We start from the raw sequence: 72,089 nt of genomic DNA on the forward strand, positions 1-72,089 counted from the left end.
GTGCTCATGATTGACATAGCTATGGTGACAAGGATACAGGCTATACATTGAGCCTGGTAGCATGGATTCTTACCATATGGAATATAGTCTCTTCTGCTATTGTATGCCCAAACTTTTAGCAGGAAAGATGAACTTTAAATCCTCAATATGGCTCTATCTCTCGAAGAGTCCAGCCTGCCACTTGGTACTTGGTTATGCTGGGGTCAATGGTTGGCAGGTCAGCAATTTTTCTTATTGGAACAAGTAAATGGATATAAATTTGCCTCCCCCAACTTTCATATCTGTGCCCAAAACAATTTTTAAAGGGGTAGACAGTATTTGATTAATAAACATGAGATACTTCATTACATTGGCTCAGCCAAGAGATTTATTTTATTGAAAAGAAAGTACAACCATAGATGCACATACAAGATATTCAGCGATCCTACCACATCCTTCATCACCTAGAAGCAATGGTCTGATAGAAAGTTGGGAAAATCTATAAGAAGCTAACCTAAAACACCACATAAGGACAATACCTTGCACATTGGGGTGCTATCCTTCAGGTTATGGTACGTGCTTGGACCATAAATGATTTATGAAAATCATAAATAGTAATTTATTTATAGTTTATAGTCATTTATTTATAGTAATTTATTTACTATAGTAATTTATTCTCAATAAACAGAATTCACAGGTTCAGGACTCTACGAGTAAAAGGAGAACTGGCCCCTCTCCCGTGACTCCTGTGACCACTTGCCAACACGGTGCTTCCTGTCACAACCAGGGATCACAGCGAGGATGTCCCCCCAACCTGCAGCTATGACTTCCATCTGTTCACTTTGAACTCTTCATGCAGGAGACCATCAGAAAAAAGGGCGATCATACTGGTTAAGTTGACTGACACACTTTTCATAGGGCTGAAGTTTGCCGCTATTTAATGGATGTGGGGAGGTTCACTCAGGATTCAGAGTCATAGTTTGGTGCTTCTGTGCCTTGTGATAACAGGGAGCAGGCAGTTGCAGCAAACGTGCCCCAAGGGCGAGGTCTAATAGGGAAGAAGGTCTGGATCACTCTAACACGCCAGTACCTTAGACCATCTGCAGTGCTGGTGGGTGAGAGTGGGAAAAATATAAGTTGCGTAATGAGAGAGATTATGAATCTCAGATTTGGCCGCAGGAGCACCCGCAATGGTGTGGTACCATAGATTTTTCCCACTAACCACTATGAGGTTTTTGAGGATTTTTTAGGTTAGTTTTTTTTTAATTTTTAATGTTTATTTATTTTTGAGAGAGAGAGAGAGAGAGAGAGAGAGAGAGAGACAGCGTGCGAGCAGGAGAAGAGCAGAGAGAGAGGAAGGCACAGAATCAGAAGCAGGCTCCGGGCTCTGAATGTCGGCACAGAGCCCAAGCTGGGGCCGGAACTCACGAGCCATGAGATCATGACATGAGCCGAAGTGGGACGCTTAACCGACTGAGCCACCTAGGCGCCCCTAGATTATTCTTTAGAGATTATTTCTGCCTACCACCATGAAGAGTCCGTGACAGAAAGGACTTCATATAGGGACGATCAGAGCTGAACATGCGAGAGGTAGATGTTTGGGGGGGCTCTGTGCCCCATTTCTTCTGATTTCATACAGCCCTAGTGGATGGCTCCACGCATGCTTACCATGTAACACCTCAAGCAAGAGTTTTAACATCTGCTGTTTTTCTGCCTTAGGGCTTTTTCTGGTGCCCACGTTCAGGGAAGACTAAAAACGCAAGAACTTACTGCATGGGATCCCTCAACCACTGGAGCGTGAGATTGAGAGATAAATGTTGCAGACCCCCATTCTTGGAGAGATCATTCTGAGAGGATTCTATGCGGCCCACAGTGCAACTGAAGCCAAGTTCTGATTCTGATAACCAGGTCAACAATGCACACTCCACGGGCATTTGGCTGGCTCAGTCAGTAGAGCATGCAACTCTTGATCTCAGGGTCGTGAGTTTGAGCCCCATGTTGGGTGTAGACATTACTCCAAAATTGTTAAAGAAAAATAATGCACACTTCATTTACTTTTTGCTTTCGTTATCTCACGCCTAAATTCTTGAATCACTTCCCAACGGTACAATCTGCACCTAAATCCTTGTCTCAGGCTCTGTTTGGAGGGGAATCCAAACTAAGAGAGGAGGGAGGCTGAGATAGTGATCCAATTATTGTTTGGCGAGCACGAAGCATGATCACCTTCTAGCTTCACAGCCCAGAGTATGTCCCACTGTCTGCAATTCATGAGATCCCCATTTAGTGTCTCCTTCCCTAGGTCACATTCAGGTACATTCTCTATGTAGTTAACATCTTCCAACTATAAGTTTTAAATAGTATAATTTATATAAATCACCTAACCCCGTGCCTGGTACAAGGTAAGCGTTCAGTTCGTGCTCTAGCAATGGTGGTAACAATTATTACCATTATCATTATTATTTTACTAATTTATCTACTGTTAATTCTGTTCAGCTTAAAAATGATCATTCCCTGCTATTGTTTTTACTTAGTTTATTTCTCTCTTATTTCAAAGATATTTTGAGAAAAACTTATAATTGCCATCAGCTAATTAAGCTAATGCTTAAAATACCTACTTTCCAAGGCTATTTTGAAACGCGTATGGATAATGACTAAAACAGGGTCTCACACGTGGTACCTTCCCAATAATGCTTATTTTTCCTTCCATTGTTATTGTCTATTACCATTACAACTACCAATAATATGATCACTACTATCGTTGCTGCTTCCATGGAATCAAAAAACCAGTGCAAGAACGGAGATTCCACTTTTCCTTGCTTCAAATATCACGACCCGATTAAATTTGAGAGTTTCATTTTCATTAACTTCAACTGCTCAATAATTCATTTTCACCAAATATGGCAAACCTGACCAAACAGATAAATAGAAGATGGCAGGTGCAATTTGTGTGCTCTCTTATGAAAATCACCAGTAAAAAGTGCTTTCTACGATTTATTGGATTTACAATTGGGACTCATCCATAAGATAATATAGCATGCAAAGAACACCATTGATTGAGTGCCAACTCAGATCCATGTGCTATGCTGGGCATTAGCTCATTACAGCCCAGAGCCATCCCCTCTGACTTCCCATCATTGATCCTAATTCACAGGTGAGGCACTAAGGCACAGAGAGTTTCAATCACCTGCACAAGGTCATGTATTTTGTACATGACAGAAAGACTACCTCCTTCAAACCAAATTAATAGGTGCTATTTACTATATATTTTATTCCTAATAAAGGGGCCATCCACACATTTCACAGAAAGAAAGGTATCTGTACTCTGAACTCTGATCAAGAATAGGAACTTTGAAGGTGACCTTCAGACCCAGAGGCGTATCAGAATTTCACTGCCTGCGTACGTCCTAGTTAGTAACTGCTCTCACTGTGTCTTTTAGAATAGCCCATTTTGGTCCCCAAACCATCAGAAAACTTGAAATAACTGAACCGTGTAACAAGAGCTTGTAAAAAAAAAAATTTTTTTTTAAAGAAAGAAAGAGAGAAATGCTTTCCCACACAAGGGCCCTCCTACCTGACGCTTGTTGGGAGCACAATCAGAGGCTCAGGTCACCTCCTCTTGCCGCTTCAGCCTTTATCTTTCATGGTGACTCATCCTGTAATGTGAGTCAAACCAACTCACCGAGGGTTGATTTTTACTGTGTGTTTTTGACTCGGTCTGCTAGATCCTGTGTCCTCAGACACACACGTTAATGACAAGTCAATTGTAAGCCCCGTTTGTGGAAGAAGCCTGACATCACACAAGAAGTGTGGATTTGGGGGTTGGCAGATTGGCATCCGGGTTCCTGCTCTGCCACTTTCTATTTGTGTCACCTGGAGTCCATTCCCTAACCTGTCTGAGCCTCAACGGTGGCTTCGCTTAAAGGAGCTGAAATGCATCTTGCAAGGTTATCACGAGAACTTAATGAGAAGAAACAAAATCCCAGTGGCGTTCCGAATTCCCAGTGTGATATAAAGTGACTATTCATTCCCTTCATTTATTTCCCGTCTTCGCTAAGTTTGGCCGTAATTTGACTGGACTTCTTTTGGGAAAGGTAATAGACATAGAGGCAGAAAACCTGCACTCCCATTCAGTCCCTGGCCTTTCCTAGCCAAATTCTGTTAGTGTGATTAGACGGTATGATACGCTTGAGAACACCAAGAACAGTTAGTTCGCTCTCCTGGAATCCTGAGCGACCTCTTCACCTGCTCCTATCCCCGTTGGCTGGGGAATAGGAAACCATCGGGCCATCCAACATGGTAGCAAACCACTCAGATTCTGGCTTCCAAACCCAGCTCAGACATTAATGTCTTCGTGACCTTGGGCAAGAAGTGTGGCCTCGCTAAATTTTGGATGCTCGTTTATAAAATGGGATTCATGACAGTACCTGTGTCAGAGCGCCATGCTGAGCATGAAATGGCATAGAATTAAAAGAGCGGTGTCTGACAAAAGGCATTATACGTGCTAGCTATCACTGGTTTTAATTTCTTTATGGGGATTTCCGGTCCTAGATGGCTAGCTCCCTGTTCATTCACGTGTCGGTACATTTCCTAGCTTACTTAGGCATTTATTCAAAAAGTATTTCTGGAGTGGTTGCCACGTGCCCGGCACTTGGGACACTTTAAAGAAGCATGTGACCTGCGTTCCGTCTTAAGGAGTTCACGGCGTATTAAAGCTCTGGGCAGACCAGCCGTCAGTTGCGAGACACGGGGAGATCCTGAAGGTGGGTGGAGGTGTGTAAGGGGTGCAATGAGAACCCCTGACTTCGGAGGGAAAATAAGAAGAAACCTGAGCCTCCATTTTCCACTGACATCCATTAACACGTTGAGTGATATTTTAGGAGCTGCAGAAGATGAGCTCACATGTCAGACCTTCTCACGATGAAAATGGTTCCGATTTGTATTTCATGGTAGCTTCCCATAAGCCAGTGTGCCCATGCAACTAACAGCGTTAAGTAAGGATGCTTCGACTTTCTTGGTTTCCACTGGTCCAGCAAAATCCTTATTCGAGGCAGGCTCTTTTATCTGCGTGGGAACACTTCTGTGGCTACCCCTCCTAAGAGGTAGTGTCACATCTGCAACCAGGATGAAGCAATTTGCCGTCACCAGATCCCAGTTTGGAAAGAATCAGAAAGAAGAACCAAATCATTTTCCGGTAGGGAAATTTAGAAAACACGGAGAGTGAGGCGCTTTTAAAGCGTAAAATAATCAGAAGTGAGTTCTATAATGTTCCTAACCATGCATAAGGGCACCTTTTCTTCCCTTTTGCTAACTCTGAAACAAAAAGAGCACTGGGCAGAGAGTCAGATTTGAGCCTTAGCTTCATCTCTAATTAGTGATGTGCTCTTGAGCAAGTCAGAACAATTCTGAGTCTCCGTATCCTCAATTATTTAAAAAGGGGATAATTATGGGATAATTAATGCTTAGAGGAAAAAAAAACCTCTGCAGAGTCACTGACCAATAAAGGACATTTAGTAAATAATATCCATTAATGATAATGATGATGATGATAAGTAATAATTAAAACAAAATCTGTGCTGCTCATTTTAAATGAAGCCTGTCAAGAAATCTTGCAGGCTGCACCAGCATGCGATTATAAATTGGGTTAAGAGACGGGGAACCTAGAATAGATCTATGAGATAATGGCCCAAGAGGAAACCATAGAGTGAGCATTTAATACTTTCATTAGGAGGAGAAGTAGCTTCAGCAAGTAAATATCCCCATGGACCTCAGGAAGACTTTGTGGAATTGAGAAGAATTAGAGAAGACTATGGGACTCGAAAAGCTACCTTGTGTCCCCCTAGAACTTGTGAGAAGGTTCCATCTGTTACTGCCTTAGGCAGATGAGTCTTGGGATACGTCAGTCGGCCAAAGACTGCTCATGGAGAGCTTCTACTAAATTAATGGGGGGACCTGGGACAGTAGCTTTCATCTGGCATAATATAAAACTCTCACCGGTGTGCCAGTCCATATGCATCCATATTTAAAAATCTGCATCCGTCTAAAAATTCAGTGGGGTGCAAATTGAGCATAATGCTATTGGGATGATGCTTTCTGGGTAAAATGTGAAGCTCTACTGGTTAAACGGTACAAAGATGCGTAAGCTGTCACATGCTTTGGGTAAGAGGTAGAAATCAAAACATGACTGGCTGATACTGGAAAGTTCAAGAATATAATATCGTGAGTATAGTAAGAGCTGAGTAAGGGCAGGGCAAGATTTCCTCCATCAGGAGCCTAGTGCCAGAGAGTGATCAAGGGAACTGAATAAAAGTCGGGTGCCAATTATTAGAGTGGTTCCGTAACTGTTGATGACGCTTGGGTCCTTTAATATCTTCAAATTCAGCCACAAAATGTCTCGCATTGAGAGCACTCTCCTTCCTCACAAGGGTTTAGAACCAGGTCTTTGGGAAGCACGGAAAAAGACCTCCAGCATGGCTCACTCCTGGCCATATTTGATCTGTCAGCTATCTATTGCTGTGTCACAAACTCCTCTAATATGTAGTGGCTTACACAGCACGCACTCACCTTACAGTTTAGGTGGGACAGGAAGCCAGCCATGAGTTAGCCAGGCCCCATACTGCTGGCTGTCTCACGAGGATGCGACCTATATATTGGGCAGAATGGTGTCGCCCTCAGGCTTTACTTGGAGAAGGAGCTTCCAACCTCACTCTGGTGGCTGTTGGCAGCCTCCAGTTCCTCGTGAGCTCTTGGCTACGTTTCGCCCTCAGTGTCTTGCCATGTGGCCCTCTCCATACAGCCTTTCCCAACACGTCAACTTGCTCCATCAAAGCGAGCAAGTGAGAGGGTAAGAGAGAGTCTCAGCAAAAGGAAGAGACTACTGGCAAGATGAAACTCCATCTTTTATGACCTCATCATGGGAGTGCCATTTATCTCTTTTGTCAGGTTCTCTTCAAAGCAACAAGTCACTGTCCGATACTTTGCCGGAGGGGAATACGCAAAGGTGTGAATGCCTGGGGGTGGGGCTATTTGGGAGCCATTTTAGGAGGATGCCTACCACAGCCGTTGCAGGAAACGTCAAATTGTAAGCATTCTAGCATCTTCTATCTTCACCAATTTCCACCTTTTTACTCTTTATCCCATCATTCTGATTCCAAAATTCTTCTCGGCCAATATCTTTTCCCCATGCCTTCTTTATTCTATACAGTAATTTTTTTTTCTTTTTTGTACTGAGAGACTCTGGTATAGTGAAAAACCAATGTCGATTGAAATTCCCAAAGTTAGGCCTAATACTAACCCACCTACTTGCATTCTATGTGAACAACAACAACAAAAAAAAGCAAAAACCAAACAACTCTTTTTCTCTTTTTAACATTTATTTATTTTTGAGAGACAGAGAGAGACAGAGTGTGAGCAGGGAAGGAGCAGAGAGGGGGAGACACAGGATCCAAAGCAGGCTTCAGGCTCCGAGCTGTCAGCACAGAGCCTGGCTCGGGGCTCAAATTCCTGAACCGCGAGGTCATGACCTGAGTCGGTCAGATGCTGAGCCACCCAGGCATCTCTATTTTTTAATCCTCTGTTTCTTAACCTGTTAATCAGAGCTCAACAATGTAACATAGTGGCTAGTCCAATGGTATTTGAAGTCGGGCATTCTGGATTGGATACCAGCTGCCTGATTTCTTAGTATTATTTCATGTGCAAAACTACTTTATATTTTTTGTCCCTTTTAATTTGGTAACACCGAAAAGTAGAATCTGAGCCTTAGAGAAGTTGTGATCTTAGCAAACCTCTGGGCACCCGGCAAGTGCTAATAACTCGCTGCTATTAATTTTATTTTCTAAGTGTTTCAACTTTACACGAGATGTATAAAATGAAATACATGAGGTCACCCAATTCAGTGATCGGCTAAATAAAGAAGTGCTTTGTTAGACCCGCATAAGCAATTCAGATTAGAGGTTAAGTGTGGGCGCCAGAGAAAAACCGTCGGGGCTCAAACACTGGTTTGCTGTTTCCCAGCTGTGCAATCCGAGTGGAATAAGTATGAACGCGAGCCGTGGAGCCCACGGCCTGACGTCAAGTTCTGGGTTTGAACGCTGGCTCTGTCATCTACTAGCTGGGTGACTATGGGAAAATTACATAACCTCTTGAGTGCCTCAATTTTCTCATCTGTAAAATGGAGATATGAGCAGCTACCTTCTAGGTTCATCTTGAGCATGAAAAAAAGAGTACTTTTCATTGCTTGATAGAGTGATTTACATAAAAGAAGAATCATTGGATGTAGCCCTTACCATCCTTCTCTATCTCAGGATGACCAGCTGTTGCATGAACAATTTGCAAACTTTCTTTGTAGACCTGAGGTCAACTCCTCCTAGCTATGTGATGTTGGATAAGCCACTTATCCCGTGATCCTTAAGTGTCACTTATGCCAGTGATCCTTCATTGTCACTGGCAATGCCTGTGCCAGCTTCCTCATCTACCAAGTTGAGTCCATTTCTTGATCAACAGTTGGGGCCGTAGCCAGTTCTGGGGACAAATAACAACTTTCTTCAATTGTCTCCTTCCTTCCCTTCCTTTTTTTACGTGTGTTTGGAATCCAACGCTGAAGTATGTGGACAATAATGATGTAATCTTCCCAGCATGGGTCAAATCAACACTTGACTGTACTAGAGACTTTTAAAGCACGGAATGTTTCTTATGTGGCATGAGTGATGCTAATCTTTTTACAGATGTATCACAGTAACTCTCATGGCGTACTCAGTTTTCAGATAAGAAGTCAGAGGATTCAAGAATGTTATTAAGATGCCCAAGCTCTCATGCAGGGAAGCCAAGTCTCCATGCCTTCAGTTAGCCAGCGACGCTCATTCGGCGCCCTCTTTTGTTTTAGGCAGTTTGTAGCCAATATCCACAGAAGCCCCTCTCGATACACCATACTTAAAAATGTTTGATAAAATATAAGAAATATTCAAAATGCACGGATGAATGATATCAGAGTAAGAGAATTGATTTCCGGTGGGACGAAGTGATAAGAAAGGGTGAATTCAGAAGACAGACTGAGCTCTCCATCTGCGTTGCAGGGTAGGGGAGACGCTGACTCCACAAACACCTAGTGACCTAGTGCCTACATGCGCAGGGGATAATTCCTGGCATTTGAGAAGAATGGGAGGTTAGATATTTTATAAGCACACATGAAACATTTATGAAAACTGACCATGCTCTACAAAACCGTGAAGCAAACTCTCTGCAATTCAAAGGGTTAAGTACCCTGCAGACTTTGTATTTTGAGCACACCGTAATTGAGTTAAAAGAGACCACAACATACGAGCAGCCGTATGAATCTCCCTGAATTCCAGACGTGGTTTGAGTATTATGTTATCTCACTGAGACCCATAACAACTCTCTTTTGTGGATGATGAGACCAAAGTCAAGACTGAGAAAGTGAGAATCTTCCCAGGGTTGGGTGGTTGAGGAACAGCAGCGCTAGGATTAGAACACGAACATCTCTCTCCAAACCCCCACCCCTGAACCACTGTAGTCATTGACTCTCAAGAACAACAGCTTGAAAACTTCCACATTTAACTTCGAAATAACCCACACATGAGATGAAATGATATACAAAAATTAGAGAACATGAGAAATCAAATATAAAAAATGTTCTTGTGGGACGCTTCTGAAATAGTATCCAGGGGGAAATAGATAATCCTACGCAGTTACAGTAAAAATGAAGACATAGGAAATTAATGAACTAAGCTTCCAAAGTGAGCGGTTATAATATAGCTAAAGAGACGAACGAAGGAAGCGAAAATATGCCTCTAAATTAACAGCTAAGAAATCCATCAGTACAAATGTTGGTTCTCTGGAAAAACTGAAAATTAAGACAATGCAACGGTTAGATGAACCAAAGAAAAAGAGACAGGACAATTTAAAATATCAGAAGTGAAAAATTAGGATTGAAAAAAGACCTTGGAACTAGAGATGCGGTGAGGATTAAAACCATAAACAGAGTTTGGGACTATTGTGGAATGTTAGGGAGATATTTATACATAAGTAAAGTTGAAAGTTTAGGGAAATTAGACAAATTCTTAATACATGTATACACATACACACACACATATATATATATGTAAATTTACTAAACTATCGAAAGAAGTAGAAAACCTCAGCAAACCCATTGCTTGTCCACATGAAAACAATGATATAATTGTTTTAAGAAAAAATCAAGTTAGTATTTCTCAAAGAAAATATCAGCCCCTGATAGTTTTACATAATCCTAAGCAGATGTTAACAAACATGCGCACAGAATTGTATAAAAATATGTCCTGACCAAATTAGATATATTCTACCATTTCAAAATCAGCTCAACATTATTTTATTACTGGGATTCATTATGCTAACATATTAAAAGAGAAGAGAATATGGTTATGTCAACAAATTCAGATGAAAAAAAATTCATGACATAAGCCTATTACCAGAGTACAATTAAAAATGACCAATTTATAAATCTGTAACATTATTAAACATTATTATTACAATGGCCAACACTTAAACTATGCCGCTCATGTGCACTATTGTAAGAAACTTATATACACGTATTTATTTGAATCTCACACACAGTTCAAAAATATAAATCTGATATACAAATAGATAAGAAAAAACATCCAAATGGGGGGAAAAAGGTACAATAGCTATAAACAGAAACTTCCCAGATGAGGAAACGGGAGAGACCAAAAACCATGTCTTCAAAGATTCTGAACTTCGTAATAATTCACCAGATAAATATAAATTAAAGCACAAGGGTATGTCATTTCACATTTACCAGATGGGCAAAATTTGAAAAGTCTCCCATTATGAACTGTCGATGAAAGTGTGGACCAGCAGGAGGCGTTTCTCACACAAGGCTGGTGGGAATAGACACGTGTACAGTCACTTTGGTGCGCCATTGGGCATTGACCTGCCAATTCGAACCTGCCATTGTACCGCAATCCCCAAGCCAGCAGCTGAACTAGTCTGTACGCTGAAACATAGACAAGGACATTCATAGCAATGCTCCCACCAGCACCAATGCTGACACTGTGACTGCTGTTAACGCTAGCAGCCAAGCAGCGGGTTCTGAAACCCTAGATACTGTCACAGTCTTCTGGAGGCCTGGTTAAAGCGTGGCTCGCTGGGCCCCATTCTCAGAGTTTCGGATTTAGTAGGTCTGAGGTGGGACCAGAGAATTTGCATTTCTAACAAGTCCCTAGGGGTTCTGATGCTTCTGGTCCAGAGATCGCTACTGATATTGCCTACTCAGGACCCGTCACTGTTTTACGTGCTTTCTACTTATGAACTTCCTAAATCCTCACAAGGATGCTATGAACTAGACTCTTTTCATCTCTTTGTTACAGGTGGAGAAACTGAGGCACAAAAGGCAAAGCTAGCCATTCAACATCATCAGTCAGTTGGTGGTGAAGCTTGGGGAACTCGGGCCAACCGGTCCTGGGTCTGCGTGATTAACCAAAAGCATGTGGGGCTCTCTGGATGGACAGGTGCAGAAAAGCATTTCAAATGGGGAGAATGTCAAGCGAAGGCTTGGTATTTGGGACCATCTTGACATGTTTGGGAACTAGAAACAAGTCCAAGTGCCTAACGTTGAACACACGGAGCAGGGATAAAACCTGGAAGGGGTCAGAGGGAAGTGTGGGGGGTGAGGGTTATTGCACCCTGGGCTTGGTCTCCCGGGGTGGGGGGCGGGGGGTGCTCTATACTTTGTCTCAGAGACTGACAGGAGCCAGGAGGGACAGACAGAGAGAGACAGGATTCAGTGTGTGCCTCTAAGTACAAGGCTTGGAGAATGGCTTGGAGGGAGAGAGACTGGAAGGGGGAGGGGAGTTTGGAAGCTACGTACCCTGGCCCTGATGAGATGTGATGGCGGCTTGGACCACGTGGCTGGGAACAGGGCAGGGAAAGCGGGTGCGAGAGATAGTCAGGTACAGAGTCAGCAGGATCTGGTGGCCGACCACAGCGTTCAGGCTAATTCCCAGCTTCCTGACTTAGTCACCTTGGTAATGGTGGTGTGGTTCTCTGGGGCGCTAGAGAGAGAAACATGCACCAGTCAGAGCTGAATCTCATGTCTCTGCTGGAAGCTGCAGCGACTGCTCTTAAAAACAAGAACTGCTTGCGACAGCTTCCAGCTCCAGGAGTCCAGCTGACCTGGTTGGCATCGGAGCTCCAGCACTTACTCCCCGTGTGGGTCTTTGATGTGTGTCCTCTCGGAAGCTCAGAACAATCCCAAATCATGATTTTAAAAGAGGTGCATATTGGGGTTGGCACACGGGTTCGCTTCACAGATACCGAGTCCGCCTTGAGTGGGATGCCGACGGGAACATAAAATACCCCTGATCTCATGAGTTTATGTTCTAGAGGGGAAATGATAATATAAGAAAATTAGACAGTACCATATAGCCACCTGCTTAGCCATGAGTCCTGGGAGGAAGAAAAAAAGAAAACAAAAGAAAAGAAAAGAAAAGAGAAAAGGGAAAAGGAAAGGAAAGAAAGGAAAGGAAAGAGAAAAGAAAAGAAAAGAAAAGAAAAGAGGAAAGGAAAGGAAAGGAAGAAAAGAGAAGATAAGGGAAGGGAAGGGAAAGAAAGAAAAGAGAAGAGAGGAGAAGAGGAGAAGAGAAGAGAAGAGGGAAGGGAAGGGAAGGGAAGGGAAGGGAAGAAAAGGAAGGGAAAGGAAAGGAAAGGAAAGGAAAGGAAAGGAAAGGAAAGGAAAGAAAAGAAAAGAAAAAAGGAAAGGAAAGGAAGAAAAGAGAAGATAGGGGAAGGGAAGGGAAAGAAAGAAAAGAAGAGAAGAGAGAAGAGAAGAGAAGAGAAGAGAAGAGAAGAGAAGAGGGAAGGGAAGGGAAGGGAAGGGAAGGGAAGGGAAGGGAAGGGAAAGGAAAGGAAAGGAAAGGAAAGGAAAGGAAAGGAAAGAAAAGAAAAGAAAAGAAAAGAAAAGAAAAGAAAAGAAACGAGGGAGTTAGCACCAAAGAAAGGATGGGCTGTGGATTGAAATGATCGACCCTCGAAGGCCCCCACCCTGTAGGTTACAATCCTCCAAGGCAGAGGTGAGTCTTATTAATGCATCCCCCAGAGCCACACCGATACTCAGTGAAGGCTTATTGAACGGAACGAAAGTGTGTGTTCAGCAGTTTTCACCGATGAAAAATACCGAATCTGGGAAGAGCTCCGTGCTGGTGGCAGGGACGCAGGGTCTCATCACAGAGCTGGGATGAGTCTGTGCCACTCCCAGGCTCCCGAACAAAACCGCAACGACCTATTTAGCTTCCGAAGCTAAAATAAAGAAGTCACTCTGCAAAATGCACCCGACTGCGCTCGAAAACAGGAAGGTTTCTCTTAACATATTAACCGAATCACCTGCGAAACCGCCAAACATCACTGCAGCATGTGAAGCAACGCGATGCCTTGGAACTGAATAATTTATTCATACATTTGCTGACAATGTGCATTTCTGACACCCCATTGTTTTCGATCCTGCATCATTTCCTGGTGCAATGTGGTCACTCCTCTGCCATGTCAGATCAGAAGTCTGCTTCATTTTGAGCTCTCGAAAATTACAAGAGAGATATCCTGAGGATGCCGTCTTTATATACCAGGAGCAACTAAATTTTGAAGAGAGGTGAACACTTACTTTTTTAAAATCTTCACTGAGGGGGCTCCTGGGTAGCTCAGTCGGTTAAGCATCCGACTTCAGCTCAGGGCATGATCTTACAGTTCGTGAGCTCGAGCCCCGTGTCGGGCTCTGTGCTGACAGCTCAGAGCCTGGAGCCCGCTTTGGATTCTGTGTCTCCCTCTCTCTCTCTGCCCCTCTCCTGCTTGTGTTCTGTCTGTCTCTCTCTCAAAAATAAATACACATTAGATTTTTTTAAAAAAAGACATAGAGAAGTAAATAAACTTAAAGCAATAAATAAATAAAAGTTAAAAATAAGTAAAGACTTCACTAAAATGAGCAAGAGGAGTTGGTTAGCACACCGATGGCGGACTTTGCTAATGGATACATACATAGGGGATGTTCTGTATGTCGAAACCATGGTGGGTGGTTGAGGCAGAGACAGTCACAACTCTCTCCCTGCCGGGAACAGCATCCCCTCTGAGCCACCTCATTCTTGCAGTAAACCCCACAGGTAGGTACTGTGGTTATCTGCACAGAGTAGGAAACAGGGGTGTAGACGGGGTTAAAGGCGCCAGTGGAAGGGCCTAGACGGTGCGAATAGTGCTTCCCATGGTTCCTATGTTTACTCGGTTAGGAGCGTCTTCACCCTCAGGCTCCAGGCTCCAAGTCGTCAGCACAGAGCCCGAAGCGGGGCTCGAACTCACAGAGCTGTGAGATCATGACCTGAGCCGAAGTCTCACTTTGGCATTTCCCCAGACCTCAAAGTGGTGTCCTGACCATTTTCAGTGACTGGAGAGGCGGAGGAAGCGTAGACTGAGGAGCGATCTGGTCTTCACTGCATGGCTATTACTTATCCTCGCTTTCTTTAAAATGGAATCTGTTCTTCCCACTAGTCCTGGAAGGAAATGACCTTACGGTGTTGGCCCCTCCAGTTTAAGAATGAGGAAATAGAAACTCAGCATGTTCGGTGACTATTCAGGGACTAGGTCAAGTCACAGAACCATCACGGGGCTGAGCTGTGACCATGAATTCTGTGTTTAAGGGCAAGCACGCGCCCCCTTTCGTGCCGGAGAAAATATGCCCGGGGGGGGAGATCCCCCCACGCCCCCACCACCCCCTAGCCACCCCCCCACCCCCGCTGTCGCTCACCATATTCAGGAGCAGGCCAGACCACTGAGAACTGTGTTCCCGGATAGCATGATCATGGCCCCTCTGCAGAATCGCACTTCGTTACATAACCTTTTGTCCTTTCCCAAAGAGGTCCTTAAAAAAACAGAGGTGGCGTTTTATGTATTACTGAATTGTTGTGGATATTGCTCACGCAGAGGGTCCCCATCGGCACAGCCCACGAGAGGACTTCTGTCAGGCCTCACTGCCAGAAAAAATAAAAGGAATCCGGGGCGCCTGGGTGGCTCGGTCGGTTGAGCGTCTGACTTCAGCTCAGGTCACGATCTCACAGCTCTGTGAGTTCGAGCCCCGCATCGGGCTCTGTGCTGATGACTTAGAGCCTGCAGCCTGCTTCAGATTCTGTGTCTCCCTCTCTCTGTGCCCCTAACCCACTTGCGTTCTGTCTCTCTCTCAAAAATAAACAAACATTAAAAAGATAAGATAAGATAAGATAAGATAAGATAGATAAGATAAGATAAATCCACGCCTCTCCTAGTCTTTTAGCTAATTGTCTTTTTCTTTGCCCACTGAGATCCAGAAACAAGTTTGCAGTGCACCTGTAACCAGTGTACCAAACTTGAAAAGTAACAACTTTTTTAAAGTTTGTTTGTTTGTTTGTTTGTCTTTGAGAGAGAGAGAGAGAGAGAGAGAGAGAGAGCACAGGCAGGGGAGGAACAGAGAGAGAGGGAGAGAGAGAGAGAATCTCAAGCAGGCTCCATATTGTCAGCACAGAGCCCCATGCAGGGCTTGAAGTCACGCACCGTGAGATCAGGACCTGAGCCAAAATCAAGAGTCTGACGTTCAACCGACTGAGCTGCTCAGGTGCCCTGAAAAGTAACAACATTTTCTCAGCTTTGGGGAGCTAACCATTTCCAGCATGAATGGATAGCTCTGACTATTTCCCTATGTTAAATTTTCCTTTGCCACAGCCTGCCTGTGAACGATAGCTTCACGTCCTATACTCACTTCTATAAGCTACCTTGCTCTCCTTTGGGCATTGGGTTGGGTTACATGCATGAATAAACAATACCTTCCATGAAACAAACCACTCCCCAGAAGCAGATCCAGGGCGGGGAGACATCTCCCCCAGAGTCTCCCAGAGAACTAACCTATAACACAGTGACTGCAATAATAAACATGATTCATAATTAATAAGTGATGGCATGTTGTGAGCTCACGATGTGCCAGCTGTATTAAATGCTTTCTACGTGGTTCATCCTCATAATAAACTTGGAGGTGGAAACTATCATCCCTTTTAATAGATAAAGCAGCTGCACGTTAGGGAGATCGGAGCATGCCCCGGGGTGGTCAACTGGGGAGGGTGAAGCTGGGGTTCCAGCCCAGATCTGTCTGCCTCCAGACCCCACTTCTTCTCCACAAGGAGAAACTGCCTTTGCATTTCAGACTAAATCCGCCTCCCGAAAGCTGAGCGAGAGGGTGACGCGGGAGGAGGGGAATTGCCACAGGGAAAGTTCCATTCGGTTCCCCGTTTTCAATTCTGTTGCTTTCAGCCCCCTGAGATGGATGGCGTGACCTGGTAATATGTACTGTATTCTCCACTCTGCAGTATTGTTAATTAAAAAAGGCGGGGGATTTATGAGTTTTGCACGGCCCTGTTTCGTAGCTGCAGTGTGGAGGGCTCCCCAGGGAAGCAGCCCCAATGTGCTGCCTTTTCTGTAGGGTCAGCACACTTTGCACCGAATTGGCCCCACGGAGGGATGAATGAGGCCCGGGCCGAAATGGCATCCCAGGTAATTGTCACCAGCACCCAGGAGACAAGGCAAAAATTGGTGACGGCGTGGAATTTATAGCTCAAGTTGGGTTTCTCGAATGGGTCTCAGGACGGCCCTGCCAGGTAGGAACAACTCACTCTTCCTTTCTCTATTTTAGGTGCGGTGCATTTTCAAAACAGCATAGGACCCCTGCAAAGAAATCGGAATGCACAGACAAGCAAAGCCGCATTAACATTTGCAGCCTCTTACCCTGGCCGATGGTTACTGTTATCAGATCACATCCTTCCAGATCTTCTCCTGTGTACACAACATTAAGAAACCGAAAGAAAAGGATGCTACTGTGCCTGCCCTTTTGAGAGCAGCTATTTTCTGTGAAAGGAATATATATGCTGTGAGCATTCATTCACGCCGATAACTTTTCCACCGCAGCGAAGGTGAGAGATTGTTGGCTCACATCACTCCCCTCTACCTTCTACGTAGCGGCTTCATAGGCTAAGCGACTAGATACCAGGTGGTAGATTTGGTATCGGTTTAAATAGCTTTCCACTTATCGTTCGACACGAGAGCTAGCTTGCACTCATGAGCGAGCGGGCAACCACCTGGCTGCCGTGGGCATCTGAGTGTGAGGCCCCGTTCCGTTGCATCTTCGGAAGACGGTACGAGTTCTCTGTGGCTGCTGAGAACCAGTGACCGCTCCTGTGGCCTGAGCCAAGATGCACTTACGGTATCAGAGTCCCGGGAGTCAGATGTCTGCTGTGCCTCACCGGGCCAACCTCAAGGTGCGGGCAAGGCTACACACCTTCCAGAGGCTCCAGGGTGGAATCCGTCGCCTTTCCCCTCCCAGCTTCTGGAGGCCACTGTGTTCCTTGGCTTGAGGACCCTTCCACTACCTTTGATCAACAACACAGCATCCCTTGGATCCTGCTGCCATCGCCACCCTCCGATCAACCATGGGAATGTTCTCCCCTTTTAAGGATTTATGTGATCAACGGAGTCTGGAGAATTTCTCCAGATGGAGGCCCTTGACCTTAATCACATCTGTAAACTCGGAGGTTCTGAAGGTTGGGACACGGACCTCTTTGGAGGTCTCTGTTCTCCTTAGCTCCCACTGCAAATGGCACGCCATCTGATGGCCATCACTTATGTAACTAGTCCCCTGTGGATGTGTATTTAGGCTGCAGCCAACATTTTGGCTTTATAAACCGTCCTTCATCAAGAGTAGAATAACTAAATCTTTGCTTATCTTTAATTGTTTCCTTAAAGGAAATTACTAAAAGCAGGATTTCTAGATTAGAGCATACGCCCACTTGCAAAGCTTTTCTACATGCAGTGCCCAATTATTTCTTGAGTACCTACTTTGTGCCAGGCATTGTTCTAGACAGCAGGAATTCGTTAGTGAATAAGACGGCCAATGTCCCTGTCCTCCTGTACAGTTTATATTCCTTGGGACACCAACAGCTGATTACCTTTCAGCAATACCTAAACCGCCTCTGATACTGATTTGCCCATGTCCTTTCTTTGATTCACGTCTCAGTTAGTTAGGCATCCGACTCCGGTTTAGGGCATGATCTCACAGTTCATGAGTTTGAGCCCTGCATAGGGCTCTGGGCTGATAATGCAGAGCCTGCCTGGAATTCTCTCTCTCTCTCTCCCTCTATCTCTGCCCCTTCCCAACTTGTGTGAACATGGTCTCTCTCTCTCTCTCTCTCTCTATCTCTCTCTCAAAAATAAATAAATAAGTTTAACAATATGTAAAGGGTGGGGTGCCTGAGTGGCTCACGCCGTTAAGCATCTGACTTCAGCTCAGGTCACGATCTCACGGTTTGTGGATTCGAGCCCCCCATCGGGCTCTGTGTTGACCGCTTGGAGCCTGGAGCCTGCTTGGGATTCTGTGTCTCCCTCTCTTTCTGCCCCTCCCCCACTTCCACTCTCTCTCTCTCTCTCTCTCTCTCTCTCAAAAATAAACATTAATTTTTTTTAAATATATAAAGGATATTTATTTAAACATAATGTAGTTAATCAACTAAGCCAAAATACAGAGGAAAATGCATTTTGCCCACATTCAGAAATTCCGTGGCCCAAGATCCAGTTTTGCTATATACTAGCAACATGAACTTAGAATGTCAGATCCATGGGATGGAAATGGAGTGCATTCTATGGGTTAAGCAATTTTTTAATCATTTTGTCTATTATCTCCATTCTCAGAGACACTCCGTGAGTTTAATACTCTTAAAATGCCATTTTGCATAGGAGGAAATTGAGGCACAGACAGGGGAAGTAACCTTCCCAAGGTCCTACAGCCAAGAAACACTGGAGTCAGGATTCAAACAAGCCAGTCTGAGCCCAGAGCCTGAACTCATAACCATCATGATCCTTGTTATGGGTAGAATTTTGTACCCCAAAAATATATATTTAAGTTACACGCCCCGGTACCTCATAATGTAACCTTAAATGAAAATAAAGCTGTTGCAGATGCCATTGTTTAAAATGAGGTCATACTGAATAGGGTGGGCCCCTAATCTGATAGAACAAATGGCCCTACCAAGGGGAAGTTTGGACACAGAGGTAGACATGTGCACAGGGGGAACATCACGTGACCATGAAGACAAGGTCTACAAGACAAGAAAGGCCAAAGATGGAAGAAAATGGCCGGAAGCTAAGAAGAGACAAGGAAGGAGCCCCTTTACCAGGTTTCAGAGAGAGCACGGCCCTGATAATGCCTTAATTTCACACTTATTTTTTTTAATTTTTTTTAATGTTTATTTTTGAGAGAGAGAGAGACAGATTGCGAGTGGGGGAGAGGAAGAGGGAGGGGGAAACACAAAATCCGAAGCAGGCTCCAGGCTCCAAGCGGTCAGCACAGAGCCTGATGGGGGGCTTGAACCCACAAACCGTGAGATCATGACCTGAGCCGAACGTGGACACTTAACCAACTGAGCCCCCCAGGCATCCCTAATTTCACACTTTTAACTTCCAGAACTGAGACAGAATTAATGTGTGTTGGTTTAAGCCACCCGGTTTTGAGTACTTTGTTGTGCAATAGCCCTAGAAAATGAAAATAATCTTCAATTGCCTTGTGAAGGAAAATGAGGTTACTTTTAGCTCATAGACAATGTGACTCCTGTGACTGACCACGTGTTTTTCTTTCTTTGGTTGACAGGAACTTCAGAACAGTGTACTCATCACAGAACCTCAGGGAACATAGTTCTGTGGTCCGAATGCCCCTATCTGGATTCTAACATTCCAAATTTATCTCACATTTATTCCATCATCGTTATTTGTAGAAAATCTTCCTGCGTTGTGTAAAGTTTTTGTTGTTTTTGTTGTTGTTGTTGTTTTTTATTTACATCTAAGTTAGCATATAGTGCAACAATGATTTCAGGAGTAGATTCCTTAGTGCCCCTTCCCCATTTAGCCCATCCCCCCACCCACAACCCCTCCTGTAACCCTCTGTTTGTTCTCCACATTTAAGAGTCTCTTCTGTTTTGTCCCCCTTCCTGTTTTATTTTTGCTTCCTTTCCCTTATGTTCATCTGTTTTGTAGCTTAAAGTCCTCATATGAGTGAAGTCATGTGATATTTTCCTTTTTCTGACTAATTTCGCTTAGCATAGTACGCTCTGGTTCCATCCATGGAGTTGCAAATGGCAAGATTCCATTCTTTTTGATTGCTGAGTAATACTCCATTATATATGTGTGTGTGTGTGTGTGTGTGTGTGTGTGTGTGTGTGTGTATACAAATCACATCTTCACCTGTCAGAATGGCTAACATTAACAACTCGGGCAACAACAGATGTTGGAGAGGATGCGGAGAGAGAGGCTCTCTTTGGCACTGTTGGTGGGAATGCAAGCTGGTGCAGCCGCTCTGGAAAACAGTACGGAGGTTCCTCAAAAAACTAAAAATCGAACTACCCTACGACCCAGCCATTGCACTACTAGGCATTTATCCAAGGGATACAGGTGTGCCGTTTCGAAGGGACACATGCACCCCCATGTTTGTGGCAGCCCTATCGACAATAGCCAAAGGATGGAAAGAACCCAAATGCCCATTGATAGATGAATGGGTAAAGTTTTTTTTTTAAGCCAACTTCAAATTACACCCTACCTAGCCACTAAAATGTGTACAAACACAGATTGAGAAAAAGTTCTAGACAGGCAAGACTTGTTGAAAGTCACTGGTCATTTGCAGTAGGCGTCAAGTTCGAACCTGGCTGGTTGTACTTCCAGTTCAGTGGAAACCCTTCACCACCGAGCCTCTGGGACACAGGAAGACTCCGCCAAACTCCTCTGTCTCCAAGCTTCTGCCTATCTTCCCTGGCCCACACACCTGTCCTGGCTGGAAGATCCCACTTCGTGCTGAACCAGTCTTGATTCAAGGTCCTGAGTTGACCTTGACTGAGGCAGCTCGAAGTGCCCTGATAGTACAGGTGATCCAGGTTCTAGATACCTGAGATGGCCTCCTTCCAGAACCCAAGATCCTTCCACTCTGTCCAGGCTGATTTTTAACAAGCGCTAGTGCCCGCAAGGAACTCCCACACAGACACAGCCACCGAGGTGGTGGGAGACCATAAGGTAATGGAAAGAGTGTCAATATATCTATATATCTCTATATAGGCTTTGGCCTCATTTCTCCTAGTAGTTGGGTGATCCTGGGCAAATCACTTTGCCTCCTGCATTTACTTGGTTCCTCATCTGTGAAATGGGAAATCTACCCCAGAGGCAGGCTGAGCCGGGGGCAGGTCCGGGTCTTGCCCGCGTGCGACACATAGTGAATGGTGGCCCCTTCTTAATGCCCTGCTTCTTGCCTCTGTCATCCAGCTAATTGCCTCGGCCTCAGGCCGACCAGGACGAGCTCTGCACCCATGATGAATTAGAGCCTACTTCTCTCGTTCTCTGACGCTTTCCTCCATGGCAGCATGACAGAGATTCGGGAGCTGGAGACAAAGGCCGCCCTGGGGTAGGACAGAGCAGAGCAGGAAGAGAAGCCAATTCCTTGCCTCTCAAACCAGCTGTCATCATCTCGGCTTGTCTCCACTGATGCAAGAGACTTGGGAGGTTCTGGAAGCATAACCCATCAGCCTGGCCGGTGCAACATGTCCATCTCTCCCTAACTTGCTCTCTCTTTGTTGTTGTTAGGATGGACGTGTGAGCTCTGAATAGTCCCAGCAACCAGGGTTCAGCAGTTTATCAAAAAAAAAAAAGGGGGGGGGGCTGACATTTCATCCTGAGCATTTTATTTCTCTCGAGGGCACAAAGAGCTCAGAAAGATTGTTGATGCTTCCATTTTGAGAGTGGTGGTCCGGCTTCGCTCTCACAGGTGATGCTGGGGTCTGGAGCCGGCGCTAGCCTGGGAAAGAGGAGGCTGGCAGCTAACGGTCCTCAAGGACCTGTGTGGCCCAGGCTGGACGTGCCCGGAGCCCCCCGCCTCACCCCCCTCCTGCACATCGGATGGGCGTCGTCTCCTGGGCACAGGTGGGCAGGCTCGAGCCTCTGAGTCACCCATCCCACCTGTCCCACTACTGGAAATGAAGTTTGGTTCCCAATGTATCACTTTGGTCCACATGAAATTCTCCTGCAGACAAAAGAACGTAGGCTCAAGTGAGTCTGGGCAAGCCGTAGAGACTCTCTGAGCTTCAGTTTCTCAACTTTATAAGTGAAATATTTATCCTGGCCCTGATTGCTTCTGGAGGCACTGTGCCCCTCGGTCAAAATCAACTGAGTGACCATATTATCGTTTACCAATCCCTTGGTGCTGGGGATCCCGGAGGCGCACACACTTTGGGAGATTCACTAGGGCTCGTTATGCGACTGTCCTCCCCGCTAAGATTTATTGCAGTGTCATAGAGAGAATGCACAGCCAGAACGCAAGGGGAAGAGACACAGGCAGAGTCTTTAGGGACCCACATGAGGCTTCCCCATGCCCTCTCCCTCCCATGAGGGTCGTAGAGAACATGTTCTTCCAGCCACGAAAACGCAGCGACCTGTGGGTCATGTGCCCACCCAGGGGAATCCACTGGAAGCTTGGGCTCGGGGTTTTATTACGGCCTGGTCACACAGGCACCGGCTGCCGAGCACATGCTAAATTCCAGCCTTTCTGAAAGAAAACAGCGAACACCACACTGTTTCCACAGTCTAGGCACAGTGAGTACACTTAGCAGGGAAAGTGTTCTATCACTGTGGGGAACCGAATACCAGCCAAGTTCCAGAGGCCAGCCGAGGGCCGACCTTGCGAGAAAGTCTTTCTTGGTTTTTTTAATGTCTATTTATTTATTTTGAGAGAGACAGAGAGAGAGGGAGCACGCACATGTGCCTGAGTGGGGGAGAGGCAGAGAGAGAGAGAGAGAGAGAGAGAGAGAGAATCCCAAGCAGGCTCTGCACTGTCAGCACAGAGCCTGATGCAGGGCTCGAACCACAAACCGTGAGATCATGACCTGAGCCGAAATCAGGAGTTGGACGCTCAACCGACTGAGCCCCCCCAGGGGCCTTACAAGAAAGTCTTTCTACAAACATCAGTCTCTGCTCTGAAACTGTCTTCTGCCCTCGTGACACGGATGCGAGTAGATGTGCTTTACCCCAGGAGAGCAAGGATATGGGGCATCCAGACATTTGACCACAAAGCTGTGCATGAAACACTGTCTTGCCTGAACAGCCTGGATCTATCCCGGCTCGTTCCGTCTCATGCATGCTCTCTCGATGGGCAATTTTCAAAATCAAGTTCTGATCCCCTGTGAGTGTTATCCGAAAGTAAATCCCCGTATCTAGTGCTTAGGCGGAGGCCACACATTGTTTTTAGGGGAACAGTGACTCAAAAATGAAGGCATCAGTGAAAAATCAATTCATGGTGTTATGTGCTTTGTATCGGGTTGTGCATCTTTAACTCTGACGATGTAGTCAAATCACCACGTTGGAAAGTTTAATATCGTGAACAGCCCAGCAAAGAGGATATTAATTAGTATTTCGAGCTATCTGCAGCCCATTAAATCTGTTGCTTATTAAAGGCAATATAGTTTCAAGTTCAAATGGCTTAAAATAATGAGCAGAATTCATTTTCAGTTCATTAACACAGTTGTCAGTATTCCTGGACAGGTGGTAATACAGTGAGTTCTACCTGTCACAGACGCAGCTGCTGAGCTCAGGAAAGACCCTTCCCGGGTCGCTCCGCCCTACCCAAGCTTGTCACACGTCTTAGCAATGCGCTCTCTAATTCTCTGATCTTTTGACATTGTCGTTCCCTGGTAAAAGAAATTTAATCAAAATATGTATGCTGGAATTTTACTTAAGCAGAAATAATGACACTCATAAATTCAGGTTTCTATGTGAGCATATTCATTAGAAATGTGCATAATCTCAAACCTGGCCTCTCTGTGGAGGCAAGACACCCCCAGGGAATTTGGGGCAAGCAGGCACGGTGGGCTCACCCCCCTTCTCCCCCATCCCAGGGGTGCGACTCTGCAGCTCTAAACCTAAACCCACTGGAGGGGTAACCTGACGGCGGGGGGAGGGGACATCCGAATGCACAGTCCGCTTCTGCAGAAGCATTTCTACCTTACGGGTCTGTCCCAGCCTGGTGTGTGTGTGTGTGTGTGTGTGTGTGTGTGTGTGCATGTGTGTGTATTTGGTGAGGATTAAGTGAAATTATTTTTATGTATTTATATATAACTTTCATATATAATTTATATAGACAAATAATTTCATCTCTCCATCTCTTTGTATACGTATATATATGAGAGACAGAATACATATATATGTAGTGGGTGGAATAGTGAAACCCGCCCAGAAGGTACGTACTTTCTCATCCCCAGAATCTGTGAAAATGTGACCTTATTGGAAAAATGATCTTTGCAGATGTAATCACATTAAGGATCTGGAGACGAGATCATCCTGGATTATCCACTTGTGCCCTCAATCCAATGACAAGTGTCTTTATGAGAGAAAGGCAGAGGGAGATTTGAGACAGAGAAGAAAAAGCCATGTGCAGACAGGCAGAGATTGGCCGATGCTGCTGTAAGCCAAGGGTCGCCAGGGGCCACCAGATTTGGAAGTTTTGAAGGAGGCTTCTCCCTCAGAGCTTTGGCAGTGAACATGGCTCTGTGCACACTTTGATTTCAGACTTCTGGGCTCTACAACTGTAGGAGAATAAGTTCCTGTTGTTTTAAACCACACGTTTGTGGCGATTTGTTGTGGCTCAAGGTGAGTAACACTATTTATATATATTATATCTTATATGTACATATGTATGATACTATGTAATATATATAATACTATCTCCATAGATTATAGATTATATATACATATATATGTAATGCTGTATATAATATATAAGATTATAGTATTTGTATATGTTATATGTTATTCTATATAATAAATAAATGCATATATGTATAAATGATATACTATATAAATGTATACCTATAACCAGAACAGGCCTGGGCACACTGTTTTTTTCCAGAAAGTCAATAAATGCTGTTTGCCGCTCTACCCCTGATCTGCCCGGACTAAGTTCCCTGATATGAAAGTGGTTCTGAAAAAGCAGCACCCTCCTATACAAATGCCCGTTATCTAATGTCACTGTTTGCACCAAAAAACGTCCCTTTCAAAGTCTCTTCTCCTTGACCTCATCCATTAGGGGTTGAATCCTGTCCTCCAAAATTTCATGTGTGCAAGTGTTACCCCCCAGCCCCTCAGAATGTGGTTGTATTTGGAGATCGGGTGTTTTTTTTTTAATGTTTATTTACTTTTGAGAGAAAGAGAGACAGAGCGTGAGCGGGGGAGGGGCAGAGAGAGAGAGAGAGAGGGAGACACAGAATCCGAAGCAGGCTCCAGTCTCCGAGCTGTCAGCACACAGCTCGATGCAGGGCTCAAACCCACAAACCGTGAGATCATGACCTGAGCCGAAGTCAGACGCTTAACCGACGGAGCCACCCAGGTGCCCCTGGGAGATCAGGTTTTTAAAGATGGAATTAAGTTACAGTGATGTTATTAAGGTGGGTTCTAACCCAATGTGATTTCTAAGAAGAAGCGGGGGTGCCTGGGTGGCTCCGTTGGTTAAGCGCCTGACTCTTGATTTCAGCTCGGGTCGTGATCTCCAGGTTTGTGAGATCGAGCCCCACATTGGGCTCCGTGCTGACATTGTGGAGCCTGCTTGGGATTCTCTCTCTCTCTCTACCCCTCCCCTGCTTGTGTGCTCTCTCTCTCTCTTACTCTCTCTCTCTCTCAAAATAAATAAATTTTAGAAGGGGTGGATGAGGACATAGACCACACACAGAGCGAAGATGGTGTGAGACACGGGGAGAAAAGGGCCAAGGAGAGAGGCCTCAGAAGAAAGCAACACCTAGACCTTGGACTTCCAAGATCCACTTCTGCAGAAGCGTTTTTTTGCATATTTATAAATGATATAAATGGGAGACAACAAATGTCTGTGGTTTGAGCCCCTAAGCTGTAGCGCTTTGTTACACGGCCCTCGCAGGCTAATACACCATGCCAGCAGTGAAGGAGGATCGAGTCTCCTGTCTCTGTGAGCCTGGTTTTGAGGGAGTGTTGCTAATGCCCATAAAGCTCCACACCAAAGACAGCATGGGGAAGGTGCTCGGAAAGCCCTCCTCAATGGCCCAACGTGGTCCAAAGACAAGGACCCACGAGGGAGAAAAAGTCCTTGGATGATTCGTTGCTTCAGTTACCTGGATTGGCATTAGGGCTGTAAAGACGACCTTGGGGGCCAGCCCTGCACCGCCACAATGCTGTGACTCTGGCATGCACTTAAACAGCCTTTGCCACACATCAGGCTCTGTGCTGGGCTCTTTCCGTATAATAGCTTACGTGATGCTTACACTGCATCTCCAAATTAGCTGCCCTTATGGGGAAGAAGAGACACAGAAGAGATACCAGATCGTGTGCACAGCGTCGCTGGGATGTAGCCCAGGCCGTCAGCCTCCCGAGTCTGCTTTTCGACACCACAGGAGGCTGTGGGTAATAGAGGCGCCTCGGCACATTCCAGTTCTGTCTCTCTCCGAAACATTTCCTGGTGGTTTATTGGTTGTTGTTATTTTTTCTCCCCTTAATCACCCAAGATCTGCTCGCTTGGAAACTGGTTTAAAAACAACAGATTTTGGGGGGCATCAACTGCTAAAAAGACATCAAATGGAAGGGAATATATTGGTAATAATGTTTCCTGTGGGGAACTCTAAAGATTTTTGAAATATAATGCAATCTTCTACTGTGACCTTTTCCAAAGCCCTGCAAAAAAAAATTAATAAAGAGGGAAAAGGAGGATAGAACTCTTTTATCATATTTGATTTGTATTGACTCTGGTGTCAGGGGGGTTATTGAGGGCCTCCCGTCCGGCTCGCTTGGTGAAGAGTCACAGTTGTAAATTTATCCCGTGTTTTATTTATTCCTTTTGTCGTTCCAAAGACACTAGAGTCACGGGACTCCAAGAGGGGTACTGCGCTCTACTCGTGGTTTCCATGAGGACGATTATTTTTCCAGAGCGTAGGGAAGGGTCTCTCTCTCTGCGCCTTTTACTTCCCCCTCCCCGGGGAGGTGCAGGGACTTCCCAGTTTGGTAAGATCAGGAGGAATAAACCGGGTATGCTTGGTTCGCCTCGGTCCCCGTCCTGCGTGGGTCCTCGCTGCCTTCAGAGAGCACCCAGCTCCTCCCCCCTGCAGCCTCCCCCAGCAGGTGACTATACAGGGACAGTTTTCATGCCCTCCGTCATGTCTTTTTGGCCTGTCTTTGGTGGCAGCTTTAACGGCCTGTACTCAGACAGCGTGGTCACATATCTGATCCAGGGCTCAGGGATGTCCCCCTCTAGGACACATTACAAGCCTTTCCCTTTTCTACCTCAGGGACTTCTCTGGGGCTGAAGGAACCTTGTGGCCAGCAATCTCGTGCAGCAGAAATGCCAAGGAGGTATAGCCGTGGAGGTCAATGGGGCCCGGAACAATCCAGCTTCCCTTGCCAGTGACAGCGGCCTTGATGAGACATCTTTACAACAGTTTCCTTCCTTCCCAAGCTTACTCCCCACACTCCCCATTTCTGTTTCCTGGGCTCTCCTTCCGGATAATCCACGGGCACCCAAGTCCTTGTCACAGTCCCTGATTTGGAGAGAACCCAGGTGAAGACACTTGGGCTCGGGTCATGATCTCGCAGATCGTGAGTTTGAGCCCCACATGAGCCGAGCACTCTCAGCGCAGAGCCTGCTGGGCATTCTCTCTCTCCCTCTCCCTCTCTCTGCCCTTCCCCTGTTCACTTGCTCTCTCACTCTCTCAAAACAAATAAACTTAAAAAAAAATAAAACAATAAAGTTTCTGTTTGGCCTCTGTATGAACCTGGCTTTATTTCTGAAATTGCTCAGACCTGGCAGGAGAAGATTTGTGCTCTTTTATTTGGGGGGGGGGGCGGTGGGGAAGGGAGGCACAGAGATCCTGGCACGTAGAGATGTTACTAAGTTCGTAGTCTGCAAACTGCCACTGCGTCAGTGACCCCAGCAGTGTGAGGGAAACACATGCAAAGAAATGTGGCCACCTCACGAGGCCACCTCTTACCTGTGCAACCTCAGACATGTCACAAACTCATCTGGGTAAGCATGAAATCAGATAAAGCGTATCAAGGAGACAATGTTGCCTTCCAAATGCTCACTTTGAACTAGAAGCACAGGCATAGGCAAGTGTGATGGCTTTGAGTTTGGCAAAAGAAGTTACATGGCCCCGCCCCCTGTATGAGATGTCGAGACAGCATGGAGGGGGTGGGTAAGTATCCGTGCCCCATGCCCTGCGCCCCGGGATCACTGTGGACCCTGACTCTACCCCTGTGTGACTCTACCCTTGGATAGCTTTGCAAAACATCTGTCTCCAGATCCTCATACCCACATCTCGAACATGAAGACACGGAAGTCCTTTTTTTGAAGTGGCATGAGATGAATACTATAAAAGAAAGTAGAGCAGCTAGCAAATGGCAAAGTCTTTGGCACACATTAAGCCCTGACTCAATGCTAGACAATGACATCAGTTATCTGTTGCTGTGCCTATGCATAGCTACACTCAATGGTTTAGAAAGACAAGAAACATTTGTCATTCCCCAGAGCTTCAGAGGGTCAGAGATCACTTATCCGGGTGGCTCTGGCCCAGAGTCTCTTGTGAGAATCCAGGCAGACGTCCGCTGGGGCTGCAGTTCCATCCAAAGGCTGGACTGGGGCTCGGGGGTATGGTTCCAAGATGGCTGCCCTCATGGCGGCCAGGTGCGTGCTGGCAGTTAGTGGAAGGACTCCAATCTTTGCCACAGCAATCTCTGCACAGAGCTGCTGAAGCATCCTCATGACCTGGCAGCTGGTTTTGTATACATATATGTGTATACATACCCATATCTATAACTATATTCTACGTGCATATTTATCCCATTATACTTTCAGGTAAAGTTTGAGGTCCTTGGTTCCAAGCACAAGAGTAGAGAGGAGCGAGGTGTCACTAGGGACGCCCCAGGATCCTTCATAACAGGTGCACTGGATCTGGGTAAGTGGAGAGGCAGCGGTAACATGCAAAGGCGCGGAGGAAAGCGGTAGGCACATTTGAAAGACAGGTGGAAAGACCAGTTGTATAAAAGCAAGGGTAACGTAGGCGCAGGCTGGAAAGAACACAGGGAGAAGAGAAAAACAGATGGGAGGTGGAAAACGGAGCGGAGAGGTCAATGACAAATTATTGGGAGCGTTTGAACAGGAGACCTACAAGATTGAAGCGGCAGTGACTAAGACGGTCTTGGGCACAGTGTCGTGGGCAGCTTGAAAAATACCAGAAGCAGGAGACTGCTCCACACTCAATATTCATTTGTTATGAGTAAAATGCACGTCATTCGGGGTAATAGGCACTAATTTACGTAGCGTCCCCTCAAGAGAACATATTATGCACTGCCTCCCATACAAGCTGTAATTAAGATATCATGGCACTTGTACAGGAAATGTCTGTGCGCTGACAGCCCAAGGAGTCTTCCCGGGACTTAGTGATTATAGCCAAGGCTGGGCACGATTTTGGTGGTTGTCACTTTGCCCACTTCTCTAGAATCGCGTCATCAGTATCATTTGAGGAGCTTACATCCGCACTGTGGTGTGTGAGGGTCTGCATCGACCCCCACAGCCCACCTGATGGTAACTGAACCTCGTTTCCTGTTAACCTGGTCCCACCTCATGACTCCCACAACGAGCAGGGGGGCAGCACACTGACGGGGGCAGGGATGGTGCTACCGAGAGGTGGACAGACTCGGGCTCAAAACTCGTCACTTAATACCTATCGTTTTCATGAACTTGTTTCTTTTTTTGTAAAAAAAAAAAAAAAAAAAAAAAAGGAGAAAGATAGAAGAACAACACCTGGAAAGACTGTAGTGAAGATTAGGTGACATTTACTCAGAAATTATCTAGCAGGTGGTAGATGGTCTTGTCCTTCCCGTGTGCTTGTCTTCTCGAGTCACATAACAGAGAATATAAACTCTGGCAAGCGTTAGGTATTATTCTCTGAGGAAGATGGCCCTAACGCAATGGTGGCCCCATATTGGGCACGTCTTGTCTCAGAAGAATACCATCGGTCAAGGGAGTTTTCCAGAACCCATTACAGTCCAGGCCCTCTCTGGTTTCTCCCACGTCGTTTCCATTTTTAACCCACTGTCTGGTGACCTTGGAATCCCCCCCTTAGACTCTGGTTAATAACATCTTAAGCACACTGTCTTGCGTCCAAGTCGGCTTTCAAATTCCACATATTTTTTTTTTCCTACTGGTGCTTAATCATCGCCCTCCCCAGAGTCTCACCTTTATTTGGCTTTCCTCTTCCAGACTGATGACTCAAAATCCATCCCCTGGTATAAAACAGAGTGACCATTCAGGAAAAACATGCCCCGTGACATGGGAGTCAAACCACCTCCTCTCAGGCAACATAGAAGGCAAGAAGTTTTTATGAAGCCGCTAAGAGGTTGGATTTGTTTGCTAGCCCAGGAAATCTTGTCTTTTCTGACTACAGGCATCAGAAGGTTAGATTTCATACTTACGTTACAATTAGCAAATAATCGATTCCTGATCCTAGGGCCAGAGAACGCCGCCGAGGCCCCCATCTACATGGGAGGGTTCTGCATGGTAGCATCCGGGTTTCACATCTAACTGGGAGTTTTACCTGGTGAAGGCTGATGGATTTAGGACCAGAATTATGATGAAAAGGAATCAGTTTGGATCAAGGGAAATGGTATTTAGTATGCAGTCTGAAAAACAAAGTACAAATGAACTGGGAAAACAGCTGAAAAATATCTCCAAGGGTCACAGGCGGGAGGGAGACGGCTGCGAGGAGAGCTGACGTCATGTGTGGTGAGAGCTGAGGCCTGGAACCAGTACCCGGCTTCTCTTCCCTGGGGTGCCCTGGGCCGCGCATGGGCTGGGACAGTGCTTCTCCGAACCACGGTTTCCCCTTCTTGTAAGACGGGGATCCCTCCATCTATCTCAGATTTAGTGCTGAGCCACGCACGGCAGAAAACAAAAGGACGACCCAGCACAGACATGCAAGACTTGCTTACGAGGCAAATTCTTGCTGACCTTTAACCTTAAACAGATGGCACACTCTTCGCGGACTTCTACAGGACAGTTTTCTTGTCATGCAAACAACTTACAAATTGTTCCAGCTGTTCCACAATCCCATCCAGGTCTGTGGCCAGGCAGATATTATGGTGCGCTCTAAATGTGTGTTACCTTTCTGTTAGAACCTTCCGCTCACAGCAGGGATTCTCCATTCTGAGGGCTCATTTGAGGGGCTGGGAACCAAAGATGATTTGTCGTTGGCTGTAGGACAGTCAGGGGTTGATTGTTCTATCAGGTGACAGCATGTGATTGGCTGCAGAGCACAAGCCAAGGACACCTGTTCCCACCTTGAGGCCCCCCCCCCCTCACTATTGCAGTCTCAGGAGGGTGCTGCGCTTTGATTTTCTCTTGCCTGTATAATATACAAGTATATTATTATATATAAGCATATAATTATTATACAAGTCCTCAGTAAATATGAGTTTGCTGTTACACCTGTACATTATTCTACAAGTATAATGGTACTCATGCTTTTATTATATATTATACATATCAAAATATATTAACATTATTGGGGCACCTGCATGGCTCAGTCAGTTGAGTGTCCAACATCAGCTCAGGTCATGATCTCACGGTTGGTGGGTTCGAGCCCCACGTCGGGCTCTGTGCTGACAGCTCAGAGCCTGGAGCCTGCTTTGGATTCTGTATCTCCCTCTCTCTCTGCCCTTCCCACATTCACGCTCTGTCTCTCTGTGTCTCTCAGAAATGAATAAGTGTTAAAAATTTTTAAAAATATATTAACATTATTATATGCTAGTATTAGCATTAATATCCTGTGTAATTATATAATATATCATATATAATAATACATATACACCATATACATAATTATATTTACTATATTATATATTATATATAATATATCATATGTTATATTGTATATTACATATACAATATAGTATTATATATATATACTATATATACATCATATATATTCAAGCATAATAATAAACTCACATTTATTGAGGACTTATAATGGGCCAAATATTGTTCAAAGATACTTGCAACCTGTAATTCTCTCATATCCATCATGTGAGGAAATTGCCATTATACTCGCTTTACAGATGAAGATACGGAAGCACGGGAAATGTCCAGGATCATGCAGCTGGTGGGGGGAATTAGAACATGAACCCAAGCTCTTTGTTCCGGAGCCAGCCCTTGTACCCTGTGGACCCTACCCTGCCTCCGTCTGTGTGTGAGGGGAAGGGAGAAGCAGCCCGCTCTTCAGACTTTGGAGAACAACAGATTTACCAGGAAGCATCATAAAATGCCAGCGTCTGGACCTGGCTCTGTGTATGGAAAGCGTGTGTCTCAGATCTAAGCATTTCATCGGCTCCTTTAGAAGTAATGTCGTCTATCTGTCACCTTCCCCCAATCCCTGTCTCCCACCTTCACTGCACATGCCATGAGCATGTTCCTGTTACCTGTCTTCTCGGGGCTTTTTATGTTTGCATAAACAGTTTCATAGCTGAATGCAGGAGTGTATGAGTTGCTACGCATTTATAGACTTCATCTACTTTTTTTTTTTTTAATTTTAATCACACTTTTAAGCAGTGCTTTGGTCAGAGAGGAACATCAAAATTATTAGGATGCAGATATTCATATTTTAAACTGTGGGGTCTCTGCATGTCAAGGTGCCTTTCTTCCACCACACCATGCATCATTAACTTACGAAAGCTGTTTGCCTGAATTTTTAAAAATGCATTTAAAGAAAGGGGGCTAGTTTATAGCATCTTAGGCCCAACTTGCCTTAATAATTATTTCAATACAATGATATCCCATATATATTTTTGCTTTTTTGTTTATTTTTTTAGGGGCGCCCGGGTGGCTCAGTCAGTTAAGGGTCCGACTTCAGCTCAGGTCATGATCTCGCGGTCCGTGAGTTCGAGCCCCATCTCGGGCTCTGTGCTGACAGCTCGGAGCCTGGAGCTTGTTTCAGATTCTGTGTCTCCCTCTCTCTCTGCCCCTCCCCCATTCATGCTCTGTCTCTCTCTGTCTCAAAAATAAATAAACGTTAAAAACATTTTTTTTAATTTATTTTTTTTAAATTTACATCCAACTTAGTTAGGATGTAGTGCAACAATAATTTCAGGAGTAGATTCCTTGTGCCTCTTACCCATTTAGCCCATCCCCCTTCCCACAATCCCTCCAGGAACCCTCTGTTTGTTCTCCATATTTAAGAGTCTCTTCTGTTTTGTCCCCCTCCCTGTTTGCATATTATTTTTCTTCCCTTTCCTTATAGTCATCTGTTTTTCAATTGATATCCCATATATATTTTTCAAGTCCTATACCCATCAGGCTACTTAGGAGGTAGCTCAGCCAGAAATGTTTGAATAACAAAGCACACTTCACGTTGACAATGGCCTTTTTCCTTGAACACGCCCCTCAGTCCCTTAATCAGCCCTCCTGGATTTTCCTTACATCCATTGTCTCTGAGAGTCTGAGGCAACTTTCTAATTAAAAGAGTTAATAGATGTAGAATTTCTGCTCTGAAAACCCAGTTTGGCATGCAGGGTCTAAGTCAGTCTTCAAGCATGGTTAGTATGTATCCTTCTCCGGATATCAAAATGAAATCAAGCAATTCATTACTGCTCTTAAGGAAATTTTGTTGTTTTTGATTTATATATACTTAGTTTCATTCTCTCTCTTAGGGAAACTTTGCACACCTCACCTACAGTCCGCTGCACATATTGTAAATTTTAAACCAGAGCAGCTTTCGCCTCTCCCAGGCCTCCTGACCCTGAGCTATTGTAACTCGAACTTTCCTGTGTGTTTGTTTCCAACCTACCCAGTGCCCGGAAGCTTATATGCATTATCACTTAACCTCACAAATCCCCACGTCATGAATTAGAAAACCAAAGCTGACAATCTTTTCTGTAACTGTTAAATAATTGTGTCAGTCGGGGCTCTACAAGAGAAACAGAAACAGCATGGAAGATCACAAGCAGGCTGGAACACCTTGGGAACAAACCATTGGGAGCGTCAGAGCCGGGTTCACCTGATTAGGGCAGGCCCACCAATGGTGATCTCCCTTTTGGTGAACTTAAAGTCAACTGACGAGCAACTTTAAGCATATCTGAAATGTCCCTTTGTACCTGGGGATTGTAGCTGAATTGATACATCAAAAAGTATTCAGAGTAATGGAGTATGCTCACATGATGTTAAATAAGTATAAATACTATCACACTTCATCACCTCTTATAAAGTGGTCTCCAGCCTTTATCTGCACAGAGAAAACACTTTAAAACATTATGCACGACCTTCTTGCTAACAGTGATTCACAGTAGAAATGATTTTGAAGGTTGCGGTAAAGGCGCTGATTGAGCCCGTCAAAACTGATAGGAAAGTTTTGCATAAATTGAGCAAACCTTTGTGCGGCTGAGGGTGCCATCATTCCTCTACATTATCTGGCAAAAGAGAAACGCGGAACCACGCGGAAATTAAGCGTGATGGGGTCTTAGAGGAAAATCTGCCATTTCAGGAGTGGTCAGCAAGCCAAAGAAGGAATACTTGTAAAAGATTCTTTGTTCCCATAGGATTTACTTTCTATTTCTTCAAGTCCAATAATCCCATCCTCTTTGATATTTTATGTGAGTATTTTCTCTCTTATCACCCTGACTATACGTCCTTCAGGGGCCTGCCCATTCTGTGTTCCCCAGAGCAATGTACTTTTTTTTTTTTAATTAAAACCACCTTGGGTATATGTTTCCTTACAAAGAGATCAAAAACAATGTAAAAACATTTCCAGGGGCTACAAAGGGCTCATCCCAAGCCAACGTAAAGAGGAAGGCAGAAAACTGACAAATATATATATATATGAGAGCTTCTAGAAAAAACAACAATACTAGTATCAGAAACAATAATGTGGGGCCATTTAAGGTGAGACCCAGCAGCTCTGCAGTCCTTGGCTGTGAGCAGTGCCAGTCTTACATTCTGGCACTGCAAGTGTTCCCTGGGGGGACCGCTACTCAGACCATCAAGGACGGGGCATGTGTGTTTAGGGCTGCATGTGTTTAAATGCACTCAGGTGTTTTGAAAGTTCCTCTGCAGAAACTGTTCTGGCAGGTGAAATCTCCTCATCTGGGAAGAAGTTACATCCCGTCCACGATGATACCAGAGAAATAACACCATCCATGCATTTGTGGTCCTTCTTTAGAAAGTGGGCTAATAGTCCTTAGCCACGGAATTTTATAATAGGTGTTAATTATTCGAAATACGTCAAGCGGTCGTCACAGGGGTGAGACGTTATGTGGGCTCTGTCCGCATTTGTGGTTATGATTTCCCCAGTTTAGGGGAATCTAGGAACTAAATCAGAAGGCTTTGAACAGAAGCTATGAGATTTCTCGGACCAGTGGCCCGCGGTGGGGGAAGGTGGGCACAGAAGCACGTGCAAAAGCCCTGCCTGCTTCAGGACCTGGTTCCCTGAAGCAAAATGAGGTGTGGGCTGGAAAACGAGCTTTCTCCAAAAGCACCTGCACAAGGGTGGCTGGTGACAGGGACGCCCGCCCACCGGTTTCTTACAAATGTGCTGGGTGAAATGACGTTGGGGTTCTATACAAAACGGGATTTCCCTGAAGCCTGCCTTCCTTCTGTAAGAGAGTGCACCGACGTAACCACCCTCTTTGGTGTAACCAAGCGGTGCCTAATAGTTGCTCTTGGGAGACACGGGCAGGTCCTGAGTTCATCAGGGGGCCCCTTCCTGTGAGCGGGTTAAACAGGCAAGCTGTGGAAGAGGACAGAGCCCGGAGACAGCCTCCTTGGGTCCTGGTGGTCTCTGGGCCAATGTCAAGGAATGCAGGAATCGAAAGCATTTCTAGAACACTCCATGGCTGCTGCCAGGAGCATCTTGCTGGGGGGATGGGGGTGGACAGGGCATCTTCTGAGGTGGACAAAGAGGACAAGATCCGATATAGCAGCACCAAGAGGAAGTTATGAGGCAGCTTCACATGCCTTGAGCTCATGTTCCGTGGGTCCCAGAGACCTTTGCTGTTGCTTCTCTGAAAATCTCTGTCTGTTCCTAAACGAAACTCGGCTTTCTTTTTCAAAGCCCAAACAACAAATTATTCTGTGTTTATGTGAGACGGTAGCAGAGAGCAGGCCTGACACGTCCCTTTGCGAGCTAGAGACCAAAACAGATCCTATAAACTCAGAGGTGGTGAGGAAAAGCCCCACAAACATGGCTGAGAGAGATGTATACACATACTCATGATGGTGTCGAGAATCCATAAAACTCGAGGCTTGATGGGCGTTCTTTTAAGCATTCAAACGTTCTTGTACTTGAACTCTTTTGTAATGTGACTATCAAATAATTTTCTAGTCTGGATTACACTTTATTTCCAGAGACACAGAACTGATTGCCCCCCATAAGGCAGCTCTAACAGTTGGAAGCTTTCTTTGAAGCCAAAATCTTAATCTCTGAGGTTTGGGGTCCCCAGCTCGTGTTCAACTTCTACATTTAGTTTTGTCTGGACCACGTCCGGAATTTCGGACTGCTTGGGGCGGGGGGTTTGGTCACAAAGGTATCTACTTCATAGGGTTTTTGTAAAGATTAAATGAGATAATCCATGTACAAAGTATTTAGCACCTGACAGAACGCATGGTAAACACTCACTAAATATTGGAGTTTTCCCTGAGTATTGTTTCCTGTGGCAGCTTGTCCAACATTTTAAGACCTTAATTATATAGATTATCTTTGGGGAATGCAATTTGAGATAGATACACACACGCACACACACACACACGCAAATCTACTCTCTACATGAATTTCTAAATATAAATATATACATGTATATATTCTATTAATTTGAGCCAAGTCACCAAGTCTTTACAGAGAATCTACTACTGGCCAGAGAATATGCGAGGACAAGGGTCAGCACAAAGATGAATAAAGCATAACCTTGGTCTCCCGTGAAACTTGGTGAGCACACTCATTATCTAGAATACAGAGAGGATTGGCACATAGACAAGACAGACGCGGAGTCTGACCATGGCAGTGGCTCTGTTTTTAAAAACACCTTTTAAGTTTATTTCTTTATTTTGAGAGAGAGAAAGAGAGAGAGAATGAGCAGGAGGGGCAGAGAGAGAGCAAGAGAGAGAGAGCACCCCAAGCAAGCTCTGCACTATCAGCACAGAGCGCAAGGCGGGGCTCAAACTCACACGCCATTGAGATCATGACCTGAGCCAAAGCCAAGAGTCAGATGCTCAACTGACTGAGCCCCCCAGGCGCCCCTGGTGGTGGCTTCTGAGCAGAGTCTCGGATAAAGAGCTCACGTCCAGGTGACTGTCTCCCACTCTCCAACGCCCTCGACAGTTCCCGGTCTCATCAAGCCGCAGACACTGCACAGAACTGTGCCTTTCCCTCCAGGACTTGCCATCCACAGGAGGAACACCAGTTACCGGGGTAAACGTCCGGATGGGAACCGGGAAATGTGAGATGCTGTCTGAAACTTACAATGAAGCAGGTAGCCCCGTGCAATGGACCAGATGTTTGTGTCCCCCGCTGAATTCATATGTTGAAATCCTAACCCCCCCAGTGTGATGCCATTAGGACAAGGGGCCTTGGGGAGCTAATCAGGTTATGAGGGCGGAGCCCCCGTGAATGAGATTAGTACCCTTATAACAGGACCCCAGAGGGCTTTCCTGCCTCTTGGTACCAGTGAGGACACAATGAGGAGTTGGCAGTCTGCAACCCGGAGGTGATTTCTCACCAGCACCTAAGCCTGTTGACACTTTGATCTCAGACATCTAGCCTCCAGGACGGGAAGAACTAAATGTCTCTGGTTTATAAGCACCCCAGCTCATGGGATTTTGTTACACCAGTCCAGAGGACTAAGATACTCCACGGCCCCGGGTAAGTAGGCAAAAGTCTCCATGCACGTTGAGGGTATGGATTAAATGCCTTCTAGACCCTCCCTCCAAGTTCCAAAGGCCAGACCTGCCTGGCTCCTGGGGGAGGAGGGGTGGTTCAGAGGAGGTCACAAAGATGCTGCCGGGGTGGGAGCAGACAAAGAGGCAGAAGGCAGAGAGTGGAGAAAGAACACGCAAGGACTGAGAACCTTACCTTGCAAATACTTGAGAGCTTGCAACTGTCTTTAAATCGATTTAAACCTGACTTGGGAGCCGCTCTCCCGGCTTGGAAGAGGGCGCAAATTTGAATCCGTCATTACCGAGGCTCCTTCAGGCTCCCAGGTCAAAAGGAGGACACATGCCTCTGTTTCTGTTCAGAGGCTGAAACTAGCAAAGGACGTTAACTTCACACAATTCTCTTTAGTCTTGCAACACCAACAGCCTCTAAACAAAAGAGTGGCCCAAGGGCTTAAATCAAGGTGAGGAAAAACACAAGAACAAAGAATAAAACACATGTTAATATCCTGGACAAATATTACATTGAAATTGTAAACCAGTTGTGCTGGGGGCGGGGGTGGGGGGCTGCTGGCACTCCAGAGAGCTGTTACTTGGGGGTCTTGGTGGGCTTCTGTGAAGGGATGGGGCCCAGGGGTCTTTATCTATAGCCTACCTCATTTTTCTCTTCCGATGGAGCCGTTCCTCTTCTTTCGACTCAGTGTTGGGAATGCCCAGGTTTGCCTGCACCTTACTCTGGCGGGGGCGGGGCGGGGGGCAGGGGGCGGGGCTTCACTAGCGGTACTCCATCCTTGTTGTGAGAATCACACACGTAATAACTGGGAGCCATTCAAAGACATGCCAAGCTCTGTTCAGTTCTATGCAGAAGTCTGCAGGCTGGGGGCGCCTGGGTGGCTCAGTTGCTTAAGCGTCTGGTTCTTCATTTCGGCACAGGTCATGATCTCACAGTTCATTGGATCGAGCCCCTAGTTGGGCTCTGTGCTGAGAGCATGGAGCCTGCTTGGGATTCTCTCTCTCTCTCTCTCTCTCTCTCTCTCTCTGTCTCTGTCCCTCCGTCCCTCCCCTACTCACACTGTCTCTCTCGGCTACAACTCTAAAAATCTCTCTAAAAAAAAAAATTCCGTAGGCTGGAGTGTCGGCCCACCTTATCTCCAATTACATACCCAATATACCTTCGCTCCATTTCTCCACAAATTCCAGCACCTCCTTTCTTCTCCAAGGAAACTCTATTTCTGCTTCAGCCAGGAGACTTTTTCATGTGTCTCTCCGGTCAGTGAAGCCTCATAGGTGACTCCTGCCTTTCCTTGGTTCCAAACCGCGGGTTCTTTCTCCTCTGCTGTGACACAGCTTACTCCATTGTTCTAATCTCGGAGGTTCAAGGATGTCTCAGGGGCAGCAATTCCAGCAAGACTGGCAATGTGTGGATGAACACAGGACCTTCGATCTAAGCAACGATAGAGTGTGGAGAGACAAACATCTCCATCTTGGGGGTTAATCGTAGATGTTGAACACTAGGACGCGTTTTGAAAAAGTAAATAATTTTACGATGCTGTTATGTATTCTACCAAATAAAACTCTTTGCTAAAAACCATAAAAAAAATGGAATGCAAGTATACTCTCAGCACAATTCCAATCAGGATAATTACTGTGTTATCTCTGCAGAGGAATATGAAATTATATGGGAGCAATAAATTGTTCAGCTATCTTTGAGAATTCAGTTGGGTCCATCAGAAGTAAAAGAGAACCTACAGCAGTCTGGATATATTGGAAAATGAAATATAGACATAGTACTATATTCTGAAAGAGACCTTAGCCATTAGATGGAATACTGTTATTCTGGAAGAACTGAACTTATTAAATTGGTCATGGAGATCCCAAATGAGAGGTTAGAAGACACAAGACACGGTCCTGGAGTAATCGTTTTAGGAAACAACAAGAGTGTTAATTTCACATGATTTTTCCAAAGAAACCCGAAGCTAGCTCGTTGGTAAAGGCTAAGATGAATTGTGTGGCCCCAGCACATTCTTCTCCCTTCTTTGGCCTCATTTTCCTTATTAGCCAACCAAGGGGTCTGGACTAGGGGACACCTAGAGTCTCTTCAGGACCCAACGTCCACAGAATGAAGGACCTGTTAATAATTTTCCTTGGAAGGTGGGGCCCTTACAGAAAATAAACCATGTGGCCTTCAGCAAGCCACTTAATCTCCCCAAAGTGGAAGTTGGGGAGAGGTTGTGTCTGGAAGATTTCATGAGGAAAACACCTGCACCCATCCTGTCTAAATCTGTCGGACCCTAAATAAGGACTGCTAATTTTTCAGAACTGTTTTTAGAGTTGAATAGACCTATAATAGCATAGGGCCAGGGGTCCTAAGGTGTCCTGAATTAAGGGGTCCTGAATTTTTTTAACGTTTATTTATTTTTGAGAGAGAGAAAGATACTGAGTGTGAGCGGAGGAGGGACAGAGAGAAGCAGAGACACAGAATCTGAAGCAGGCTCCAGGCTCCGAGCTGTCAGCGCAGAGCCCAACGAGGGGCTCAAACCCACGAACCGTGAGATCATGACCTGAGCCGAAGTTGGACACTTAACCCACTGAGCCACCCGGGGTACCCCATAAGGTGGGGATTTTGAACCGATGGACCACCCTGGATATGTATGTGGAATTATACATATATTCTTCCCCACTCCCAGGGAATAAACCCAACCATGGATTTTATCAGATTTTTAAAGGGACCCTGAGCGTTCCAGATGTTTCAGAAGGATTACCGTTCTTATGCAAAGTATATGCCACAGACTGAATTGTGTCCCCCAAGTTCATAAGTTGAAGGCCTACCCCCCACTGCAAAAGTATTTGGAGGTGAGGCCTTTGGAAGGTGATTAGGGTTAGGTGAGGTCCTGAGGATGGGGCCCCCAGGATGGGATTAGTGCCCACATAAGAGGAGACACCAGAGGGTTTGCCTTCTTTCTCTCTCTCTTTCTCTCGCTCTCTGCAATGATCATGCGAGGACATATTCCAGAAGACAGCTATCTATGAACGAGGAATGATCGGGGGGGGCATTGATCTTGGACTTCCCATATTTGTGGAAAACCGTGAGAAAATAAATTTCTGTTATATAAGCCCCCGGTGTATGATATTTTCTTCCGAAAGCCCAAGCCAACTAATACAGTACAAAAACATTGAAGTCAGGAGACATTCATTTTAGGCCAATTTCTCTCACTGAATATATCTAAAATCTTGAATATAAAAACATGATTTCCATCTGAGATGGAAACAATATGTCTTCTACTTAAGACCGAAGAACTGAGAGCTTATGGCCTACAGTATCTCGCACTATCTTAACATGTAAACATGTCCTATCATTTCAGTCTCATGGAATAAAACATGAAAAAAATAAAATTATGCCCATTTCAATTAAGGACAAATTATTATTTGTCAGTTGTAATTTCTGCCTAGGAAAATTCACTGGGAAAAAAAAATCACTGTACCCATTACATTACGAATGAAGAATCTGGCCCTGCGGAGAAGCTCAGGAACTCATACACCATCTCATGACTAATACGAAGTAGAAGCCAAAGACTTTCTATTGTAAAACTCCCGACTTCCTAGCTTGGCAAAGTGTCTTTCATTTGGCGTCAAATTAAGTGATTTTTTTTCAAAATTACAACTTAATTCTAAGTTACGCTATTTTTACAATACAAATTGAGTTCACCTTTGGTTTACCGTCTCACATAACTTACATATCGGTTCCTCCTTGTAAGTCTTAAATAACTCACAGCACATAAAGTGGAAATAATTGCCAGTTTTGCAATTGTCCTACTCAAGTTTCCACTTGCTTCAGTGACCTTCACCTGTATGTTCATATTGCAAAGAAAAAAGTCATTCATAAATATTTATCGAATGTTCCCGGTGCGATGGAACAAAGCATGTTTGCATTTCCATTGTGTTTTGTTTGGTACTGTAGGTACAGTGACGGGAACTAACTACAGAGCTTCTATCTCCAAAGACTTAGTATCGAGGAAGAAGGGCAAATAAACTGACAGTTGTAACACAAGGCACTATGCTCATCACCAAAGCTTTAGGAGACCTTAGTACGTATTATTTTTTATAATATCAAATCACGTGCTTGCTGTATTACTCTTCTAATTTGCACATGATTTTTTCTGTTGTTTTCATGATCAAATTGCCCGATTTGATATTGCCCAATATCCCTTCAGAAGAAGATTCAGCTCTTGAAGTTGTTTTGCAATTCCATGGGGTTTCAGCTACTTGAGTAATCTATTTGCCTTTTTCTCTTTTTCCCTTCTGCCATGTCACTTAGGGGGTTAGTTGTTATTGTCTTGCTTTTTAGTAGGTTTTCCTTCAATATTTTCAGTCAATGTGTTTTAGCTTTACAAATGACTGGCTGGCACTGACTGAAGATAGACCCTAAAATAAAAAATAATTTAGCTTTAGGTCCCAGGCAAATGCAATTAGAAAAGACGCAAAGAAGGAGACGGGGCATTCCTGCCTGTTGGTAAGCATCTGCTTCTCGTCCCATATTTACATAGCATTGTTCCAACAGGCAGTTGGGTCCTAGGAACTCTCCTAGTTGGGTTCTGGAAAGCATACATTATGGCATCGACCATGGGGCTGGGTTCGAATTATGACTCCGCTTTCTGTGTAAGAGAGGAACACCTTTGCCTAACTGCCTGTCTGACATCCTTCACGTGTATTTCTGCTTCATTGGAAGTTGAGGTTTATAACCCCAACCTCAGAGGAATGACATGATGTATATGGGGTGAGGGGTAAAACTTGGTCCCCAAACGCAGGCATATAAACCCTACGTTCTTTAAACCAATTGAAATGTGACTCCTCGCACCAGTTTGCTGGGAAATTTAATCTCCACGTTGACTTCACCATCTACTGGATGTGTTTCTGGAAGTCTGGAGGTTTAAGTGACACTTGGGAAAAGGAGCCATGACCTCTGACCTTCAGCTGATCCTGGTTGCCCTGCCATCCTCATTGTCATCGCTCAGTGTGGCTCCTGGAAGTCTGATGGCTTCTCTGGAAATCTAGCTTTTTGCTAAGGTTTAGCTGATGGACATGCTCACCATTATTAGGTAAACACTGCCACAGACCAGAGCTGACCATATTGGAGGAAGAATGGATGATAATGGAGCTGACCAGGATGGAAGGACCATAATGGACAGAGGGTGGTCACCATCTGCAGGGCGACTGTCTCCTTTCCACATTCACAATTGCTTCTCTTTCTCACTTTTTCTGTATTCTCTTCCCTGATTTCCCACCTGGCTCCCAAAGTACCGGCCTTCTCTCCCCTTCTCCTCCACAGAGATGCTTTTCAGTGAGCCCACCCCTTTACGGAAGACAAAAAGTGACAGTAATTTCTGGCAATTTCTGTTGCTATACGGAAAAAAAAACATTGTTAGGGCAAGGAATTACTGATGGCTTGTCCACAATTTGAATGGGTGTCCATGGAAATGTAGGAAAAACAAACATCAGTGAAAATATTTGAATCATCTCCCTTGGTGTGCGTATAAAGTTCTGGTCACTCAAAGCCATATGAGTATTCCTTCCTTCTGAAGAAGAAGAAGAAGAAGAAGAAGAAGAAGAAGAAGAAGAAGAAAAAGAAGGGCAAGGAGAAGGGGAAGGGGAAGGGGAAGGGGAAGGGGAAGGGGAAGGGGAAGGGGAAGAAGAAGGAGAAGGAGAAGGAGAAGGAGAAGGAGAAGGAGAAGGAGAAGGAGAAGGAGAAGGAGAAGGAGAAGGAGAAGGAGAAGGAGAAGGAGAAGGAGAAGGAGAAGGAGAAGGAGAATTCAGTGATTCAGTGACTCTGATGAATACAGAGTTTCAATTTGGGGTTATAAAATGTTACGGAGATAGATTGTGGGGATGGTTACCCAGCAGTGTGAATGTACTTAAAGCCACTGAACAGAACACTTAAAGACAGTTAGAACAATAAATTTTATGTTTTGTGTATTCTACCACAATAAAACATATTCAGTGATTCCATAACCATATATAATAAAAAATAGTTCTCCAGATGACTAGTCAAGGTCCCTCAAAATCTGTCTCAAGTCACCTTTCCCAACATCTTCCCCATATGCTCTTGTATCCTCCATTTTTTGCTGTGATGATGTTATATAGGAAACAACCTCAACATTTCCGTGACTTGCGACAACTAATGTTTACTCCTCACTCATATCAGGTGCTAGGGTTCTGCTTTAAGCTACGGGTTAGGTCAAGAGAGCCTGAACTCTCTTCTCATCCCAAGACTCAACAGGAGAGTCATCTCTTGAATATGACACTCTCGAGGCGGGCAGCGGGAGTGTAAGGGAACTGGTGGAATATGGGAAGCTCCCAGTGACCCTATGAGATTCCTCTTGAAAATGGCACATCAGTGCTTCCTCCCATCTCATTGGCCAATGAGCACACGCTCAAGCCCAACAACCACAGGCAAGGGAAATTTGCCCCTCCCATGGGGGTAGGAAAGGGGAAGCTACTATTTGCTGTACCGCAACACAACATACTGCAGTCCAGACTTTTGGTCAAACATACTCACTCCCCTCCTTCCACAAACCAAATGTGCAAACAAAAATCTCATCTAAAATGGCATCAGGCTTTCCAGACATGGGATCCCATGATGGTTTCTACATTAGACTTGAAGGCATCTCCTTAATCAAAAGATTTATAAGCTGAAAAGACAGGGGGGTTTCCCTCCGCACACCCAAAGTACATCGGGAGGCACAGGGACAGGGTGCCCACAAGCAACATACTCCTTTATAAAGGGGAAGTTGAGGACACAGTAGCAGATACCAGGAAATAGCAATTTTTAAAATTCTTCTGGACATGCGTTGTGAGGCTCCACTGTCATAGGGTAGGGAATGTGCCTTGGTTATCCTCTGGTTCTTCTCCCTGGGAGGAGCTCCCCAATGCATGTTCTTCTGGCTCTTAAATCCAAACTCCAGTAAATCTTTCTCTTCCCGTTATCCTCTGCTAACATCTAAAGAGAACATTGGAGACTCTGCCTTTCTTGGGGCATACACAGCTTTCTCAGCATGCTTCCTGACCATAAACAGGGGAGGTCCTGTGGTGACAATCCTCCAGGATGTCCCCTAGCAATTCCAACTGGCATTTATTCCTTTGTAGACTCCCCTTCCGCATTGTATCAGGGTTAGTCTGTGGGACCAACAGCATAGTGTAAAAGCGATGGCATGTCACCTTCAAGACCAGGTCCTAAAAAATATTGTAGCTTTTGCCTTGTCTCCTTGTATCACTCATTCTGAGGGAAAGAGGGAAACCAGCTCCCATGTCACAAAGACTTACCAAACAGCCCTTTGGAGAAGTCCATATGACAAGAAACCGTGTCTTCCTGCTGAAAGCTGTGTGAGTACGCCATCTTGGAAGGGAACCATTCAGCCCCACTCAAGCATTCGGATGGCTGCCACCAATTTCTATGTGAATCAGCTTTTACTATGATAACGCTTTGTAAATGTCATCTAAATTTTGGTGGGTTTTCATAGCAAATGTTCATTTCTGTGGCGGTGTGTTTGCTATTACACCTTTGCAGAGCTGGTATAGGTGTGCCCCAAACGTGTTCTCAGTCAGGACCCAGGCTGAAGGAGTCACCTCTATGCAGGATGTGTGGTTCCCATGTGGGGTCAGGAGCACAGAGAGTTGGTGAAAGCTTGCAATGCCTCTTAAAGCCTCTGCTCAGAACGTAACAGTACATGACCTTTGGCTAAAAGGCACACGAGCCAAGTTGTGCCCACCTTCCTCCCTCTGGCTAAAGGATGTCATGCACCCAGTATCAATAGCAAAGGGAATATAATACATCCATGGAGAGCAGGGCAAGGAATAAATATTTGCTGACAACGGTTCAACCTACTATATAGGTTTTGAGAGTATCTACTGCTATGCAACAAACCTCTACGAAACTTAATGGCCTACCGTTACAAAACATCATGGGAGCACTTGGGCGGCTCAGTCAGTTGAGTGCCTGACTTGATTTTGGCTCAGATCATGATTCCAGGGTTGTGGGATTGAGCCCTGCGTTGGGCTCTGAGCTGACAGTGTGGAACCTGCTGAAGATTCTCTCTCTCTCACCCTCTGCCCCTCTCCCCTGCATTCTCTTTCTCGATCTCTCTCTCTCAAATAATAAATAAGTAAATAAATAACAAAAAATTACAACACATTATTATGTCCTATGCTTCTGCAGATTGATCGGGCTACTCTGGCTACTCTGTGAGGTCTCTTGTGCAATGGTCTCCCGATGGTGGCTTTGCCTTGAGTCATTTGAAAGTGTCTTCACTCACACATCTGTGCCTGAGCAGGGATGGCTGGAACACTTGGGGACTGGGTAGCCATTTCTCTCTTTCTACACAGTCTATTCATGAGGTAGCTTGGGCTTCCTTGTGGCATGGTGCTCTTTTTTTTTTTTTCTTTTTTCTATTTGAAATATAGTTGACACACAGTGTTACATGAGTTTCAGGTGTACAACACAGTATTCAGCAAATTTGTACATTATTCTGTGCTCACCACAAGTGTGCTGTCCCCTGTCACCACACAACACTATTGAGTCACCGTTGACTAGATTCCCTGTGCTCTACCTTTCATCCCCATGACTTATTGATTTTCTGACTGGAAGACTATTCCTTCTACGCCCCTTCACCCATTTTTCCCATCCTTTTTTTCCCTCCCCACCCTTTTCCCTCTGATAACCACCAGTTTGTTTTCTGTACTTATAAGTTGTTTCAGCTTTTGTGTGTTTGTTCATTTGTGTGTTTTTTTTTCCAGATTCCACATAGAGGTGAAATCATGTGGTATTTGTTCTTCTCTGTCTGACTTACCTCACTTGGCATAATGCCCTCTCTGTCCAGCCACAGCATGGCGGTCTGAAGATAACCTGACTCCTTATATGGTGGCTGGCTTCCCCCAGTCAAGCCTTCTGACAGAGAGGGAGTGCTAGTCTCTAGCAGCCCGGGCCTGGAAAGTGGCACCGTGGCATAGCCACTGTATTCTGGAAGACAAACCATCTCCCGCCCAGAGTCATGGGAAGGGGACTGTTCAGTGAGAGAAGAACCAACGAATTTGCGGCCATATTTCTTTGTTCGGCAACATGATTACAGGTACAGGCAGCTACAATAGACCATTTACACCTCATGGAAAGTCTGGCCATGTCGTTGAGTGTCTGCTTGCTTCTCTGGCTTCTGAGTTCCCCATAAGTAAGAAATAGGTCTTTCATATGTTTGCATCTGTTCTTTAGCATCCAGCAGAGGATCTTATCAGTGTAGACCCTCAGAAAACAGAGTGAGCTCCATTAACCTCCCTGATACGAAGAGGACAAGTCCTAGAAGAAGCCAAACTCAGAATTAGTCAGGAACCCTAACTCCCCCAGTGGAGGCCTCCTTTTCTTCATCTGTCTCGTGAGGTAATCCTGATTGGCCCACAGGTTACCTATTAAGGAGGGGAAAAAAAAAGAAAGTGTCGCGGAATACAGAATTTGTATCTGTACCGGGCCGCTCAGCCAATACAAATAATGTTGTAAAATTATCTCATAGCATCCAGAATGTTTCCACTGCCTCTCTGGGTGAAAAAGTACAGACAGCAAAACAGTAGATACCGTATGTTACAAGCATTTATCTCTTGGTTGTGGAATTCGGCTTAATTCTTACTTTTAGATGGTTATCTTACCACAGGCGTTATTTATCTGGAGTAACAGGAATAATGAAGTGAGAGAAAATAAAAACTCTCTGGGAACATACACTTTTCAGCTCTACAGTGTAACTCTATTCAGCCTTTGAAAGCAGTGCTTTAAAACTATTTGAAGGTATGACAGTATGCTTGCAATCTATTTGGGAGTGATAAAAAGGCAGATTACACAATAAAACATACTCTGATTAAAAGTAGCTGACTCTGATGGTAGGATCGAGGCTGATTTTTATTTGTGTGTGTGTGCTTCTATTTATTTTCCACACTTTGGATAAATAAGCTTATTTATTTTTTGTTAGAAACTAATGCTACGCATTACTTTAAAGAATGCAATGGAGGCCAAAGGATCCCAAATCAGATGCTGTTTGAAATATCTGCAATTCCCTTTTAAATTATCGAATGTACTTGGGGCACCTGGGTGGCTCAGTCGGTTAAGCGCCAGATTTTGGCTCAGCTCATGATCCCACAGTTTGTGAGTTCGAGCCCCGCCTCGGGCTCTGTGCTGACAGCTCAGAGCCGGGAGCCTGTTTTAGATTCGATCTCCTTCTCTGTCTGCCCCTGCCGTGCTCGTGCTCTGTTTCTCTCTCTCTCAAAAATAAACAATTAAAAATATTTAAATTATTGAACATACGTAGCTTTAATTATTTTTATTTTTTTAATTTAATTTTTTTTTTAAATTTACATCCAAATTAATAAGCATCTAGTGCAACAATGCTTTCAGGAGTAGATTCCTTAATGGCCCTGACCCATTTAGCCCATCCCCCCTCCCACAACCCTCCAGGAACCCTCTGTTCTCCATATTTAAGAGTCTCTTCTGTTTTGTCCCCCTCCCTGTTTGCATATTACTTTTGCTTCCCTTCCCTTATGCTCATGTGTTCCGTGTCTTAAAGTCCTCGTATGAGTGAAGTCATATGGGATCACTACTTAACATGATCACTGTCTTATCATTGTCCTAAAAAAATGCTGTTCATTAACCTTAAACGTTATAACGTCTGGGGAAAAAAAAAACACACAATCGGAACCTTTCACATGATTCAAATTTTGGCTTCTACGGGGAGTGTGCGGTGAGCCGCACAGCTCACAGAGGGGATGGAATTAGCCGGAGGGAGAGCGTTCTACTTCGTCAAATGTAAAGCGGTGAGCCCCCAGATGGGCTCCGCAGCCTTCCAAACCTTCTATGTCAGCAGGCCCTGCAGTCTGACAGATGAAGCTTCCTGCAAAACATCCCAGCCTAGGAGCTCCTTTGTGTGACAGGCAAACATCTGTCTCAACACAGCCGAGGCTCCCTCAGCTGCATCTGCAGACTCCAGAGCCGGCGGTCGGCGGTCTGGCCTTGTCCGGGTTTGCAGGGTTTGGCTTGTTTCCTCCTGGGGAGTCCCAGGGCTGGGTGATTTTAGTTCTTGGCTAGTTTGTGGCTTCTGCAAATCTCCACTGGCTCTGACCAGCAGGGAGAAGCCATGCGATGGAAGGGAGCCTCCGAAGAGGCAGAGAACATCTGCTTTTCTGAGCTGGGGACTTAACAAGTAGCTACTTACCCAGCCTGAGTTCTGAACCCACTGAGAGAGAAACAAATTTTAAGTCAGATAGGAGAACGGAACACTGCCTTCATGACTTACTTACTTACTTACTGACTTATTTATCTAGAGAGAGAGAGCAGGGGAGGGGTAGAGGGAGAGGGAGAAAGGGCACCCCAAGCAGGCTCCAGGCCCAACACAGAGCCCGACCCAGGGCTCCGTCTTAACGACTGGGAAATAGTGACCTGAGCCGAAATCGAGAGTCAGATGCTTAACCGACTGAGCCACCCAGGCGTCCCGGTGCTGCCTTCATTACAAGTAGAGATCCTCTTAGGGAATGTGATTGTATGCGATCCAGAATTTGCTAACCTCACCCAGGAGTCCCGGGTCATTCTGGGACAGAAAGGCTTCGCCTTGAAGCAGGGAGGAAGCGGCGGTCGCTCAGGCAGGCACTGAGTGAGGAATGCTTTATCCCTGCAGGGACTCACCCCGAGAGGGACTGGGGAGGAAGGGGTGGGTTGCCCCAGGAAGGACCAGGCCCTAACTTCTGGGTTGCCCCGGTGGCGGAAAGCCAGAGGCTCAGCGGGCGGCCTCTGACCAGGGGAGCGCGAGGGCTGGACGCACCTTGCTGCTTCTTCAGCGGTGGAATTAGGCCGTCCCTCTTGACCGGGAAAGGACAGGGCACGGGGGCTCCGAGAGGGACCAGGGCATTAGAATCATGGCGCTCCCCGCCTGTGGACCGGAACCATAGGCGTGCAGAGGAAGTGCTCCCATGCCCGACACTAAGGATGGGCCAAGTGGGAGTCAGGAAGGCACAACTGTAATACTTGGAAGGGCCCCATCTTCCTCATCTGTTGCTAGCTCCTGCACTGGTGGAGCCCGGCACTGGATGAAACACAACTGGAGTGAAAAGATGAAGAAAACCCAGCCTTTCACCTTGAGGTACAGGGGAGGAGACGGCCAGGTGAACACCATGGTCTCTAAAATCTCTTTAGTCTTCGACAATTGTAAGTTTCGCAAGGCGGCCATTGGGGTGTAGAAGAGGGGCCCCAAGTCAAGGAAAAGATGGCAATGACCCTAAAGCCTCGGGCTGAAGAGACGGGCTTCAGCCCGTGCACAGAAGCTTCGGGCTTGGATCTGTAACTCTCAGATCTCTCCTTTTGAAGACAAAGCCAATGTCAAGGGTGTGCAGAGACTGCAGCTGTGCACAAAACTGAAAACCTGGACAAAGAGAAAAGGTGTGGGAGTCAAGGGGAAGGAGAGGGGGCAGGGAGCAGGAGCAGAAGGTATTTGTTTCTGAGAAGCACGTTGTTCCTAACACAGGGGGCTCACCGCATTCAAGTTGCCAAATGAATTGATGTATAATTCATGACGCCACTCATAATAATACTTTGTGTGAAACCTTTTACAGTCCTCCTCTGATTGCAGAATCTGAACTAGAGGTGGCTTGGGAGCATCGGCACATCCTGACGGACCTCTCTTCCAGAGCTTTTCCCCCTTGAAATCTATGATCCAGCTGAAGCACGTTTCTTTCCCTTTCCCAGACGAGTAGCGTGCTGTCTTTCTTTTGTAGATGCCCAAATTTGTCTCCACCCGGGACCCTTCCTTCCCCTCCCATCCCCCCAAACTCCTTTTTAGCTGCTTTCTTCCATTCATGCTTTACAGATCCCCTTAGATGTCACTTCCTCTGGGAAGCATCCCAGCAAATGAATGAGCCCGATGACCTTCCCTGTACTCTCTCGCATCCTGTCCAAGCGTACTTCTCTCCCCTCTTCCTCGGTGTCCCTCACTAACTTGTAAGAGGTTGGGACGTGTCTTCTCCATCCATCGCCACGCCTCAGAGCCTGGACAAAAGCATGCATCCACGCCTTAGTGTTTCCCATCTGCGTCTTAGGCATTTTACTCAGCCCTGAAAATCAAGCTGGAACTGAGGAGAGTAGGAAGAAACATAATTACCCCCCATTTCACCGGTGAGCCAACCGAGAGGCAGAGAGTATAAGCCGTGGGCGTGAGAAAGGGAGAAAGTTCATTGAGAAAACGAGCAAGAACTCTAATGTGATCTTCTGTGATTTCCAGTTGCTCCTGGTATCCACTTGTGTGGAAAGAAAGAGCAAAAGAAATTGTGTCCAATGGTCCCATGATCATCTTACCTGATGCAAAACTATGAGGTCACTCAGATTCTGCCTTTTTGCTATAGTTGGCTTTACATGGAGTAAGCTCGTATAAACATGAAACCAATTATATATGCATATATGTATATATGTGTGTACATATATGTCCGTGTCTATGCATGTATACATAAAACGTACAAATGACTTTGAGCTTTTCCAACAGATAAAGTCCTGTAACTTCTTCAGGAACTAATGTTCCTTCTGACCTTGATATCCTGCTGAAATTTCGCGCTGGCGTTCTCCACAGAGTAACACATTTGCGAGATTCACTTTTAAGTGCTTTCTATAGATTTTTTTAGGTGTTGTTTATTGGTGGTATAGATTTAAGTCCATTTTTAAGTTTGCAACTTCTTATCACTTGATAAGGTAAAAGTAGTGGCCAACGCCGTATTTCAAAATACTGAATTAGCCTAAATTCCATTGCCCTCATTTGCTAAGAAGAATTATTGGAGTACACATATTACTTGAGAGATAGGGTGTGCCAAGTTCTGTGCCAGATTCTTCAGAAACACAATTTCATTTAGACTCTACCACGGCCCTTTGTGGTAAAGATTGTTATCACCGTGGCACAGAAAAGGAAGTTGAGAATGTAAGACATTAAACTTGCCCTGGGTCCTATAGACAGAACTTGGTGGAACTGAAATTCAGTTGCAACTTGTCTGTCTTTCAAGTTCATGCTCTTTGCATGTCTTTTCTGGAATGCATCATGCCAACTTGCTGTGCTCCTTCTATGATCCAGAAGAGGGCTTAGATCCCTAGGAAGAAGAAGAATACGGAAAGAAAATTGTTCAGAGACTATGAAGAATGGGGTTCTACTCCCAGATCTGGACTTTCCCCGTGAGGTGAGCTGGAGAGAGTGAGCTGCCCTTCATGTGCAGTGAGGTTGTGATAGACGAAGTGCCTCTAAATCAAGCGTGGCTGGGCACCACCTGGATTCTAAGCCATGCAACCTTAGATGACTCCCTGCTCCTGTCTGGGTTTCCATCTGCATATGTACAAAACAGGAGCGTGGAACCCAGCGACCTCCAAGCTATCTTGCCACTACAAAATTCCATGAGTTTAAGCTTGACCTTCCTTACATATTTCTTCCGTACATCCTCCAGACCACCAGTTAATGAAGGCTTGGATCTTTTTCCATCCTTTAAACTAAACACAAGCATGCGCTAACCCCGTTTACAGGTATTCAATCTGTTGTGCTGCACCGTGTTTTTGAAAAATGTATTCTTCTTAAACTCCTGTCTGTTTCTGAACAGAGACACATACAGATGTGTCTTTCTCAAGCAGCAGGAGGTGTTGTTCATGGCCAACCTTTTCTGTAGCTGTCACTATGATGGCCTGTAAGAAACAGATGGGCTAATGGAGAGTACAGAATTGAACACTTTGTTTTCACTTTTTCAGTTAAAGGGGAAAAGCATCATTTAGGCCATCGTGTTGAGTTATAGGTCTTTTCCTGGTTGGTTTTCTGGTTGTAACAAGTATCGATGATAAGGAAAGGAAGAGAGAGTGAGAAACGGGCAACAGGAGGCTTAGAGCCAACTAGGAACATTTCTTCTGAGTACTTGTGCATTCGAGAGATCATAAAGTTTGAGTGTCTAGTCCTCACCATTTTAAGCTTGAAAACTAGGTTTCCCCAGGTGATCAAACTCAAGAAGACAGGCTGTTTCTAACCAAGTACGTAGGATATTGGTAAAAGTAGCTATTTTTGTCTGCCTATTAATTATCGCCTAGATGTGCTATGGACTTTAGCAGGTGGTGGATATACAGTGATTAACAAGGTGTAGTCTTTGAATTTCAAAAAGTTTGTAGCATCATGAGGGGCACAGACAAGCAAGTAGAAATATACAATGTAATGTGATGCATGCACATGCCTAGAAACAAACTAGAAAGAGCCACGAGGAGTTCATTATGGCTAGACCCTAGGGGACACACTTAAAGGGTAAAATGGTGTACATTAGCAGCCATCTGGGAAGGCAACAGAGAGGATCCTGGTCACCTCTGTGTCCCCAGCCCCTGGCAAGTGGCTGACACCGGTGGGATCAGTGAGCTGGCTTGATGAATGAACAAGTTATATCTAAGTTCTGCCCTCCTAAGATCACCCCCTACTCTCCCTGTGGACTTGCCCACTTTCCTCCTTTTCTCAGTAAATCTTTGGAGGACATCCAGGGATGGTTAACGTCCTTCTCCGTTAGAGTGGAGATTCACATGAATCTCCCACACAGAGCACGACTTTATTTCTAAACCCAGGAAACACTGATGTCCACCTGATGTAATGGTGTCTAGAATCTTATTGTCACTCCAATCTAAAATGTATAGAAACTAAAATTAACGTGTATATCTATCTGTGCACCAGAAGCCCTCATAGTGCGTGTTTTATTCTTCCTTCTTTGCCTTTCTGTCCTTTGACTACATATGTTTGAGGCTTGATCTAGCCCTTTATGTTAAAAGATACACCAGCTTTTTATCCTATGTTGTTTTTCTGATTGATAAACTGTATTTGAAGATGAAGCCTCATCTTCTGCTCCAAAGAACAAACATGGTGACTTTTTGTGTTGTTGTTGGCTTCGGAGTGTGGCCCTCTCTTTCATCTCTTGAAAAATCTCCAGTCTTATTTTCTCTTCTCCATAGGCGAGGGGAGAGATTCTTACAGAGGGCCCCCACGGGGATCTGGAGGAGGCCAACCCTTCACAAAGAGATCCAGAGCTCTGTGCGTTTAAAAGGGGAAGGACAGGAAGGCAAGCTCACATTTTTTTCCAGTCCTAGTTTATGTACAGGAAATCATGCTACATTAAGCATTAGTTGGTGAATCTACCCAACAACCCCACAAGGAAAGTAGTTTTACTCTGGGTTTGTCCCTCCAGTAACTGAGGTCCCTGCAGGTTTGGGTAAGAGTCGAATGTCATGCAGAAGGCAGTTGAGATGGAGTGGGCTTTGTACCGGGAACATCTCAAGCACTGCTTCCGATACGCTTTATTTCCACCACTCCCTCAGGGACCACAGTCCTGGCCAAGACAAACCAACTTCCAAGTGGGGCAGACTGATGATATCTCCATTGGGCCTTGAGTTGAGCATTACCCATCTAGCCCAGACTTCTCTACGGTCTTGAGCGTCCTGCTTGTGCAGCCAAGACGTGAGGCTGTAACCACTCTTTAATCTGAGGCATATGGCACCAATGCATGAATGGGCTTTCCTTCTCCTTCCCAGGTGAATGATCCCAAGGATTATTTATTGTGGCTTCTTGGGAACCATGGCAGCACAATGATTTTCATGTTGGAAAGTGGTGGCTCTACAATACGTGTATGTAGCATATATTTCCACGGACAATGTCGTCCCTCTGTCGTCTACAGTTGGCCTCCCAACTTTAAGTCCGTAGTCGGGCTGTTTTTCTTCCTCTCTTTCATACACAAATGCTAACAACTTTACCATTTTGATCCAGAAAAACACTTTTGCTTTGAGTGATAAAAAACTTAACATTTAAACAAGTGAGTTTGATTTAACGTAATTCAATTCAATAAGCATTTGCTTTCATATACAAAGTTCTGGGGCATAATAGCTGGAAAAAATCACTACCATAACCTCAGAGGCACATAACAGTGTAAAATCTCGTTGCCTACAAACACATCACCTAATTTAACCCAGATGACTGCTGTGAGAGTTAACAATCTAAGTGTCACGTGCATCGTGAAGAGAGAAAAATTCATGTGGAAGGGCAGGTAGAACTCAAATCGATGGATCCAGTATGGTAACTCTGATGCCACCCCAGGCATCGGAAGTGTTTCATTCTCTGGACACACCTACATGATAGTCATCTTGACTGTGCCCATTTTGTGGAAGAGAGAATCTCAGTGAAGTTAAAAGATTGGTCCAAGGTCGCGCGGGTAGGATAATCCCAGACTGTCCCACTCTAATTGTAAGTGACTTTTTATGCCAATGGATGTCATCAAAACGAATAGAAATTGAAACAAAGAAAGCTGCCAGAGTCATCCACATGTTTTTACTCAAAAGCGGAGCTGCTTTGGAAACAAAGGCCATCAGCCTCCTGCCAGGCGCTAGTCCCTCCCACTGTGGAGAGAACATCAGCCCTCTCTCTGCAGCCCCCAGCCTATTGAAACCTTGCTCATTGACATCGCTGGAATCTGGCAGGCCTTCATTCGTCACTCAGTATCAATTCTGTCCTTTCGTGAAACAGCACAGAATCATTTTTAATATGAAAATATTGTATAATTCATAGCAGCTGGGAGATGTCGTCCTATGCAGAATACTTTGTGTCTGCTGACTCTGGAAGGTCAAAAGACCTCTTGTCTGGTGTCCACGGCCACCACCTACCCTCTGCAAACTCCAGTTTCCTCCATAGGACACTGGAGATCCAGGACATTACACGGATACCTCAGGAAAGTAGCTTCGCCCTCCAGATGGTCATGAAAGTTTGCCTGAAGGTCAGGTGGGGCAAAAGTGCTGTAGAGAAAGGGGTGGGAGATGGGGACACTCACAAATTCGTGCAGCTCATTTAGTAATTTGACCCAGCAACAACCCCCCCCCACCCCGGCATGCCCAGCTGTTTGGAGTAAGTTCAAGATCCAGGGCTGAGACTGTGAGTGTTTCTAGCAACTGCTTGGAGCTCCCGCTGGCAGGATCCTTCAAGGCTCCAGCTCAGTAATAATAGTGTATTAGTTTTTTTAGCCGCCACAACAATGCGCCGCGGACTGGATGGTGTAAACAAAAGACATGTGTTTTCTCACAGTTGTGGAGGCCACAAATCTGAGATCAAGGTGTGGGCAGGACCGGTTTCCTCTGAGGCCTCTCTCCTTGGCGCGTAGACGACCACCTTCCCCCTGTGTCCTCATGTGGTCGTCCCCCTGCGTGTCTGTGTTCTAATCTCCTTGTCTTATGAGGACACGAGTCAGGTTGGATCAGGGCCCATCCAGATGACCTCATTTGACCATAATTACCTCTTTAAAGTCCCCATTTCTAAATGTAGTCACATTCTGGGGTACTGGGGTAAGGACTTCAATATACGACTTTTGCAGGCGATGCAATTCAGTCTTTAACAGATCGTGCTCCACGATCTCAGACTTTCTGGGTCTTCATTTCTTCACCTGTAAAGTGGCAATGAAGATGCTCACAAAGATTAGAAATAATATACTTCAAGTACCTAAATAGACTTCTTTCTATATGATTCGGGTAGGCGAAGCAGTGGAACAATGCTGCGGCTCAAGGCTTAACCCATTAAAAGTTTATTTCTCACTCGTTGTAGAGGTCAGGGCTCTCCCTCAAACGGTGACTCTGAAATCCAGCCTTTTCCCCACGTCTTGGGACAACTCTACCTTCAAACAGTGGCCTCCAAGATTATTCTGGAAGTAAATCAGAGCATGGGAGTGCCCATGGAGCATTCCTCATGGCAGCTCATCTTCCATTGGCCACAGTTGGTCATATCACATGCCCTTGGGTCAGGGGGTTTGGAAGGAAAATCTTTGAGATCCCTGTTTCCAGCAACAAGTCTGCATTGTGTTAAAGGAGAACAGACCTTTGGTAGCCAATAGTTAATCTGTATCAGCTGGGGCCATCACAGGCAACAACAGATGGCACATTCAAAATGGGGAGTGCACAGAGCAGTTAAAGAAGGAACAATTTATAAAGAGGTGGGCACGTTTCAAGAAAAGGACAAGGCCATAGGGGAAGGGAAGGAAAAATAAGTTACAGGGAGGGAGGCAAACCATAAGAGATTCTTAAATACAGAAAGCACACTGAAGGTTGTTGGGTAGGGGTTTTGGGGGTGGGGCCATGGGTGATGGACATCGAGGAGGGCACTTGTTGGGATGAGCACTGAGTGTTGTATGTAAGGGATGAATCATGGGAATCTACTCCCAAAGCCAAGACTATACTGTATACACTGTATGTGAGCTAACTTAACAATAAATTATTTAAAAAAAAGGGGGGGAAGGAAAGGAAAGGAAAGAGAAGAAAAGAAAAGAAAAGAAAAGAAAAGAAAAGAAAAAGAAAAAAGAGAAGAGAAGGAAAGGAAAGGAAAGGAAAGGAAAGGAAAGGAAAGGAAAGGACAAGGCTATGGCCAGTAGGGAGAGAAATTCCCACTCCTATGCTTGAAGGGGCCAGAGAGGAAGTGGATCCCAGAATCCAGAGGGAGGGACAGCAGGGGGGAGGGGCTGCCTGAAAAAAAATAGGAGTCCCTGGTCAAGTGAACACAAGGTGGGAAGCCAAGTGAAAGGTACTCAGCCTAGCCCTCACTCTGTGCAACCTCACACAATGCTTCCTGCCGACAAGACTGCCCAGGATCCGGAAGGCAAGGGGGCTCATGGTGTGGTACATGCAGGGTGGCCTCGGGGCCCTGGGCGGAGGGACAACATAGAGTGGAGCTAAAGAGGGGAGGGCGTAGAAGAAATACAGCAAAGCACAAATGCTATATTCTTAAAACAGAAAATAAGCTTCCATTGGGGGGTCATCCAAGGCAGTTCTTTTACTACTTTTTGCTCCCTGCACTCTCCCTTCTGGAAGGGGCAGGAGGCCAGGCAGGTGGGCAGAAGTGTTGTAGAGCATGGCACGGGCACCAAATATCTGTGGACTGGTACATACTGTTAGGGGACTCTGGGAGGTGAGGAGCTTCCCCGTGGCTCACAAAACGCTTGAGGCTAAGCATCACTACGGGCACATTACAGGGGCTTTCACAGACCCCACCTGGTCCCAAGTGCACCCTAGCATCAAACTGCTTCCTCAGCAGGGGAACCTTCAACCCCCTCATGAGAACAAGGAAGAGAACTCCTACAAAACCGCAAAACTGGGGCGCCTGGGTGGCTCAGTCGGTTAAGCGTCTGACTTCGGCTCAGGTCACTATCTCACAGTTTGTGAGTTCGAGCCCCACCTCGGGCTCTGTGCTGACAGCTCAGAGCCTGGAGCCTGCTGGAGCCTGCTTCAGATTCTGTGTCTCCTTCTCTCTCTGCCCCTCCTACGCCTCTGCTCTCTCTCTCTCTCTCTCTCAAAAATAAATAAACATTAAATTTATTTTTTAATGTATTCTTTCCAGGGCGCCTGCGTGTCTCAGTCAGTTACGAGTCCAACTGTTGATTTCAGCTCAGGTCATGATCCCAAGGTTTGTGAGTTCAAGCCCCACGCTGGGCTCTGCACTGACAGCCCTCTTTCTGTCTCTGTCTCTCTCTGTCTCTCTCTCTCTCAAAAATAAATAAATCAACATTTTCTAAAAATGTATTTTTGGGCACCTGGGTGGCTCAGTCGGTTAAGCGTCCGACTTCAGCTCAGGTCATGATCTCACAGTTCGTGAGTTGGAGCCTGACATCGGGCTCAACGGCCGTCAGCACAGAGCCGGCCTAGGACCTTCGGTCTTCCTCTCTCTCTGCCCCTCCCCCACTTTCACTTTATCTTCCAAAAATAAATATCTTTAGAAAATGTGTTCTTTCCTTCGCCCCTTCCACATACACGTCTATAGCTGATCTCTTTCAAATGCAGACACATTCATGCATATGTGCGTGCAGGCACGCGCACACACACACAGGGGCCTCCAGCTGTGGGGGGCTCACAGTCCCTTCTTGCTTCCTACCAAGGCCACGTCCACCTGCCGGGGGAGCAGGAGAGCAGATCTGAGGACTGTTGGCCTCGTCTTGCTCTAGGGTGAGGAGTAGGGAGGTGGGCCACCTACAGAGAGCCTCTCTCTCTCTCTCTCTCTCTCTCTCTCTCTGTCTCTCTCTCTCTCTTTTCCAGGTCACACTTTACCTGCCTCACTTTTCCTGATGTTGTCAAAGCCTTTCTCCCAAGCGAGGTGTCAAGGTGTGGAATCTAGAAGTCCGTGCTCCCCATTTCTATGGCTGATCCTGTTTTTCTAGGTCAACCCCCCCCCCCCCGTATGTTAATATCCTGAGACCAGCCTATGAACCAAGACTATTGGTAAATGGATCTGGATGTACCCACCAGCTCTGTGAAGCTGGTTGGGGGGGAGGTCAGGCTGTGAGGAGCACCCAAAGGCCCAGCCTCCTTGTGGGTACAACAGAAGGATGTGCCCTCTCTCTCTCTCTCTGTCTTTCTCATGCCCCTCTAATCTCTCCAGGTGGGATCAAGGAGAAGACGAAAAAAGAGGGAGGTATTAAAGAAGGAAAATACACAAAGTCAGCCAAGTTTGCCATTTGGGGGAACACCGCCATCCACGCAGAATGTTAAGGAGCATCCAGGGTCACCCCAGTCAGGCTGCTGTCACATGGGTGGTGTCACTGTGCCCACCTTAGAGATGAGAAACCCTCGGGTCAGAAAACTGTATCGACTTGTTCGAGGTGCCGTAACAGGAGCACGCTGGGAACCTCGAGATTGAACTGAGCCTTCCGTGTCCACTTCTGCTCCTGCCTCCGTTGCACAGCAATCGCGTCCTCAAGGCACCAGCCCTCAAGCAGGAAGGAGTGAGGGGCCTCGGCTGTTGAAAGGGCACCGATAAGGACCACCACTAAAGATCTGCTTCCTTAGCATCCAAATCGCCATTCCTATGATGAGAAATTGGCCTAACAAAATACACGTGCACCCTTTTGCTACCATTGCGGGGTTGGGGGGGAGGGGGAAGCAGTCACAACAATTAAAGAGTCATGGATCAACTTTGACAGGCCTGGTGACAAGAGTTACTTTTAGAACACATGTAATTACAAGTAAAGTAAGATCGATAAAGGTTACACAAACCCCAGCTGTAGAGGAGGCTCTGGTATTAAAAAAAAAAAAAAGAAAGAAAAGCAATTAGTAAATGAGCAAAAAATGTTAATAAGGCGAATATTTCTCTTTAGGAGATCCTGGGAGTGGCACGCTTCAAGGTCAAAAGGATCCGCAGTTGGTGATGAAATGGAACCGTGGACAAACACAGCCAGGGGGATGGCAGGATTTCTTCCACTGGTGTCTAAAATCTGGCGGGGCACCTGGACGGTTCAGGCGGTGAAACATCTGACCTTTGATTTCAGCTCAAGTCATGATTTCATCCTTCACGGGTTTGAGCCCCGTGACCGGCTCTGCTTTCCAGCCTGCTTGGGATTCTCTGCCTCCCTGTCTCTCTCTCTGTCCCTCCCCCACTCACACACTCTCTCTCAACATAAATACGTAAGTAAAAAACATTAAAATCTGGCTATAATAGGATACAAATGGGCTCAACAGAAAGAAAAAATAAAATGATCATGATGATGGTATCACCAATACCACTTGTGGACTTCTTTGTGATACACAGAGCACTTTTGCAGAAGAAGCTGGACCCAGCTCTGCCTCTGATCTCCTCCCTCCCTTCCGACCTGGTCAGTAAATATTTGTTTCCACTTCATGCCTTGCACGCCTGATGAACGAGACAGATGGGGTGCTTCTCGTCACAAGCCTCACAATCTCATGGGGGAGTAGACAATGTATTAAACAAGGTATCTCTCAGATGGTGGTAAGAAAAGAAATAATCACATGAAATGATAGCAGTGAGTTGGGGGCAGCTGTGGTGACACTCAGGAGAAGCTTCTCGGAGGGGCCACGCTTAAACTCACAGAGTCACCTGTAGGAAGCTCCGGGTGTACGAGTCTCCCTGGGCTGCGGTTACAAAGGGCCACAGACAAGGCACCTTCACAAAGGACATTTAGTGCCTCACAGTTCTTGAGGCCAGAAGTCTGAGTGAAGGTGCTGCAGGGTGCTGTGGTCTGGATGTTTGTGTCCTCCCCAGATTTGTACGTTGAGATCCTAACCCCCCAACGTGATGGCGTTAGGAGGTGAGGCATTTGGGAAGTAATCCGGTCACACAGGTGGAGGCCCCATGATGGGATTACCGCTTATAAAAGGGACCACAGAGAGCTTTCTTGCTCTTTTCCGCCACGGCGCAGAGAGAGAAACCGACGGTCTAAAACCTGGAAGAGAGTTCTACCAGCACCCCGCAGTGCTGGCACCTGATCGCGTACTTCTAGACCTGTGGGAAATAAATTTGTATTTTTCGTAATGCACAACGCCCAAACCGGCTGGGATTGTAGAGTTGGTTCCTTCTGAGAGCAGTGACGGGCAATCTGTTCCACGCCTTTCTCCTAGCTTCTGGGAGCCTCAAGTGTTCGTGGTTTGTCGATGGCCATCTTTCCCATGTTTTTTTTTTTTTTTTTTTTTTTTCACTTTGTCTTCCCTCAGGTCTGTGTCTCTGTCCAAATTTCCCCTTTCTGTAAGGACACCTGTCATGTTGGAGACAGGGCCATCCTATGAGCTCATCTTAACCTGACTATCCGCAAAGAGCTTATTTCCAAATAAGGTTACGTTCACAGGTACTGGGGCTTAGGACGTTAACATCTCTTGGTAGGAAATAATTTAACCAGAGCAATGGGTAACAGTTATTGTTGGAATAGAGGAGATGCCAAGTGCAAAGGTCTTGGGGCAAGTGCAAAGCCCCTGTTTGCAGACATGTAGCTCTTTGGAACAACAGCCCATCCCGTAATATTCACTCAAGCTATTACGTGCCTCATACACAGGACTAAAAATGCCAGGATCAGCAGGCTTCAATCCTGAGGCTTTGCTTCCAGACCACTTACTCTACAACTGTGGACACGTCTCTTTGCCACTCTGCAACTTGCCCTCCCTTTCCAGAAAACAAAACTACTAACGTCTCCCCTCCTAGCGATGGAAGGAGTCAGTGCACATGTTTTCCATGATTTTTCTTTCACTTTGTCTTTCACTGCTTGTTCAGTGTTATAAAATGTTAAAGAATATAATTTTTAAAAACTCTGTACGGATGGAAATTTATTCCAAGCCCACCAAACACCTGGTTCCTATTAAAGATTTGGGGATAATGGAGTTTGGCTTGGATGAATTCCGGCACAGAACTCAACTCTGCTGCCTACAGAGTCATCTCCTGGTAAGGTCTAGAAACACTTGTCTTCTGAGCGCTTGATTTGGGGTATGTTGTTGTTGCTGCTGCTGCCGCTGCTGCTGCTGTGTCTTAGGGTCTCAAAGCCCCGTTAGAGAGACAACATGATAGAATGACAAGAACTTGGACTCTGGCGTTGGATGTCCAGGGTCTGAATACTGTAAGCTCCCGCTCACTGGGGACCCTGGGTGAGTCGCCCCACCTCTGTCTATATCAAGCATCCCTGTGTCTAAGAGCACCAGGGGTTAACAGTGGCCCTACCTCATGGAGTTGTCGGATGAATTAAATCAATAACGTACGGCACACAGAACAGTGCCTGTCGCACACACTGCTCGACGGGAAGAGAGGAACGAGCCATTGAAGAGCTGGATGGGGGTACTGCCTTCTTACAGGGGAACAAGCTGAGGCCCAGCTGTACTCACAGTCATACATCCAGCCACAGCAAGAGCTGGAATCGAACCAGCTCTCACAGGTCTCCAAAGTCAACCTTCTCCAAGGTTGGGCATCTCCCCGAAGCTCCCAACTGGAAGGCCCGGAACCGTCCACCCGGCCTGTGGGGTTTTTCAGGATGTCTTTGGGAAGTGCTCCCTCCCATAAACACAAATTCCCTACGATGTTTCGTTAGGCCATTCCAGATCAGATATTAGAGAATTTTGCTGTTCCCTAAGAACCACTAGACGCAGGTTGTACTGAGAAGTTGAATGTGGCTAGTTTGACTGGAGGTGTGCTCTGAAGGATAAAATATACATCCAATTTTGACGATTCAGTGGGAAAAACGATGGAAAATATCTCCATCAAATTTCTCTAATAATTTTTATATTTCTTACATGCTGCAATGATAATATTTTGCATATATCAGAAAACATAAAATGTATTATTAAATTCTTTTCACCTACTTCATTACACATTTTATGCAGCTACTAGAAAATTTTTATAGCATATATATGGCTCCCATTTGCAGCTTGCATTGCACGTCTATTAGAAAACACTGTATAGAGTAACGATCTTTTATTTTTTTAATGTTAATTTATTTTTGAAAGAGAGACAAAGCACAAACAGAGGAAAGTCAGACAGACAGAGAGAGAGAAAGAGAGAAAGAGAGAGAGAGAGAGAGAGGGAGAGAGAGAGAGATAAGAATCTGAAGCAGGCTCCAGGCTCGAGCTCACGAACCATGATATCATGACCTGAGCTGAAGTTGGCCGCTTGACCGACTGAGCCACCCAGGCGCCCCTAGAACGACTATCTTTATTCCCATTCCTTGATCACTGAAAGGGTATAACTTCATACAGCTCACACACAAAGTCTTGCCCCACTTTGGTCTCTATCCCGCTCCCTGTCTGTGCTCTGTAAAAACTTCTTGTCGGTGCCATATGTTCCATTGACTTTCCAGTATGAGCCATGTACTAGAACATACCTCCCCACATCACCCACACTTGCTGTAACTTGACTAACTTCTCCGACTTTCTTCACTCATAGACATCTTCCATGCCCTCCCATCTTGGCTATTCATGAGCACACATGCCTTTTAATTCAAATACAGTGGGCAACTCGAATACTGGAGGCATTTCTCCAACAGATATTTATTGAGCACCAGGCTTTAAGTTAGCTCAAGGATTGCATTAAAAAAAAATAGAAAAACAACAAACTTCTCTTATTCTCTCTCTTCTCTTCTTCTCTCTGATGTAAACACGGGGTTAGAAGGTGTAAGAGACTTGCTGGGGGCAAATCCCTGTGAAGCATAAAGAGGGAGAGAGCAGGAGGAGGCAGGAAGAGCTGAGACCGTGATGCAGGTCCGACACGTGTGAAAGGAGACAGAGGTGGATAGAAAGAGCCTCAGACCACACAGCAGTTCGGTAAAAGTCTGAGCCAGGACAATGAGGTGTCTGTGAGGCCGTCTCGGCCCCATCATGGGGCAGTCATTGGCCGGTCATTGGCCACGGGCGGCCCAGTGGAAGCATGGCCTCGACGCTCTTGCCTGATCTGAAGACACAACATCTTGAGCAAAAGGTCGGCTCTGCCTCCTGCAGCAGGTTCAGTGAAAAGGATTCCGAGCAGGGCACTTCCATGGCCCCCTTGCCATATAGACGGCCCCACTTTTCACAAAAGATTTCTGGGAGCCTAAAATATGACAAGCGGAGCATAGCAGCAAGGTTTAGCTCCAGGCTCTGGAGACACAGAGATGTGGGTATGAATCTCCACCACCGTCTATTGTAGGATCTGGAGAAAATAAGCTTATTTCTCCAAACTTCAGGCTCCATCTGGAAAACGCCTCATTGGCTGTTGTCTGTTTATTCAACCACCTCATCGGGCTGTTAGGTCCAATAAAGAAATGCATATAAATCATAGAGCCTAACACATAACGTGTTTAATTAATATGGGTGATAATACTTGTTATCGTGCTTAGTCGCATCACTGTTGAATGGTTGTCAGTAGCCTGAAGTTCCAGAATGTAAATTTGAAAAGCCACCAAAGAGAATGGGAATCCATTCCAAATACACTGATGATAGGGGTGAACCTAATGCTTTCCGGCATCCTTGCTTGAGCAGGAAATGCTAGTCGTTATCTAGTTCCGAATCCCCAAAAAGGAAACATGTCTTTCCTTGGGAACAAAGCTTGGGAACAAAGCTGTTCTTAGTACTAAAGTCTACACATTTTCACAGGGGGCTTTTTAGGGACAAGATCTGATTCATGTTGCATTTCCATGAAACCAACCTGATGCACCGCCAGAGTCCATGCTCGGAAAGGCTGGTTGGGTTGATCTGAAAAATAAGAATGCAGTTCTGGCCAGGTAGCCGTGCTAATAACTTCCTCAAAGAAAGAAACTTAGAACAGTTAGGACTTTTATCTGCAGGAATATGAACGCCCTGGAGACCTCTGGGTCTGAGAGCCACAGCCCAGGAAAGAAGAAAGGCAGTAAAGATACTGACCCATAGGGATCCGTGTTCCCTCCCAGCGCTCCAACCTTTCTCTCTATGGATTGTTGGGAAAATGTGTAGCTTCTCCGAGCCTCAGTTTCTCTATGCGTGCAATATAGAAAATTACATCTTGACGTACATGTCAGAAGGATTAGGCACCTACAGAAAAATAATTATACACATAAAATTTATAAATAAGTTACATATGGATATATAAATTGCCTTAGTTTAGGTTCCCTCAGAAGCAATGCACGGGGATGTGTGGGCAAGAAGTTAATTTGGGGGGGGGGGGGTCGCCTGGGTGACTCAGTTGGTTAAGCATCTGACTCTTGCTTTCAGCTCAGGTCACGATCTCACCGCTCGTGGGTTCAAGCCCCACGTCCGGTTCTGTGCTGACAGCACGGAGCCTGCTTGGGATTCTTTCTCTCTCCCTCCCTCTCTCTCTCTCTCTCTCTCTGCCCTGCCCCCACCTTCACTGTCTCAAAATCAATTAAAAAAAAAAAAAACAACGTTAACTTGGGAGATGAAAGCAGGAAACCAGAAGGGAAGAGGGTGTTATGGGGTTGAATTGCATCCCTCCCTAAATTCGTTGGAGTCCTAACCCCCAGGACCTCAGATGTGACCTTATTTGGAGACAGGGTCATTAGGGTGGGCTCGAATCCAATACGAATGGTATCCTCAGAAGAAAGGAAAATTAAGACCAGGCAAACGGAGGGCAGGCACTGGAGAAGATAGCCTTTCACAAAACAGACAGGCCACAGAAGAAACGGGGTCTTCTGGGCCGTCCCGAAGTCAGAGAGATCGCTCAGGCCAGAACAGTACAAATCCTTCAGAGCAAAGGGTCCTTGAATGCCCAGGGCACACGGGTAGGCAGCAAGGGCATCCTCTGTCAGAATGCCTGGCAAACGCTAAGTCACACAATAAAGGAAGGAATCTCCAATTGTTCCCATAGGTATCTACCACCCCCAGGCCATGTTCAAGGCTCTGGGATTGCCCAGGTGAGCAGACACATCAAAGGCCGCCCACCGTGTGCGGGAGAGTGAGGTGGGGTTGAGAGAGGCAGAGGGGAGCGTGTTACAGAAACCTCAGAGCACGATCCGTGTGTCGAAGGAAGGAAGCCGGATGTGTGCAAAAGAGACAGGAGCCTCAGAGCCCTATGAAGTGATTCCTTATGCAGAAAAAGAGTGACTTAATTTACCCAGGGACTCAGAACTCTAGGGCCACCCCGAGCCTGGGGGCACGGCTGGATTTATTTCCGTGACAGCAGCATGTGGGAGAGGAACACCCCGAAGACCTATGAGAAAACACACAAGTCCCCTTTTTTAAAGGGCAGGCAAATATACTTTGAGGGTAGTGGCCTTTCACTGGCACTAAATTCTCTTCTGCTGCTCTGATGACTTTCAAACTTTCAGAGGCACAAAGAGTGTAGTCAGGAAGGAAGGAATAACCGGAAATCATCACCAAAGGAATTAGAGTCAACAGGTACCTAATTAAATACTTTCTATGCAGGGTTCTTGGTGAGACGAGTTCACAGCTAACCCTCCAGAGAGGCGTCCCTGACCCCACAGGGGTTACAACGTAACAGGTGGTTCTCAACTATATCCAGAAACATTTCACTAGCGGCATTTAGGGCTTATTACTGGTAACTGGCAGATAGAGGTCAAGCATGCTGCTGAAATTCCTAAGGTACACAGGACAGCCCCCACAATAAAGAGCAATGTGACCCAGGGGACGCCTAGGTGGCTCAGTCGGTTAAGCGTCCGACTTCCACTCAGGTCACCATCTTGTAGTTCACAAGTTCAAGCCCCACATCGGGCTCTGTGCTGACAGCTCGGAGCCTGGAACCTGCTTCGGATTCTGGGTCTGTGTCTCTCTCTGATCCTCCCCTGCTCATACTCTGTCTGTCTGTCTGTCTCTCTCCAAATAAATAAACATTAAAAAAATTTTTTTTATTAGAATGACGTGACCCAAAACATCAGGAGTGCTGAGGTTGAATCCTTCAGGAAAGACAGCAATACCGGGCTTTAACATTTCAACTGCAATATTTAAGCTCATCTCTCTTGGTGTGTTCTCTCAGTACCCAACTCAAAGCCACAATGCAGTGGCTATAAATATCAATTATCACATGATAAATGCTGACCATCAAACAGGATGATGCAGTAGAAGGACAATAGGACTTAGAGGAAGATGTCTCTGGTTTTTAACTATTTAACTTACTAGCCATGTGACCTAGGGCACGTGGCATGGCCACTCTGGCCCTCAGTTTTCTTCTTTTTCTTTTCCTTAATGTTTATTTATTTATTTTTGAGAGAGAGAGAGAGATAGGGAGAGAGGGAAAGAGAGAATCCCAGAGCAGGCTCTGCGCTGAGCAGGGCTTGAACTCACAAACCAAGAGATCGTGACCTGAGCCGAAATCAAGAGCCAGAGGCTTTAACCCACTGAGCCACCCAGGTGCCCCCTGACCCCTAGTTTTCTTATCCGTCAAAATAAGGTGGGTGTAAATATATGAGGGAAAGACATAAAAAGCAGCCAGCTTCACAGGACACAGAGTAAATCCTTAACAAATATTCTTTCTTACAATGCCCCCCACCCCTTCACCCTAGTTACTCTAACGCCATTCTTAGACCACTATTTGACCATTGCTAAGTTTAAACAAATTGACTAGTGGGCTTTTCTGATACCTTGGGACACGTCTTGCTAACAGAGGCACAAAATAAATCGAGAGAAAGTACACATGCTTGCAGACAGTTGAGACCTCTGGGGGCTTGACTCTGAGATGCTGAATGTGGTTCCTGGGGAAGGCATTGGGGGGCGCCACTGGCTGCCGGGGAGCGCGCTGCCTCCTTATGGGTCCTTCTGGCGGCCAAACCAGGGCTGAGTGCAATTTTTGTTTTTTGCCTTTTTTCATAAAAGTGAAAATCTTGGCGGGGGGGCGGGGGGCACCTGGATGGCTCAATGGTTTGGGTCCAGCTGCAGCCCCGTCATGACGTCACAGTTTGTGAGTTCGAGCTGCGCGTCAGGCTCTGCACTAACCATGTGGCATCCACTTGGGATTCTCTCTCTCGCCCTCTTTCTCTGCCCCTCCCCCACTCACACTTTCTCTTTCAAAATAAATAAATAAACTTTTTTTTTTTTTAAAGTGAAAATCTCCCGATTTCTTTTGGTTAGCTAAAATGAGAACTAAATGTAGGTCTGTCCTAAAAGCAAAGTGACTTAGTACAAACACTCAAGGGGGGAATATCGGGGCTTTATTTTTCAGCACTTTGTAAATTCTTATCAATAAGTTCTTCGGAAGGAAGACAGGTAAATAGAGGAGATCGTGACATGATAAGTCCTGCTTCACAAATGCTAAAAATAGACGTTTTTCGCAGAGATCTCTTTTTTTCTCATCCCTGTAGGTTTATTCTCCCATTGGTCAGATCAGCGGGCAAATTGATGAGTATGATAAATGAGTATGATGAGTCCTGCCAGCTCGGTTATATATCATCATAGCGATAATAATGGCACTGAGTGGGGGTGTGGTCGGCACACTCCGCTGAGGGTGCTTTGCGTTTTCAATCCTCCCATCAACTTCACAAAATAATTACTACTATTCTCCCCATTCAATAGATGGAAAAATGACGCTCAGGGACATTGAGTAACTTGTCTGAGCCACTCAGAAGGAGCCAGAGCTCCATATAAGTATGACTTATATTTCCTGTATTTACAAGGGTTGACTTACCCAGTGTTCCTGAAACAAACAACTAGGAAGCATTTGCTTTTTTTTTTTTTCTTTTTCTCAGCTTTTCAAATAAGGAACCGAAGACTCATGATGTCTTCATTCCAAAATGTCAGTCTTACGAGGGGATCAAGATGGGCCAGTTGGATGTTGTCATGAGTCCCGATCCAGAGATAGGGAATCTGGATCTGAGACCCAGCCTTGCTTTGGGAAAACCACTTCACATTTCGGGTCTTAAATTCTGCTTCTGTAGAATGGACACTAACGATATAGGGGGAACGTAATTCAACAGTTTACATCAACGACCTCTTTTGAACCCACAGCTACTTGCTCAGGTGGTTATAGCAAGGAATATTAGTTACAACCCAAATGCCTGTTCCTTCAACAGGCTTTGAATTCCTTAAGTCTGGGGACTGTCTGTTATTTTTCATTATGTAATCTGGGTACAGTCAGGGGTTGACACACAATGGGGTTTCTATAAATGTCTGTTGGCTAAAAGAGTATCCAATAAACATTTAGAAAAAATGCTTTCCTCCTACATAGCACATGAGCTATTATAGACATTTAGTTTCATTTTCTGTTCTGTTCTAATCAATCAAATAAATGGACCCCATTGCATAAGATGTCAATACAATTATTTAAATCAAAATTATTCTTGAACTTGACTTCACAGTTAATGCAGAAGGAAGAATTAGCAATATACCCACAGACGATGATGGTTTACCGATCGCAAACTATGCCAGGCACTGACTTAATTTAGTGTCCAGATATAAAATCCCCGGACTCGAAATTCACTTATTACTTTAAACTGACCCCTCTAGTGAACTTTAAACTCATATAGCTGACTGCCTACATGGTACCTCCATCTGGTTATCTCATAGACATTTTTTTTTCTAATAGACATTTTTAATTTAACATTTCTGAAACTGAGATTCCAATCTTTTCCTTCAAACCTGTTCCTGCCAGAGGTGACCCCATCTCAATAAATGACAACTTCGTTCATGAAGTTGCTCAGGTCAAGAACCTGGGACTTATCCATAACTGCTGTCTTTCGATGAATACCACGGACATCCAATTCATCGGCTATTCCTTTGGACTCTACTTTGAAAATTACCGACAGCCCCACCGTTGCTCTGGTCCTGCATGACCGCCATCAGCTCAAGCCATTATCACGCCTCTCCTGCACTGTAAAAATAGCCCTAATCGCCAGAAAGAGAAAGACAAATATCATAAGATTTCACTCCGATGTGGAATTTAAGAAAAAAAAAACAAACAGATCAATGTAGGGGCAGGGCAGGAAAAATCAGATAAACACAGAGACGGAGACAAACCATAAGAGACTCATAAATACAGAGAACAAACGGAGGGTTGCTGGAGGGGAGGTGGGCGGGGGGGGGGCTAAATGGGTGATGGATATTAATGGGCATGAAGGAGAGCACTTGTTGGGATGAGCCCTGGGTGTCATATGGAAATGATAAATCACTGGGTCCTACTTCTGAAACCAACACTACATGGTATTTTAACAAACTTGAATTTAAAGATAGCCCTCATTGTTCTCTCTCCTTTGACCCATGCTCACCCATAGTTTAAGAATTTATTTTTATATCTGCTCTCTTCCGGTTTCCCATATTTTAAAATCTTCTGGTAGTCGTTAGCAACCTTTAGCACTCTTTGGCTTGTAGATACATCACCTGTTTTCTGCCTCCTATGTGTGCGTCTGTCTCCAAACGTCCCCTTTTTATAAAGACACAGTCCTATTGGACTAGGGTCCCCCCCCCCCACCAAAGACCTCGTTTTATCTTAACTACCTCTGAAAGACTCTATCTCCAAATAAGGTACATTTGAGATACTTGGGGCTAGGACTTCCACGTATGAATTTTGGGGGACACGAGTCAACCCAGAATAGAAGGGATGGTGGCGTGGATGTGTAAAGATGAGATGCTCCCAGTGCATTGGAGATATGCTTGGAGGAAGACACGCCAAGGTCTACAGATGACTTTGATGGGACTAGTGAGGACTAAGGAAGAGTGAACCTGAATCTGGTATTTAATAACTGGTTGGCACACTGTGTGGTTTACTGGAAAGGGAAAGACCAAGGTAGAAGCAAGTGCTCTTTTTTTGAGGAAACGTGGTTTAAGGTGTCTTCGAGATGTCTAAATAGAGATGTCACGCAGCCAGCTGGGCACGTGAGTCTAGAGATGAGAGAAGTAGCGAGTGGAGATCTAAACTTGCGTTCAGCAAATATAGACACTATGCAAAGTCCAGAATTTTGAGATTACTTGGGAATGGAAGACAGAGAAGGAAAGAGGCCCAATCCCATGCCTGGAGCCACTACAGACTTTAAGAGGTAGGAGATAAAAGGAGCCTGCATAGGAGAGCCATAAGGGCCAGTGGTATGGGAAGCAAGCCAATTCTCTTGCTCATATTACAGGAACAAAGAGAGGAGAGAGCTTCCAGAAGGATCGGGTAGTATGCTGCATCAATTATCAATGAGAGGTAGAAACAGATAAGGAAAGGTCCATAAAGCATGGCCATGTGAAGGATGTGGAGTGACCCTGACAATGGTGCTTTCAGTGTAATGAAGGCACAGAGGCAGACTGAAAAAAATAAGGTCAAGCATGGATTTTTTTTTTTTAAAGATCTCGTATTCTGTTGGGAACAATCCACTCTAGAAGGAAAACACAAGGATGCTAGAGAGAGGGTGCCTCTGAAGCAATTATTACTACCCTCTAATACAGATGAGAATGGCAAGGCTTTAAGACATTAAGAAAATCCTTACAGGTCACATGACCAGCAAGTGATAGAGGCAGATTTCAAACCAGGACTTGCCTTGTTTCAACGTTATTCTTGTTTCATTACCAATAAGCAGTCGCTCTGAAGTGAAGAAATGCCCATCTAATGTCATTTTTTGACTTTATTTTTCTGCAGGAAAAATGTCACCCTATTCTTCTTACAAATTTCCTGTTGAGTTTTGGAAATGCCTGAATTCAAAAATTTGAACCACGTTAAGCAAATATACTCTGATATGTATGTTTGCATTGGATGCTGCAAGTCAACGTAAATCATTACAAAGTTTGGAGTCTTGAGGAAATACATGTTAGAACATGCACGGAGCTTTCACAGAAAGAATTAGGGCTTTCAAGTGAGATACGAACTCAGATTTCATACATGTTCCTGTTTGGAGAGAGCAGGGGCGGGGGGCCTCTTTCTATGAAAACAGA

General features: G+C 45.5%; 1 long non-coding RNA gene across 1 annotated transcript; it reads left to right on the forward strand.

The window, feature by feature from the left end:
- The first annotated feature begins 6,703 nt into the window (after positions 1 to 6,703).
- On the forward strand, positions 6,704 to 19,845 carry LOC122217249. The gene is made up of 5 exons (XR_006201366.1): positions 6,704 to 6,820; positions 6,919 to 7,057; positions 11,358 to 11,498; positions 16,682 to 16,958; positions 19,685 to 19,845. It is a non-coding gene; the product is annotated as an uncharacterized LOC122217249 (long non-coding RNA).
- The last annotated feature ends 52,244 nt before the right edge of the window (positions 19,846 to 72,089 follow it).

The sequence above is a fragment of the Panthera leo genome, chromosome B1 (assembly GCF_018350215.1).
Source record: "Panthera leo isolate Ple1 chromosome B1, P.leo_Ple1_pat1.1, whole genome shotgun sequence".
NCBI lineage: Eukaryota > Metazoa > Chordata > Mammalia > Carnivora > Felidae > Panthera > Panthera leo.